Raw genomic sequence first — 72,089 nt, forward strand, 5'->3', positions numbered from 1 at the left:
GGGGAGTTGAGTTATATGCAAATATGTTTTGGATATGTTTTTTCATTAATGAGAAAGGGGGAGATTGTTAGACTTGTGTGAATATTGTTGTCATTGATGTCAAACCAGTTATTCAGTTTGGACCGGACAACATATGTAGTATATAGAGCTCAAATCTTTTATCTGGTTTGGTCTGAATCTTGTATATAGTTGGTTTGAGTAATTTTTCTATGAGCAGGTGATGTGCATTCTGGTATAGCTATTATATGTGATGCAACGAGGTATAGTTGATCTAATAGAGTGATTTCTAGAAGTTCTTTGTTAGTTATGTGTTGTAGAATTTTGAGTTGTGTTTACATTGGTCTTGTTAGGTCTTAAATGTGAACCCTTGTGAAATTCCTGAAAACTTAACACTTTTGAGGTAACATGGGAACAACCAAAGGTTGTGGGTGACTTATGGCTTGGTTGAACCTCCAAATTAAGTTGGTTCCTTCTTGAATACTTTACCTAAACTAAATAAAACTTAAAACTTGAAAGGAAAAGGGAAGAAGGATAACTTCTAAATGAAATGACTAAAAATCAAAATCAAGGTGATGCATCAAAATTAAACAAATAATGCTATTCCTTTTAGGCACAATGGAGCCAAAACATCAAGTTGTAGAATACAACCTTGAAGGAATAACCTTACATAATAGTGTTTCACAAGAAGGCTTTGATGAAGCAAAATCAAAAGGACATAATCACAACTGAAAAATTTCCAATCTATTATACAACTTATGGCCTATGTAGAGTAAACACTAACTTGAATAAGATGTAGAAATGAAACATAAACTCAAGGTTTCTGAAAAAAACCACAAAAGCTAACATCGATCGATAGATTTCACACAAGATATAAATCACAAGGTAGATCCAAAGTCTGAAATATTATGCTCCGAATGCATCCAAGAAACAACTCTCTAAGAGATACAGAAAAAATCACAAGCACAATGTGAAGGACAGAATGTGTCACATCACCTAGGCTCCCCCTCCAATGAGTGACAAACAATCACTTATACAAAAGCTTCCCAAAATTCAAATTCAAATTTTGGCTCCAAGAATGGTGTGTTGTCATGAACTCCAAGCCTTCCCTTTAAATTGTGGACCTAACTAAAAGTAGACTTCCTCCAAACTGCTCAAGAAGTAACCTAATTGAAAACAACCTCTTGGGTCGAATTCAATTGAAAATCCCTCCAAAATAGGGATGAAACTGAAAGACTCAAGTAGTTAACCTCATAAAAATTCTATTTGACTGAACCTTCAACTACTTGGACTCTCTAATTGGACCCAAACTGCTAATTAGGTGGCCAAAACACTTACTCCAACTCCCACAAATTTGTAAAACTCCAAGATTCAAACTAAAACTTTAAAAGACAACTAAGCCTTGACTTGATTTCATCTCTTATCCTTTCCCACTTGGCACTGCTATTTTGCATTTCAAATTAATATTTATTTAAGGTGATTCATAGATATCACATGAATAAATATTTTACAAGTTTATAATACAAAACAAAGAAAATTTATAAACCCCCCCCTAAAAATATGACTTAAAAAATTAAGTGTTAATTAAACACTTATACATGAGCTACACGAAATTTTAAAAATAAGGCTTTGTTTATTTAGAAGAAAATAAAACACAAGCCATTATTTCATCGAGCACTTAGGGTTTGCAAAACCTAAGCAACAAAGAAGGGTAAAAAGATGAAAAGATATTTCATGTTTTCATTAACTGCTTGATGTTTGAGGGCACCACCAAGGTAGTGCTAGGGTTTACAGATGAATCTTAATTTTTGGAGGTTGAATCTTTGTGCCTCTACTAAAGATTTACATTTGGTAATCTCTCTATGCTTCAGATTTGCATCTTTTATGAATGGTTTCATATATCTTTTATGGTTTGTGATTGATGACCACAACTACCATGACTGTGTTTTGGTGTTTTGGTCATTTTATAGTTTTGCTTCTTTTGTGAAAGCTCTCAATATTGATCATTCCTTGAATATTGTTGGTTATTGTGTATTTCATAGCTCCATACATTTTATCTTGATTGGCTTTCTACCTTTCTTACTATATATGATTGTCATGAATTACCTTGCTATCTTTGATTATTTATTATCTTTGATGCCTCTTCATGTTCTTAAGAACTCAAGTTGCTTATGGCAGTCCCTTTTGGAGAAGTTGTTGTAGTGAAAATATATCATACCATTGATATTTGACAGTGACTTAGGGTAATCCTTGTGTTTGAACTATTGGGATATTTCCATACTAGAGTTTGATGCCTTGGAAACCACTATTGAGCTGACACTGTACCTAGAGATGTTGATTCATTATTGTAAAACACTGTCAATGTCCTTATTGATTGTTAACTATGGGTCTTTCAAATTCTTCTATAGACATTGTTGACTTTGATCTCGAGTGCATGAATTTCTCTTATGAGTCATATGATGAATGAGCTTTGTGACCATATGATTTTTATATTGTTTTGGTAGAAATATTGTTTACTCTCATGGTTATCTTGTTATTGTTGAGCTGGAGAGTGTTGATGTTCTTCTTTTCACTATGCTTTAGGACTATAAACTAAGATAGTCACTGCCTTTAACACTCACTGTCTTACATGAGAATGTGACTATCCTTTTCAAGGACTTGAGTTACTACCATAAATGTCTAGATTATGGTCATTAGCTGAGAAGTGTCTCGTTTGACATTGTATTTCAGTACCACTATCATATTTATAGATGTATAATTCACCATACACATAAATCCTCTTGACATTGACTATTATGGTTCTGATTCATGCACACTTAAGCTATATTATGGTGGTGATATGAGAAAAGACACTTCTCTATGATTTTATAACTAGTGTGACCCTGTGGCTGTCTTTTTTGGCTTTCAAGACTTTTATACATTAAAAGTTTTTACCCATTCACCTTCTTGATTGCAAACAATGTCACAATCTTGACTTACACATCCCCTTTTGATATTGTTTACTCTCTTCATTGTGAATGCATTTTTGTGCACTATTTATTTTTCTCACAATGGTACTCATTGTCTTTACATTTTGACACTATCCTTTGGTGACCTTTGTAATTGTGACTATGACTTATCCCCATGATAACCTAGCTATTATCAAACACTATTATATATTTTTATAATTGCAAATGTTCTTGTTATTCATGACATGAGTACAGTAGTTGTCACTATAGCTATGTAGCTTTTCTGGTGACCTCTGTATAGACTGCCACCATGCACTGTGCATCTTTACATTAGTGATTATCAGTGATATCACTGCCTTTCTAGACTGTCGAATACATCTTCATTACCTACATAGTGGCTGCTTTGGTATGCTATCTATCTTTATCTTCAAAACTCCATCACTGCTCTCTTGATTGTATGTGTATGAATGCAAATCCTCTTTGAATAATTATAGGATCTCTATTTATCAATAATATTATTGCTCCTTATTTGAATTTTTGTTATAGCAAGTACCACTGTGTTCAAGAATTGGATAAGTGATTGTATTCAGTGTGTCTAGCTTCTATAGGCTTGCAAGTTAGATAGATGCTACCCTCATTACTCTCACAATCCCTTTGACATACACTATACTTGTCTAAAGATTTGGTACAATACTGTCATAAATACCCTGTTGTAGCTTTAATTTTGTGAGATAATTGTTTATGGGTATATGTTGCACCTATGTCACCATTGTGACTTACTACTCTATTCTGAAACTGTATCATTGAGTTGATTGTTTTGAGGCTCATTTTGACTCTATAGGACTAAATCCACCATCTTATCACTATGACCTAGTGCTATCAAGATATATAAGACTCTTAGAGCTCTATGACTGAGAAATGGTTGTCACTATGTGGCTGATTTGGACTGAGATCACTAATGACTCTTCATTCTTTTAAGCTTGCTCATTATCCTTGTGCTCAATGCTTTATTTTAGTCTACCCATGATTGTATTTTGTATTCTTGATAAGGACTATTTTGTGACTGTCACTAGCCTGAATGTCATCATTATTGAGACTCATTGTTCTGTGATTATTGTATTTCTGATCTTTCATTATTATTGTAACAAATACTAAAGTTGCTCTCTCTGATTAGGGACATTGTTTTGACTATAGTTTTGGTCTCATCACTTGGCTGCTCAAAACGTGAGATGTAACTTGGATTCTCTCATAAGTGGTTTTATATAGTAAGCTTAGGAAAGTTTAGGAAATCTTTAGTTATGGGTTCAGTGAACTTTCGTCAGCTTACTACATAACCCACTATGACACAAGCATAAAAATGATTCATTTACAATTACTGATTTGATTGAAACAAAAGATTTCATGTGAAGTATACATATAAATTTAATGTTCCGTTATGCTTGATTCTTAGCAATAACTAATCTGATTGGACTCTTCATTTTATGTAATGATGATGCACTGATTCTTTTCCCTCATGATCTTTGATTGTCTCTTGTTTACCAGGAGATGATGTAAGCACCACCATATGCATATCCTCTTAACCACCGATACTCAAAAGTGAAAGAATTTGTGAGGAGAATATGCATATGATGGTAATTATGCCATTGACTTGATGACCAAAGGGTAGTTATAGGGACACAAATTCATGAGTGGGGCTCAACCCTTGTGGGAGCCTCATTTATTCCCATTCATACATGAAATCCAAGATTTGTAACAATTTTTTCCTTGTTTGTGCACATGAAGCAAATTTGTTAAAAAAATAGTGACTCTCATGAGATGTATTATGATGAATAAGACCTTGCTTTTCTTTATGAAAACTCAAAGTAGATATTACTAGTATATGTGATAGAGGTTTATCATAATCAGTCATTGCTGAGATCTATTAGATCTAATTATCTTTTCTATCTATGTAGGTTTCAAGAGCTACTTGGAAGCAAATGGAGACCACAACTTGACACAATGCAGACATGACAGACACTCCAACCAGTCAAACAAGGTAATGTTTGGTTACCCTTGACCTCTCTTCCTTGGTTTTTAATAGTTGTTCTCTCTTTATATAGAAAAGAGTAAGGCCACTCTCATGACTTGTGTGAGAGATAAATTTAAGATTTAGTTGATTCCTTATGTATAAAAGATATAAAATCTTTTAAAGTTCAATACAAAAGAAATTTGATATTCCTTACTTGTAATTGTAATATTTTAATCTTTCAAAACTGAATAATGGATAAGCTTAAAAGATGAACCTTTTTCTATAATGCATAATGCTTCAACTAAATTGAAACATAGTAAAAATTTAGTAACATCTTTGGTGACATTTGTTGGATGTCTGTCTACTAGACACAAATAGTAGCCTTTATCCATTGGGTATAGAGTCAACTCTTGATACTGAAATGCAGATTTAAACATCCTTCACTCATTAACTATGAGCATGTGTATGAGTTATGACCCCGAGGAACACTCACTGGCATGGTTTTGTTGGTATTTTGGATATGTTGATATGGTTTTTTCATTGATGTCAACACTTATCAACTTTGGCAATGTTAACTAGAAAGCAAGTGACTTATGCACAATCACTGGTATCTTGTTCACCAGCAGGATATATTGTTCACTAGCACTTGGAATGACAAGGAAAATACTTGGCCATGTTGAAGACATCATTTGGACACTTTGTCATGAAGATTTGTTCATTGGTATATTAGTGTTTGCATACTTGCTGTTACCAGCAAATAGGTCCAGGATAAGCACTGACAGACTTATCTATTCTAGACCAGCACAACATGCTATGGAGATGATTTATTAATGTTGTAAATACATTAAGCTGACATGTTGAATCAAATATTGCATTGGTTATTGTTTTACTTGTAAATTGTTTTTATTGTAATATCTTTTGTAAAGTCAACCTATACATTTTGGTCCTAGGCTTCAGTATATATGTAAGATCTTATTTGATCAAAGTATAAGTGAGGAATGTGAATGAAGTAAGGTATATGCAAGAATAAGCAGAGCTATACACATGGACATCATTTGAAGGTAGAAGGAAGGTTTTGTGAAGACATATCATAACTAAACCGGTATTGAATCCAGCATATGAAGATGCTATTTTGAGCAGTACATCATTATTGGATATAACCATCCAATTGTAGTCAGTGTGACTCCTATTTGTGTTTGAGTAGTGAGCTCTAGGTGCTTGGCCTTTCTGCATGTGTAGACCCCCTATTGTATACACATACTATCTACAGTAGTATCATCTGATTGTGGGTAAGGTTTCCCACCATGGTTTTTCCCCTCACAGGGTTTCCATGTGCAAATATTGGTGTTATGTGTTGTGGATGTTATTGTCACTATGTTTCATGCATTAATCCTTACCGGTACTGCAATTAACTGATAAATTGTCTACTAGCATTAACTTTGGTTTACCAATATTAAGCATTAAGTTTGGTTAAGTTCTTTTTGGTTTGAATTTATTTGACAACTAATTCACCCCCCCTCGTAGTTGTCTCCGAGACCTAACAATTGGTATTAGAGCATATTCCTCTTTTTGTAGATGTTTAACAGCTTGAGGAGATCCAATGTCTTCTAACTATTTCAGGAAGGATAGTCCTAAACTTGATGGAACCAACTATGGCATATGGAAGATCAGGATGGAGACAAATCTGAATTGCATTGGAAAGGACATTTGGGAAGTTACAAAGAATGACTATACTGCTCCTACTCCCAGTCAGCCTAATCCACCAACCTTAGGAAAAGATGAAGAAAATGATTCCAAAAGAAGAGAAACACTTTTGAGTGCATTATCATATTAGCAAATCATGGGATTATCAGATAGATCTACTGCTAAAGCTATTTGGGACCATTTGGAAACATTGAATGAAGGAGATTCCACAGTCAAAATTGCAAAACTTGAAAGCTTCTGGGTAAGGTATGAAAATCTGAAAATGGAAGAAGATGAAAGGATTTCTGCTTTTATGGAAAGAATAAATGAAATTCTATTGGGTATAAAATGTTGTGGAGGAACCTTAAGTGAAGATAAAATTGTTTCAAAAGTTTTAAGAGGATTGCCACCGACATAAAAAATGAAAGTTACTACTATAAATGAGTTAAGAATAATGCCTAATACATCAATAACTAGAGACACATTGATTAGAAAACTTTCAGCTTTTGAAATTGAGGAATTTGGTCTTGTTGCTACTATAAAGATAGATTTAGCTTTTAAGGCATCAACATCATTTGCATCATCATCATTTGACAAGTCTGATTGGAAATCCTTTTATGCAAGAGAACATGAAGAAAGCAGGAGATAAAATGAAGAACTTGAAGCACTATTTAAAAGGAAAATGCCTAAAGGTCCAGTTGGAAGTAAGTATGAAGGTAAAGCACCCTTTAAATGTTTTAACTATAATAAGATTGGTCATATGGTTTCAAGATACCCTAATAGACATGCAAGATTGAAAGAAGAAGCTAGAAGAACATACAAGCCTAACCCTCAATATCAAAGATACAGATTTAAGAAGAATAAAGACAAGTCTTATTATCTTGTTGATGAAGGAGTCACTGATGATCCTGATGAGGATCCAACAAACAAAGGATGGGTCTTTATTGCTATAATAGAAGATCAACCAACACCTACTATTCAACTGGTAGAGCAGGCTCTGGCATCAAAAATTGAAGTTAAGGATGATTGGATCATTGATTCAGGATCTTCACATCATATGAATATGATAAAAATAAATTCTTGACTTTTTCAGGAATATAATGGAGGTCAAGTAAGATTTGGAGATGATAAAGCTTGTTTGATCAAAGGAAAAGGTAATATATCCCGTTATGAGAAACATAATACTGACAATGTTTACGATGTTGAAGGTTTAAAGCATAATCTTTTGAGTGTTGGTCAATTAGTTGAAAAAGGATTTCAGTTACAATTCAAGAATGGGAAATGCAAAATTATGAACAAAATTGGTTTGGAAATTGCAATCGGTAATCAAACTATAGGTAATATATTTCATTTGAATAACAATGAAAAGACATGCTTGATTACACACATTGATGAAAGTTAGCTATGGCATAAGAGACTCTGTCATGTAAATTTTGTTTGCATTGTGAAAATCAGTACAACTAAAGTAGTTAGAAACCTACCTAAGATTGTTAAACCTCACAATCCGGTATGTAAGGAATGTCAATTTGGAAAACAAGTTAGAGCATATTTTAAAAGTATTCCAGAAAAATCCAATAATGCTCTTGACTTAATTCATACTAATTTATGTGGTCCAGCTAGAACTAAAAGCTTACAAGGTGATAGATATTTCATGCTAATTATTGATGACTATTCTAGAATGTGTTGGGTTACTTTTCTCAGAGAAAAATCATAAGCACTTGGGAAATTCAAGCTATTCAAGGAAATGGTAGAGAATGAAACCGATAAGAAAATCAAATGTCTAAGATCAGATCAAGGAGGTGAATTTACATCTAAGGAATTTAATTCATTCTGTGAAGTAAATGGAATCAGAAGACAATTATCAGCATCTCGGACACCCCAATAGAATGGAGTTGTAGAAAGGAAAAATAGAACTATCTTAGATGTAGCTAGAAGTATGTTATCAGAAGAAAATCTACCACATGTATATTGGAGAGAGGAAACAAGCACAAGAGTCTACACATTCAACAAAGTTCACATCAAAGGTGAAACTGGTAACACCCCTCATGAACAATAGTTTGGTATTACTCCTACTTAAATATTTCATAATATTTAGAAATGTTATATTAGAAGAGATGAGTATATTGGCAAATTTGATCCTAGAAGTGATGAAGAAATATTTCTTGGTTATTCATCTAAGAGCAAGGCATATATATGTTTTAACAAGAGATTGCAGAAAATTGTTGAGAGTACAAATGTGAAAATTGATGAATAGTTTAGAGGAACTTCAAGGTATATAGACTTTGAACCGGAAATAGAGATACTGACAAATGAACCTAAATTGAACACACCAGTGCAGAATGAAGATCCAATTACACCGATATCATCTGAAAATTGCACTGTAACTCAAGAACAGTAGCAAACAAAGATACCACAATATGTAAGATTGAACCACTCTGAAGATCAAATAATTGGGAAAAAATATCAAGGAGTTATGACAAGAGGAAGACTGGCAAATGAAGAGGTATGTCTTATTTCTCAAATTGAACTACCATCAATTAATGAGGCATGTGAAGATAAACACTAGATTAAAGCTATGGAAGAAGAATTAGAACAAATTGAAAAGAATAACACATGGACATTAGTTCCCCGGCCTAAAGAAAAAAATGTAATTGGAAAAAAATGGGTATTCAGAAAAAAACTTAATGAAGATGGTAAGGTAATCAGAAATAAAGAAAGACTAGTGTGTAAGGGATATTCACAGAAAGAAGGAATTGATTACAATGAAACCTTTGCATTGGTAGCTAGAATTGAGGCAGTCAGATTATTCTTGGCTTTTGCAGCATATAAGAACTACAAAGTATATCAAATATATATTAAATGTGCATTTCTGAATGGATATCTTGAAGAAGAAGTTTGCATTGAGCAACCTGATGGATTGTCTTTGATAGATAACAAATATATGGTTTGCAGGTTAAGGAAAGCTTTGTATGGGTTGAAGCAAGCTCCAAGAGCTTGGTATGCTAGATTGGATAAATACCTTTTGAAGATTGGTTTTTCTAAAGGTAATGCTGGTAGCAACTTATACTATAAAGTGACTAATGATGACATCTTGGTTATAGAAGTTTTTGTTGATGATATAATCTTTGGAGGAGAATATGGATTATATAAAGACTTTTCTATTGAAATGCAGTAAGAATTTGAAATGTCTATGATTCGAGAGATAAAATTCTTTTTAGGATTGCAGATTTTACAAACTGATAAAGGTATATTCTTTAGTCAATCTAAGTACTTGAAGCAGTTACTAAATAAATTTGGGATGGAAAACTCTAAACTGGTAAGCACACCTATGACTACAAATGAAAAATTATCACTAAGGGATGAATCTACACCTATTAATCCGACTAGGTACAAATCTATGATAGGAGGTCTACTGTATTTGACACAAACAAGACCTAATATTATGAATGCAGTATGTATTGTTTTAAGATTTCAGAGTAATCCTAAACAAAATCATGAATCAGCAATAAAAAGGATTTTTTGATACTTACAAGGCACTACAAATCTTGGCCTATGGTATCCTAGAGATGAAAACTTTGAATTATGTGCATACACAGATGCAAATTGGGTAGGAGATGTAGATGATAGAAAAAGCACCACTAACAGAGCATTTTTTCTTGGAAGTAGATTAATTTCTTGGTTAAGTAAGAAACAAAGTTGCACATCTTTAGCAACAGCTGAATCAGAATATGTTGCAGCAGCAACAAACTATACATAGGTATTATGGCTTAAGCAAATTTTGAAGGACATAAAGGTGAAATGCAAGGAACCTATAACTATCTATTGTGATAATACAATAGCAATTGATATATCTAAGAATCCGATACTACATTCTAAAACTAAACATGTCTCTATCAAATTGAATTTTCTGAAAGAGAATGTTGAAGCAAAAGAAGTAAAACTGGTTTATATGAATACTAAAGATTAGATTGCAGATATTTTCACTAAGCCCTTACCTAAGGAGACTTTTGAATATCTTAGAGATCAGCTTGGGGTCATACCCCCACTGGTAGATACTTAGATAGTTGATGTTTGTCATCAACCGGCAGAACTAACAGAGAAATCTTTTACTCTAGCTTTGATGAGGAGAGCTACTTCTCAGGGGGAGTAGTTGGTATTTTGTATTTGAACCTGGTTTCTATATAGCTTTGGCATTTGATGTCAAAGGGGGAGAGATTGATATGGAAAAACACATGTTAATCCTAGGGGGAGAGACTTTATCCCTTCGGGAGAGATTGTTATTTTGAGAGAGATTGATTACTCTATGTACTTGAATTTTGATTTTTGAATATGATCTCTTTTGGGAGATTGTTGGTTTTTGGTATTTGGAATTTCTGTTTTGGCACTTTGATGGTTTTTCCATCTTGTGTTGCCATCAATGCCAAAGGGGGAGATTGTTGGTATTTTGGATATGTTGATATGGTTTTGTCATTGATGTCAACACTTATCAACTATGGCAATGTTAACCAACAAGCAAGTGACTTATGCACAATCACTGGTATATTATTCACTGACAGGATATATTGTTCACCAACACTTGGAATGACAAGGAAAATACTTGGCTATATCAAAGACATCATTTGGACACTTTGTCTTGAATATTTATTCAATGGTATATTCATTTTTGCATATTTGTTGTTACTGGCAAATAGGTCTAGGATAAGCAGCGGCAGGCTTATCTATTCTAGATCAGTACAACATGCTATGGAGATGATTTATTAATGTTGTAAATACATCAAGCCGACATGTTGAATCAAATAATGCATCAATTACTATTTTACTTGTAAATTGTTTTTATTGTAATATCTTTTATAAAGCCAACCTGTACATTTTGGTCCTAGGCTTCGATATATATGTAAGATCTTATTTGATTGAAGTAGAAGTGAGGAATGTGAACGAAGTAAGGTATATGCAAGAAAAAGTAGAGCTATACATGTAGACATCATTTGAAGGTAGAAGGAAGGTTTTGTGAAGACATATTAGAACTGAACCGGTACTGAATCCAGCATACGAAGATGCTATTTTGAGCAGTACATCATTATTGGATTTAACCATCCAATTGTAGTTAGTGTGACTCCTATTTGTGTTTGAGAAGTGAGCTCTAGGTGCTTGGCCTTTCTGCATGTGTAGACCCCCTATTGTATACACATACTATCTGTAGTAGTATCATTTGATTGTGGGTAAGGTTTCCCACCGTGGTTTTTCCCCTTACAGGGTTTCCACATACAAATACTGGTGTTATGTGTTGTGGATGTTATTGTCTTTCTATTTCATGCATTAATCTTTATCGATACTACAAATAACTGATAAACTATCTACTGGCATTAACTTTGATTTACCGGTATTAAGAATTAAGTTTGGTTAAGTTGTTTTGGTTTGAATTTATTTGACAACTGATTCACCCCACCCTCTCACTTGTCTCTGGGACCTAACAGATTTATATAGGTGCCCCTGATTAATCAGTGATGGTTGATTGGTTTGGAAAATTGAAACCTTTTGAGCATAGGATCCTAGACTTGGATACAAGAGAACCTCAACCTAAAAAGAAAAGCAAAAATGTGCTTGGGCAACACTAAAAAACTAAAAACATCTAGCCTATAATGCAATGGAATTTTATTGAAAGAATGAAATATTGTTGGCATTGTGTTGTCATTGATGTCAACCAGTATAGGATGGAAACCAGTATAAGAGATGTATGTGCAACATTATCATTGATGCATACCGGATGTGATGTCTTTGATGTCACCTAGCTTAACACATACATTTGGACTAGATTTTCGACTAAGGTTTCTGATGGAGAAGGTATATTGTGGCCAAATTTGATTTTTTTTTGAAAAAATGTCCACATTCGTCATAATTCCGATGGAAATTACCCATTTGGTTTCAACGAAGAAGGCATTAGCAATGAGAATTTTCTTTTTTTTCAAAAAGTGCTAGAGTTCATCGTAATTTCGATGACAATGGCTATTACAAAATAAAAAAAGAGGTGGGGAATTCATTTGTGAATTGCAATCCCGCGTAGGCATCCGTGGTGACTTCAACCCCCAAGAACATCAAACCTGCATTGAAGGCAATCCCATGTAGGAGGTAGATTCAAATTGCCCTAGTTTTTAATTTCATGTTGCAAAAAATATACATGTGATGGTTAATTGTCCTAGTTGAATCTCATAAAACCATAGAACTATGATTGAGGAGTGAGCGTTCAATTTTGTATCAACAATCCCTTCCTCCCATATTTGCGAGTGTTGATTGTTCACATGAGATCACATCTCTTTGTAGCATCTATCAAACAATTCACGAGCCTTTTCCATGTTTCCACATTTTGCATTCATCTCAAGCAGGGTATTTGAAAGTACAACACCTAACAAAATTCCTCTATCTGTTATGCTTTGATGGATGTCCATACCCTGTTCCAAAGTCCCATTTTTGTATAGGCAAGGAGGATGCTGGCAAAGCTTGTGTAATTTGGCTTTATGCCTTCCAATTTCATTTTCTTGAAAGTGTCTAAAGCCTTTTCGACAAATCCATTTTGTGCACATCCAGCAATCGTTGCTTTCCATGAGACAACATTTCTTTCAGGCATTCTATCAAATAGTTCATGTGCCTTGTCTATGCTTCCACATTTGGCATACATGTCTACCAAGGTAGTTACAACTACAACATATGACAAAATTTCTCTATCCTTTATGCTTCGATGAATGTCCATACCATGTTCCAAATCTCCCATTTTGGCACAAGCAGGGAGGATAGTAGCAATGGTCGTGGAATTTGGCTTTACACCTGCCGATTGCATTTGCTTGAAAGTTTCTAAAGCCTTCTCAACAAATCCATTTTGTGCAGTTGCAACTACATCTAACAAAATTCATCTATCTTTTATGCTTTGGTGGATGTCCATACCCTGTTCCAAAGCTCCCATTTTGGCATAGCTGGGAGTAGGCTGGCAAACGTAACTAAAGAAATGCAATGATCAGCTCCAAAGAAATCAAACCACTACTAACAAAACCGAGAGACTAAAATATGATAGGGAATAGTGTGAGCTGTCCTGAAATAAAATATTTTATTTTCAATTTCAACTAAAACATAATTACTCAGCCATTTAATGTTATTAATAAGTGTTTAATTTATGAAAGAGATAAATGGTTGACCACAAGTACATGAGTTACTAAATGCACACAAATAAGTGAATTTGATATTAAAAACTATCTACAATGAATTCAATTCTTGTCCATTAGTCATTTATGTTTGCAATAAGCATCTTTCTTTGTTTTTCTTAATCTTTATTCATAGTTATGTGCATATTTCACATTCTATAATTAGGATATCAATTACTATGGCTGAACACTAGCATGATGTTTGTGTTATGGTATAGATGCGTGGAAACATAATTATGGGATTGTTATATTATAGAGATCATAAATCTAGATATCGCATATTAGTTATGGCTCTTCTTGGATTGAGTCTAAAGTTGACATACAATCATAAAGCCATTATTAGCAGATCTATCCATTTCTAGTAAAGACAACTGAGAAATTCATTTTGATATTGAGAGTTTCTTATCTATTTACCTATTGATCATTATTAAGCCATAATATTTAGGTCTATTTATCCTCTTGCAAAACCTCTGTAAGTGTCCTAGATTGTCCCTACTACTCACTCTTCAATTCGAAAAAATGGAGTTCTAAAGATTTGTTGAACAAGATGGTGTTGAACGTATCAACAAGGCTAGCATGGAAGGCATGTTCAAGCTTCTACTTGTACAACTTACAACAAATGATTTGTTGATAGAAGAAATTCTTGAAATAGGGATACAATCGAAAGACAATTAAGTACATACAAACCTCCTTAGTTGAAAGTAAAATCTGTGTATAAAAAGAGTACATTGAATCCCAATCCATAAACATAATAGAGATACCGATGGAGACTTAATTGGATGTAGTATGTCACACCAAAGTTGTTAGAGTATGCTAAGCTAGTACATAATGTTTCATAAAGCCACATTAGTATTTTACCCATATCATTATCTACCAAAACTAACTATAGTAATCCTTTTGAGGATTAATTTCATGGTGCTAGATCTTCATTTAGTTCCACTTCTTGTTGGAGAAAAGAACAGCTATTTCTTGAGGTAGATGAATATACCATCAACAAAGGACAAGACCCTTTCTAGAATATAACAAATTCTACTCCAACAAAATATCATGGGGGTTTCACTAGAGATATTGAATAAGAGATAGACTTCTACTGCTGCATTAAAAGCATTGGCATGTTCTTCATTTATTGATGTAAACTCTCTATGACACCACCACAACCAACAAAGGTGTAAAAAGTTGTTTGCAATGCATGGATTTTTAGGATTGTCCTTTGAGAAAATAGAATTAAAGTATGGAAGTAGGATCTGCCAGCTCCTGAGGGAAAGACCATGTCAGACAATAATTTCTATTTTCTTGTTTGTGAAGAAAGACCATGTCAGACAATATGAACGAACAACAAAATAAGGAGACAATTGCTAGATTATGGTCTAACTTGAAAAGAAAAGGTGAAGGAAAATTTTATTATCTGTGCAAAATTTGTAAGGGGTTAAAGAATAGAAGACTTCTAATCAAAACAACGAAGAAACATTGTAGGTTGCATGGTCACATTGAAGGTGGACATGATTATCATCCATTGGTAAGTTTTTCATTATATCATTTTGACAATTTATATACATAATAAAGCATATGATGATGAGATCATGATCACGGTTTATTTATGTATATCAATTTTATATAGGTCGAGCACCCCATAGCACATGGTATGGATCAACACAACCCTGAGAATATGGTTTTCAAAGTGGACAAACATGGAGGTGTGAATATCGAAGCTGAAGATAATGATCCCATGGAAGATGACGATCATGAGCCAAAAAACACAATTGAAGATGATGGTACAAATACATTGATCCATGACTCATTTAGTACTCGCGCAGTTGATCATGATGATGAAGATGACCTTGATGTTATTCATGATGTCCCTCTACTTGAGAAGGTAGCTGAGGCCCTTTATGAAGGCTCGCAGGAAACTCTTCTCTCCGATGTATTGTTGTTGGTGAACTTGAAGGTTATGAATGGTTTATCCAACATAACAATGTCACGTATGTTAAGGCATGTCATATATGTCATAATAAATTGTGAATCATGTTGTACCATTAATATTTTTTTATTATAAAAAAATATATTTTGTTGTTGTAGATTGATAGGTGAGCTTTTGTTACCACCATCAAATATTCTACCTCGCTCATACTGAGAATTATCTGCCATTATGAAAGATATTGGAATGGAGTATCAAGCAATAGATGCTTGCCCCAATGATCATATTATATATCACAAACAACATGAATTTCAAACTGAATGCCCTAAATGTCATATCAGTAGATATCGAACAGATCAAATAACAAAAAGGGTTCCTCACAAGGTTCTTCGCTATATTCCCATTATTCCACGTATGCAACGATTATTCAAGTGCACTAGCTTGGCACAATTTATGGATTACCATGCATGCAATAGAAGTCAAGATGACATTATTTGAATGCCTGTGGATGGTTCAACATTTATGGACATAGAGGAAAAGTGGCCACACTTTAAAGAAGAACCTCATAATCTCAGGCTTTCATTGGCAGCGGACGGTGTCAATCCATTTGGAGAGATGAGATCTGTTTTACTCAGTGTGGCCTGTTTTTGTTATCAACAATAACATTCCTCCATGGATGTCAATAAAGAGGGAGCACATAATGTTGGAAATGATTGTTCTAGGTATTTTATCATTTAAATATAGTCATCTAAATTTAATTATAAATATTGCAGTAAAATGGTCATAATAATTATGTAATGTTTTTGTTTTTGTTCATTTGATTAGGTAAGTACCAAGTTAAAGATATGAATCTATATATCAAGCCTCTTATTGATGAGTTGCAGGAGTTATAGAATGGTGTCACTATGTATGACGTCTCTAGACCAATAGGACAAAGACAATTTCAATTCCATGTGATGCTTCTATGGACAATACACGATGCCCCGGGGCTAACACATTTTTGTGGTATGTTATAGTGTTTAAGTTGTGCATGAACATTATAATTCAAAAAATTATCATATTTAATCCAATTATACATTATCTTGTAGGTCTTCAAACAAAGGGAAAATTTGCATGTCCTGTTTGTGGTCCAAAGATGAAATCTCATCATTCAAAAATTTTAGGAAAGCAGGTGTTTGATGAGTATAGGCACTTTCTCCACAAAAATCATAAGTATCGAAATACTGAAAAACATCTTTTCAATGGGAAAGAAGAGAATACATCAAAGCCATGAAGAATGACACCTCACCTATGGAAGCTGGAATATAATAAAATTAATCATCAAGGTAATGCCATTCCATCTTTTCGTTTGTCATTAAACATCTTTTCTATTTTGTTTTGTTTACTGATGATGTGATTGATGATCATGAAGGTCGTGAAGGTATAAATGACCACCTGCCTAAGAGAATAAAAAGTTATCCCTGACAATTTAGTAGGTTTCCCTGCTACGAGCAGTTACAAATTGTTCATTTGTTTGATAGTATGCATATTGGAAAGAATATAATAGAGACATTATGGAAAATATTGGATGGAAGGCATTACAAAGAAAAAATTGTCAAAATATATAGTGACATTTGGGATTCCAATCATGTAATGATAAATGTCATTCAATCAAATAGCCATGGAGACTAGATTAATATAAGTGAGCTTCCTTGGTTATTAATAGACTAGCAAAGCAATGCTATAAAAGAAGTCATACGAAAAATTCAATTTCCCACAGGATTTGCTGCGAACATAAACAATCTCATATCAAAGAAAAGTGAATTTGGGCCAGGGATGAAAATGTATGATTGGCATACCTTCATTAAGGTAATTCATGTTCTTATGTTTTTAGTATGTATTTAAGTATTGAGCGTACGTGTACTTTTCATTATGTTACAAAAAAATGAAAAGATAATTTTATAATTGTTGCATTACGTTCTACCTCTATCTCTCCCAGACGACTTCGACAATAATGTCAAGCAAGTCATATATGATCTTGGAAAATACATAAGGTAAGTAGTGATATTTGTTTAGTTCATTTTATAGATATTATATTTGTGATTTGTTTTACTTCTTATGTAATATATTTTTTTGCATCTTGAATACCTTGTAGGTGGTTGTCATGTAAACAAATCCATAATGATGATATAAAATATTGGAAGAGAAAATTCCTCATTTAATGTGTGAAATGCAAAAGTGTCTACCTCCAGCTTTTTTTAATGCACAAGAACACTACCTCATACACCAAGTTGAGGAGATTGAATTGTGTGGACCTGTACACACTAGGTCAATGTGGATGGTTGAGAGGTACTTGAAATTTTTGAAGGCTTTTGTTTGACAAAGAGAACATCCTGAGGGTTTTATGGTGGAGGGATATATGGTATACCAGACTATGGTGTACATTTCTGAATATCTTCCTAAATTTGCAGCAAAGATCCACGTGGATCGCATTTGGGATCCCAACACCATTAACAAATTCAAAGGGGAGTACTTGATGGGGAAAGGTAGATTGAGGAAAGTGAGAGGTAATTATAAGATGTTATTGTATTTAATTAATTCTTAATCTTCAAAATAAATCGATTGTAAGATGTCTATTTATTTTTTGTACAGTTGGTCGAGAGTGGGATGCACTACATTTGTATATTGCAAACAATCTTGATTGGATGACGGTATGGATTGAACATTGTCAACATTCTGGATGCACATTAACATGGGAAGGTGTGGCTTCATTGGTTAAAGAAGCACATCGTAATGGAGATTCCAATGTTACGCAAAGGGAAATGGATTTAGCATATAGTTTAAGAGATAAATAGGTACGTATAAATTTATTAATCACCCATATGTTTATCAACTCACAATGCAATAAATTTTACATGTTTGACATATCGTAGGTCAAACACCACAACGCTATGTGCTGCAATGGTCACAAATTTTGCATAAAAAAGTTGGATGACATGAAGAAAACTTGTGATTCTAGCATCATTGCAGTCTTTGAGGTGACAAATATTTCATCAAGAAATGACATTCATCCTCAATAGTCTCAAAATTGATACTATGGCATTTTGGATGATATACTTGAGTGTGACTTTAATTCCTTCAAATTAGTTTTGTTCGTCGTCAAATGGTACAGGCTACGATTGAATAAAAATGATCTTGATAGAACTGTTATTGAACATGATAATAGTTTTATAATGCTAAATACAAGGTCATTTGAACTAGTTGGGGATGAACCCTATGTTATTCCAAGCCAATGTGAGCAAGTATTTTACTCAGAGGTTCCACATAAACCAGGTTGGTCATTTGTTGTTAGACATGATCCAAGAGGAAGGCTGATAAAGTATAATGTGATGGAAGAATAAGATATCGAAGAAGAAGATACATGATGATGATGATGATGATGATGATGATGATGATGATGATGGTGATGATGATGGTGATGATGATGATGATGATGATGATGATGACCTTGATGTTCATGATGATGAGGAATGAAATGTATGAGGAATGTGATTAGTATATTATCTATTGAATATTGACTTCTTGATAGAATTTTTTTTACATAATTAATTCATTATGTTTTGAATTCTAATGCCATTACATAATTAATTCATGATGCACCTTTTATTATGGAGATGGAGATAGGGGGTGTGACTATTTATGTGACAATTTTTAAACTGTGTTTATTTATGGAAATTGGATTGTTTATTAGCTATGTGACTATTTATGTGACCATTTAGTTGAGGATCCTGCATAGTCTACATAAAGTAAAGGTAAGGAATTACAAAATTTATAATGATTTTGATGACAACATCTTTTTATTATTTAATACTCTTTTTGTCTACAAAGTTCATGTTGTTCATGTTGTGTATGATGTAATTTCGCTAACATTTTTAATATTTTTTCTTTGTCACAGGCTGACATGGATCCATCACATATCACAGATAGAGATGTACCTTGCGACACTTCTACCAAGTAGGTAAACCTCATTGTAATTGTACAAATTAGGTAGAAGCAAACTGTTACATTATTATGTTCTTTTTTTTAGTGATTTATACTAATTTTGTAATTGTTAATAATATTCTTGACACAAACGGATGTTTGGGGAAAGGGGAAGGGAGTTGCAGTACCTAAGCACCTTTTTATGGATGTGGAATCATTAGGGTTTAGCAATGATGACCCTGAAGATCCCACAGACCTTGTGAAATTATTTAAAATGCCTCTTATAAAAATTAGAAAAGAGATTGTTGCTTTGGCAGCCGTGCATCCTACCACTGATGAGATACGACAGAGGGTGGAATTATTGTATAAGACACTAGAAAAATTGCAAGTAAGTAGTAATGAAAGCTTTAATTATAACAAAAGTTCAATAATGGTTTATATTTTATTCTCTTTTTATGTCATTAAGTAAAATATGTATGTATTGTTTTTACAACAATTTATCTGCCCTCATGAAAGTCGTTCCTATGATCAGGGTGTTGCAGGATTAGGTGATGACGATTTTCTTGTATTATCACTTGCTTGGCTTATCACTCTGAATACCCAAAACACATCATACTTGATACTGTCAATTTTCAAAATAAAGGTTCATCCTTGTTTACAATTCTTGCACTTTTTATATATTTAATGTTTGATTAATTTAATGTATTATTCTTTAGGTGCTCTCAATGTTACTGTGCAAATGCCAATGCTGCCTCATCAGAGGTCACCCTCACCTGTATTGCTGACTACAATGTTGGCAACACGTAGCATGCAGACATCCTCTAGTACACATCATATTGGCCCGCCCATTGTTGGTAGATCCCTCTTTTTCTCTATCTTCTGTCATGTGTTTATTTCTCTTCAAGCATTCTTTCTTGAATTCTAATGTCATTTCATAGTGGATTCATTTTTTGCAAGAGGAGATGCACATGAGGATGTGCCATAGGCGACTACTATTTATAACATAGCATCGTTTCCTTGATCTTCTCATATTGCTAGTATGGGAACATTGCAGGCCACATTCGTGGTGAGCGACGAAGAAATGCTTCCCTTAAAGATACAAAAGGTTCCAGGTATTTTAAAATTATTATTATATATACTCTAATTGTAATTTACTTTATGATCACTCATTTTGGACTAATATTGATCCCATGAATTTTTTGCAGGCAATGATATTTTTTATAAACATCTTAGTGACATTGCATTGTAGATATTTGGGCCCACTATACGTAAAAGGTGGTACATCATATGTGAACTAACCCTTATCTACTTTTGATTTCATATCATTGCTAGAATACTTTTCCTTTGATCCATTTCTTGAAGTGTAATAAATGTAGCTTCAATTCATTTCTGAATCTAACAGGTTTGTTTTTGCTTTAAAAGGTGGAATGACCAAGAAAAAAGGTTAAAAGATGAATTGACAAACCAAATGGTTGAGTGGTTTGGAAATGACACCTTTGACAAAACCAAGCTCCTTGAAAAAGCTGGAACATATCTAAAGTATGTGAGGGACCAATACAAGACCCATTTGGAGAGGAACCTAAAGTACGAGTGTCCCCCCATGATTCCAGAGAGGGAGTGGAAGGACCTGATTTTTTATGCCAAGGAGAGAATTGAAATGAAAAAAGGAAATACACCAAAAGAAGGTACGGGATACTATTAAGAATGTAATTATGTAATAATTAATTACTCTTTATATTTATATAATCTAACATATTTCAAACATTTTATAGACTGAGTGACACGTCAAAGGAAACCAAGGCAAGGCAAGAAAAGCACGGGCAACACAAACTCGGCTTTGGTGGTTACATGAAACTTGCTGCATGAATTGTAAGTATCTCATGTAAACTCCCATATTGTCTCAAAATATTAATAAATTGTAAACATTTTTTTAATCAAACAATGCAAGCAAAATTCACGGTACCAAGCAAAAATGCAGGGCTCTGAATTCAATAGAGTGCCCACAGAAGATGACAAGAGAATTGCCTACCAGCAAGGCTATTCAGTCGTGGCTGATCGGCTACGCGAATTGAGTGGGCATACACAACATTCAAGTGCATCTGTCACACAGGTAAATATGGTAAATGGAATGTCACACAGGTAAATATGGTAAATGGAATTTGTTTCAAATTGAATACTTTACCAATAATCTGATTGATGTTGAGTTCCAACATAAAGTGACTATATTTGTTTTAAATAAGCAAGCAATGATAACAATGTGCATGTCATTGGAATGCAACCTGCTAATTGTAAAACACCACCTACACATGAAGGTCTAGATGTGCATCCCAGTAGTGGAGGTATTCATTTGCTATTCAAATTTATTTATTTAGCTATTAATTCAATTAAAGATCTTAATTTGTAATTAGAGTAGTCATTAATGTAACCTTTCTTGTTAATATTTTAGAGCATGTAGTCGATGGTGAGCAAGTGGAGCATGATCTGGGTACACAACCTCAAGAACATGATGTTCCCCACGCAGGTGAAGAGGACCGTGGTGTTCAACATGTTGAGGTTGAGGCTACACAAGATGAAGTGGCCCCATCAGGTAAAGAGCACAACAATTATGTTCTCTAAATTAATGAAATACTTGTAACAATAATTTTTTTTTTTTTGGATCTAACCCATTTCTTTGTTATTGCAGAGGACCCCCCTTCGCTTCAGTGTCCTCATCCTCAGTATAGGACTAGGCATACATTGAGATCACGAGCAATTGGTGAAACATTTGCAGAGGGGGGAAATGATGAAGACACCGATGTTCCACTTAGTCTTTTCATAGCTTCGAAGAAAAAACAAAGAAAGAAATGATTGTAATCTAACTTATTTGATAATGACTGATTTTTATGTGTTAGTGAATGTAATTATGTGCTAATTAATGGTTATGGATGATATGTGTTAATTAATATTGATGAATGTTGTGTGTTAATTAATGTTAATCAATGTTATGTGTTAATGAATGTTATGTGATATTAATGAATGAATGCTATATTTTATTAATGGTAGAAATAATTAATGAATGAATGTTATAAGATGTTAATGGGGAATTTAGAGTGATGTTGGGGGAGGGGGGGGGGGGGGAATGAGCTTCCACCTTCATGTGGTTGGCCCTGTTAAGTAGAGAATATTAAACTATTCTCGAAACCAAGCGAAGCTCAACAAGGTAACACACTTTTCAATATTTCATTATGTTGCACAGTTAATCTTATTGAATAATGTATATTGAATCTTAATTGCAAGGTCCAACAGAGCCAACATGAACAACAACACCATGAGTTGCTGGGTATAATGAACTACCATATTATCTTGTCTTTACACGAACAATATGAGTTGCTTCTAGTGTTGATATCCAAGGTGGGACTGCAAAAGTTATGAATATGCCTCATCCTTGTAAGCTTTTTTATTACAACTCCTAATTCTTGAGACTAAACTTTTTGTTCTTGATGTTTTTCACTAGTTGTCATAACCTTTGGCTTTGATGCTTGTGCCTTAATAGAACTAGATGTTTCTTGTATGCATACTTGGTCAAGGACTGCATTATGATGCTATAGGGCTACAAACTAAGATTATTTATTGTATTGAGTTGCACATTTGTCATGAGTTTCCCTATGATTGCTATGCACATTTATGTATATACACTATTTCTAGTCTATATATTGATATTAATTTTGAGAAAATATTACAAAACTTAGAGTATTCTCCATAAGACTAGAAAAAAGCTCAGATAAATTTCTGTAGTGTTTTCTTACAATTACTTGCGATCATTTTTTTAGGAGTCCTGGTATCCATTTATAATAGTATGGATGCATACAAGCTTTGGACCCTTCAAAAGAAAGATTGTTACAAACAACCAGTCATTTTCAAGAAGCAGTTATAAGTCCTTTTTAGCATCTATGGCTTCCTCTGCTTGTTGTTTTGTTGCAACCTCCTATAACTGCTCCCGAGCATCTTCTTTCTATCCTATATACTTATCTTTCCACTCCTGATACACATCATCACTAGGCCAAGTAAAACTAGCAATCTTCTATTTCATATCTTCTAGTCGCTTCTAAGTGACTCATACATGCCCAATCTCTATTTCTATGAAACCATAATGAGATTTCACTTTTTCAATTTCCTCAATTGTTTGGACAAATAAGGATGTGTCATTAGTACTAATAATCTGATTGATCCTTAGGGACAAATTGTGGTCCACCTCCTTTAACCAAGTCTTCTCTTCCTTTAGCTAGATAGGACCAATGAAACCTCCTGGAAACATTTCAAATTTATGATTTGAATATTCTTTCCTATAAAGTTGGGCTTTTCTTTTTATACCTACTCCTTCCACTGAAAGAATATTCATCTCTTTTATAAACTCACATGTGGACCTTAGATTGTCATTCTCTTCTGTATCTGCATGGGAAGAACACATGAGCTCTAACTCTTTACCTCTAGGCACCCACTTATTCAGGATTGGTTCCAAAGTGGCTTCTTCTCTCAATTTGATCAAAATCTCAAGAATCCTCTTCATATTTATGTATACATTGGAGGTTTTGACTGAGTGAGCAAACTTCAAGATGGTGGCTTTCACCTTCTCCTCATATTTGTTTGCATACAATGTATGAGCTTGTTTCAATTTTTCCAACTCATGTTGGACATTTTCAATTAATTAAGAACTAGAAGGCATAGGAGAAGGGGGATATTCAATGATGGGACTAGTAGGAGGGGGTCTTGCTGGAGAGGAGGCCATCATGAGTGTAGAAGATTCACCAGGATGATATTGACCTACCAGTTGACTCTGGAGTCTAGCAATTATGCTATCTCTATTGGCTATTCCTTCTTTAGCATCATTGTAAGCTTTTAAAATAGTCTCCAACTTCAATTGGAGATTAGCCTTTTCTTGTGCCTCTTTCTCTGCCATTGCAACACTGAATTTTGCAGTCTCTAGGACTATGCTTGCAGCTTCCACTACCCCTGTGTCTTGGACTCTTTTAACTATCATGCCTCCTAAGAGGCTAGAATCTAATGCATCCTTCTTCTTTTTTCATCCTTCTTTAAAGACCACATGACAAGAGCAGCATTATCTTTGCTGAATGTCATTCCTTCTATAGGCTTTGTTTCTTTCCTCACTACATCAAGCACTAAGGCATCGGCTATATCCCATTCAGGGAGAATCAACACACCAACCTTTGCTACCATTTCTCTTCCTTTCTTAGGGGTGATTGCTTTGAAATCCTCCATCATTTCTTGCTTAACCTCTTCTTCTACCTGAGTTGTATTTTTAAGAGGTTGTTCACTTTTCCTCTATTCACATCTAGTCTTGAATTGATCAATATTTTGCTTCGATAGAAACTGTATAAAAGCTCCCGATGTGATAAAATTACTGTCAGCTAGGAATTCTTCACTAGCTTGGTTAACAACAAGGTCCATTTCTTGGCCCTTTAACTCACCATCAGTCAAATCCATTTCAACATTAGGTGGCTCTTCAGGCATCCCCTCTTGGGTCTCCTCATAGGTATAGGCAATCTCACTGAGACTCCCTAACTGCAATAATTGTTTAGCCACAACTTGTTCATCTCCAATGTGGATAGGAGACTAAGATGGAGAATATTAAGGCTCATCAATTTCAATTTCCTTTCCCACTCTTTGCTTCTTAGGGGAATCCTGGATGTCAATGACATCTTCAATTTTCCTCTTCCCTTTTGAAGTGGAAGGCTTACCTATCACTGGCATTATCATAGTGTACTTTCACCTTTTGTGCATTACATAGTCACCACGTGGGATATCTCTAGCAAAGGAAGGCTTAGGCAATACCATCTTAGCCTTATTAGGCTCATTTTGCATTATGGCCTCCCTCTTTTCTTTTAAGGTCTGCATGAGATCTTCAAAATAAAGAATCAGGAATTTTATTTTCTCCTCAAATGGATTAAAGCTAGAAAGGGGGTCATAACCTATGTCAAATTGAAATCAAGGGCTTTCTTATATGCCACCCACTTCTCCTTCCTCAGTTCTTGCTCATCTAAGTTGAATTCATTTTTAATCAAATCTTCTGGGAACTAAAATTGATGTGGCCTACCTCTGCACACTGCTCTTTTTCTGAACATGCCATTGAAAAAATCCTCAGGGTCTGCACATCTTGACACTATAGTAGACAACCTATATGGCTTAAAGAATTCTTCAAAAAATCTCCATGACCCTTAGTGATCACAAAATGGTGAGCCATGGTAATAGTTGGGAAAATAGTCCCTTTACCTCTATTGGTTAGCTCTGCTTCTTGTACTCCCCCAATATGTCTCAGGACTTCTGCAATCCCTATCTTCAATGGGACCTGATAGGGTAGTAAAAAGGGGGTGCCTCTAAATCCAAACACTCTAAAAATAGTAGACACAGAGTATAAATATATGTCTCCCCAATTGTGAACAATCTTGATATCCTCTGCAAACTCCTTTGGTCTGAGAAACTCCAAAAGAGCCTTAGGAATTCTAGGGTTTTCTCTGCATAGAAGAATCCTAATTTTAGATGCAAAGCATCTATCAAACTTTAAATAACTTACATCTTCTCTATCCCAAGATAGAATGGTACTCCATAATTGCATTGGCATCTCCTCTTAATCCTTGACCTTAATCAGGTCCATCTCCTTTCCAAAATAATTAGCCCCTTTGAACAAAAACATATGCATTAACATGAAGTACCATCTAAATGGTCTATCCACCTTACCATTTTTTATTCCTACTAGCCCTTTATGAATTGCATCAGCAAGGTATGAGGCATAATCAAATGTTATTGCTAGGGAGGGGTTTAGAATTTGTGCAATCATTAACATATAATGGGTTGGCATATTCTTTTTCAGCATCCTCTCCAAACATTTGGCATAATGCCCAATACATACCCTTAGCTCTCAGAGTGAGTAGGTTGAGAGAGAATGGTTCCATTGTGCTGGGGCCTACAACTGTTAACCCCCCTATCTTTACAAATAATTATTTCAATGGGCCACTTCTAAGATGATCCCTTTGTGTGTTGTAAACCTGGGCTAATGACTCAAAGTCAGTAGGTTCTAACAAATTGGAGGACTCACTGAGTTTAAACACCTTCCTAAATTCATCTTCATTTATCTCAATCAATACTGATCCCTTTATGTTCTTGATGCATCTTGCCATAGAGTCATAATTCTGTGCAATCAGGGCTAATAGATCTACATCCATAAAAACACCTGGGACCACAAGCTTTCATACATCCTGCTCCCATATGGCATTCAAAGGAGCTAGTGAATTCCTCTGCCCAAAACCAACTTTGAAGAGTCTTAATCCTAACAATCCTATTTTAGGGTCCCTCAACCAATTACCCTTATCATAAAGGCCATCTCCAATTTTTAGACGAGGGTTCTTAGTTACTAGCTCTTTGGCCTTAGCCCCAGCATTGGTGGACATCGTTAATTGCTCTAAAAAATCATCACAAATATTTTGGTCCTAGTAATTCACTTTCCCTATAAATTCTCTTCTAGGTGCCATTCTGGTCAAACAATTATACCACTAGAAGCTAGCATAGACCTCTAATAAAGTAATTCACATAGTAGTATTTGAGAACAAACCAAGAGTTATCAAGAAAAGCACAAGAAACCTAATTATTCACCTAAAGAAAACTGCTCTGCAACAATTCACTCTGCAACAAACTTTGATGAAACAATACTAAGCAATCAAGTTGATGCGGACTGAAAAGGGCAAGTTGGCATTTAAGTTTTTAGAAATTAACTTCGTATGCTTCTACTTTCTTTTCAGAATTAAATTCACCAAATCAAATTCAAAATTGGTTCCAACGGGTCATAATTTCTCTAAGTCTTTCCTCTGTTTCCCTCTTTCACTACTTCGTAGAACATAAAACCCGTGCTCTTTTCTTTCACGAAACAACGCTGGCCATTGGATCTCGAGAACTTACATCGCCTTGATCTTCATTTAATCTCTTTGCTTTAGTGTCAGGCCCTACCTCTTTTTTGCCACTTCGTGGAGTTTAACAGTCATGCACTTTTCCTTTGCGAGGCCACGCCAAGCGTTAGATCAAAGTCAAATCACCCAGCCTTTAACTCCAACCGAGATCGTCAATCCTTTTAACTAACTGTGCCTCATCTTGATGGCTAATGGTTTTTGCCATTTCACTAAGGTTAAGCTGCGGGCATCTTCGAGTCATGAAACAATGAGAAGCATGGATCAATCTTGAGATGAATGCCTTTTAAGTGGGCCCTTTATTTGGGAATTACTTACCCCACTTGTTATCTAGTTAATAAATGCCACATGGTAGTTGACCATTAGCCCTAGAAACTCCTTTTGGTTCCACCCTTAATCCGCCAGGTGTTCCCTTTTACTATTCCCACATAACTGTCGGTTACACCTAGGTGGGCCCTCAACCACTTTTTTAAACCATGTGTCACGTCACTCCTTCGTGTGATTTCCACCTATCTTTCGTGACTTCACGAACATTATTCTTCATTTGGCTTGCAGCCACAAAACCACAAGAACCGTTAGATCAAAATAGACTTGATCTACTTTTAACTTCATACCATGCCTGTCCCTTGGGCCCATCAGCCTTTTCGCTACTTTGCAATGACTAACTTGCTAACATCTTATCTTCATGAATTCACGCGAGCCATTAGATCTCAAGAACTTGCTTGTTGTTTACTCTTTTTATGACAACCTTGCCTGGACCCACTGCATACTACCAACTGAGTGCCTTGTCACTACCATGTCATCGCCAACTGGGGTTACCACATTTACTACCACTCTGAGCGGGACCCTCCACCTTTTTGCTATTTTCCTGAAGGTAAAGCTCGTGCATCTCTCGGCCATGAAATAATGAGAAGCCATTGATCTTTTTCCAAGATCTACAAAAAGTGGTAGCTGTTATGCCATGTCACTCCTACATGTGATTTCCACCTGTCTTTCATGAATTCGTGAACATTATTCTTTGTTTGGCTTGCAGCCATGAAACCACGAGAACTGTTAGATCAAAACAGACTTGATCTACTTTTAACTTCATGCCATGCCTATCACTTGGGCCCATCGGCCTTTTCGCTACTTCGCAATGACTAACTTGCTTGCATCTTATCTTCATGAATTCACGCGAGCCGTTAGATCTCAAGAACTTTTGTTGTTTACTCTTTTTATGACAACCTTGCCCGGACCCACTACATACTGCCAACTGAGTGCCTTGTCACCACCATGTCATTGCCAACTGGGGTTACCACATTTACTACCACTCTGAGTGGGACCCTCCACCTTTTTGATATTTTCCTGAAGGTATAGCTCATGCATCTCCCAGCCACGAAACAACAAGAAGCCATTGATCTTTTTCCAACCTGATCATTCTTTAACGAAAGAAGACCGCTTATCTCTGGGACCCGCCAAACCCTTTCACCACTTCATGAAGGTTAAAACATGTTTAGCTTGATCTACTGAAAACATGCTGTCCGTTTGATCAGATGAAACTTGATCAGTGTTTAGCTTTGGTCCAAACCTATATGCTGGGTCCACCTTCGCCTTTTGCTACTTCATGGAAACTAAGTTTTGAGTACTTTTTGGTCGCGAATCAACGAGTGCCGTTAGATCAACAGAAAACTGCATGATACTTATAAGGCCTGACGGACATTAGAAACGGCAGATTAAAAGTGAACAAGAATAAAATATTTAAAGGGACCACCTAGGTAAATCACAAGGGGAGAACACTTTTATGATAAATGGACCCATCGCTTAAGTGAATACAGTAACGCCAAATTAGAAACCAAAAGGGCTTTTCTCAGGTATTGAAGCAACTTAAAACCTAAACCCTTAACCCCTTAGGATTTAAAAAAAATTGAAAGAAATTCCTTCCTTCGATGGCTCTTTTATATTAATTTTTTTTATAAAAATGATCATCGTCAGAATTACGACGAATACCAAGCTTTCGACCGACAACTTCTTTGACCGTCGGCAGAGTCCATTGGATTGTCAGATTTCTGATGGGCATGGCATCATCGACCAATCCGATGCCAAGTTTTTGATGGTGGATTTTGTCGACACTTCGACGAAAATTCATCAAAAATCCGATAAATGACCGTCAAAAATCAGCTCCGAACGTACTAGTGATATCAGTAACTAGAGACACATTGATTAGAAAACTTTCATCATTTGAAATTGAAGAATTTGGTCCTGTTGCTACTATAAAGATAGATTTATCTTTTAAGGCATCAACATCATCTTCATCATCATCATTTGACAAGTCTGATTGGAAATCCTTTTATGCAAGAGAACATGAAGAAAGCAGGAGATAAAATGAAGAACTTGAAGCACTATTTGCAAGGAAAATGCCTAAAGGTCCAGTTGGAAGTAAGTATGAAGGTAAAGCACCCTTTAAATGTTTTAACTGTAATAAGATTGTACATATGATTTCAAGATACCCTAATAGACATGCAAGATTGAAAGAAGAAGCTAGAAGAACATACAAGCCTAACCATGAATATCAAAGATACAGATTTAAGAATAATAAAGACAAGTCTTATTATATTGCTGATGAAGGAGTCACTGATGATTCTGATGAGGATCAAGTAGACAATGGATTGGTCTTTGTTGCCTTACTAGAAGATCAACCGACACCTACTATTCAACTGGTAGAGCAGGCTCTGGCATCAAAAATTGAAGTTAAGGATGAATGGATCATTGATTCAGGATCTTCACATCATATTACTATAATAAAAGTAAATTCTTGACTTTTAAGGAATATAATGGAGGTCTAGTAAGATTTGGAGATGATAAAGCTTGTTTGATAAAAGGAAAAGGTAATAAATCCCTTGATGAGAAGCATAATACTGACAATGTTTACCATGTTGAAGGTTTAAAGCATAATCTTTTGAGTGTTGGTCAATTAGTTGAAAAAGGATTTCAGTTACAATTCAAGAATGGGAAATGCAAAATTATGAACAAAACTGGTTTGGAAATTGCAACCGGTAATCAAACTATAGGTAATATCTTTCATTTGAATAACAATGAAAAGACATGATTGATTACACATTTTGATGAAAGTTAGCTATGGCATAAGAGACACTATCATGTAAATTTTGATTGCATTGTGAAAATTAGTACAACTAAAGTAGTTAGAAACTTACCTAAGATTGTTAAACCTCACAATCCGGTATGTAAGGAATGTCAATTTGGAAAACAAGTTAGAGAATATTTTAAAAGTATTCTAGAAAAATCTAATAATGCTCTTGACTTAATTCATACTGATTTATGTGGTCCAGCTAGAACTAAAAGCTTACAAGGTGATACATATTTCATGCTAATCATTGATGACTATTCTAGAATGTGTTGGGTTACTTTTCTCAAAGAAAAATCAGAAGCACTTGGGAAATTCAAGCTATTCAAGGCAATGGTAGAGAATGAAACCGGTAAGAAAATCAAATGTCTAAGATCAGATCAAGGAGGTGAATTTACATCTAAGGAATTTAATACATTCTGTGAAGTAAATGGAATCAGAAGACAATTATCAGCACCTCGGACACCCCAGCAGAATGGAGTTGTAGAAAGGAAAAATAGAACTATCTTAGATGCAGCTAGAAGTATGTTATCAGAAGAAAATCTACCACATGTATATTGGAGAGAGGCAACAATCACAAGAGTCTACACATTCAACAAAGTTCACATCAAAGGTGAAACTGGTAAGACACCTCATGAACAATGGTTTGGTATTACTCCTACTTAAATATTTCATAATATTTGTAAATGCTATATTAGAAGAGATGAGTATATTGGAAAATTTGATCCTAGAAGTGATGAAGGAACATTTCTTGGTTATTCATCTAAGAGCAAGGCATATATATGTTTTAACAAGAGATTGCAAAAAATTGTTGAGAGTACAAATGTGAAAATTGATGAATAGTTTAGAGGAACTTCAATGTATTTTCACTCTGAGCCAGCAATAGAGATATAGACAAATGAACCTACATTGAACACACCGATACAGAATGAAGATCCAGTTACACCGGTATCATTTGAAAATTCCACTGTAACTAAAGAACAACAACAAACAAAGATACCTTGGTATGTAAGATTGAACCACTCTGAAGATCAAATAATTGGGAACAAATATCAAGCAGTTATGACAAGAGGAAGACTGGAAAATGAAGAGGTATGTCTTATTTCTCAAATTGAACCAACATCAATTAATGAGGCATGTGAAGATAAACACTAGATTAAAGCTATGGAAGAAGAATTAGAACAAATTGAAAAGAATAACACATGGACATTAGTTCCCCGGCCTAAAGAAAAAAATGTAATTGGAACAAAATGGGTATTTAGAAACAAACTTAATGAAGATGGTAAGGTAATAAGAAATAAAGAAAGACTAGTGTGTAAGGGATATTCACAGAAAGAAGGAATTGATTACAATGAAACCTTTGCACCGGTAGCTAGAATTGAGGTAGTCAGATTATTCTTGGCTTTTGCAGCACATAAGAGCTACAATGTATATGAAATGGATATTAAATGTGCATTTCTGAATGGAGATCTTGAAGAAGAAGTTTACATTGAGTAACTTGATGGATTTTCTTTGACAGATAAAAAAGATATGGTTTGCAGGTTAAGGAAAGCTTTGTATGGGTTGAAGCAAGCTCCAAGACCTTGGTATGCTAGATTGGATAAATACATTTTAAAGATTGGTTTTTCTAAAGGTAATGCTGATAGCAAGTTATACTATTAAGTGACTAATGATGACATCTTGGTTATAGAAGTTTTTGTTGATGATATAATCTTTGGAGGAGAAGATGGATTATGTAAAGACTTTATTCATTGGTATATTCATGTTTGCATATTTGTTGTTACCAGCAAATAGGTCCAGGATAAGCAGTGTTAGGCTTATCTATTCTAGATCAGTATGACACACTATGGAGATGATTTATTAATGTTGTAAATACATCAAGCCGACATGTTGAATCAGATATTGCATTGGTTATTATTTTACATGTAAATTGTTTTTATTGTAATATTTTTTTTAAAGATGACCTATACATTTTGGTCCTAGGCTTTGGTACATATGTAAGATCTTATTTAATCAAAGTAGAAGTGAGGAATGTGAATGAAGTAAGGTATATGTGAGAATAAGCAAAGCTATACACGTAGACATCATTTGAAGGTAGAAGGAAGGTTTTGTGAAGACATATCAGAACTGAACCGATACTGAATCCAGCATATGAAGATGCTATTTTGAGCAGTACATCATTATTGGATTTAACCATCCAACTTTAGTCAGTGTGACTCCTATTTGTGTTTAAGCAGTGAGCTCTAGGCGCTTGGCCTTTCTGCATATGTAGACCCCCTATTGTATACACATACTATTTGCAATAGTATCATCTGATTGTGGGTAAGGTTTCCCACCGTGGTTTTTCCCCTTACAGGGTTTCCATGTACAAATACTGGTGTTATGTGTTGTGGATGTTATTGTCTTTCTGTTTCATGCATTAATCTTTACCGGTACTACAAATAACTGATAAACTATCCACCAGCATTAACTTTAGTTTACCGGTATTAAGAATTAAGTTTTGTTAATTTGTTTTTGGTTTGAATTTATTTGACAACTGATTCACCCCCCCTCTCAGTTATCTCTGGGACCTAACAGATTTATATATGTGCCCTCGATTAATCAGTGAGGGTTGACTAGTTTGGAAAATTGAAACCTTTTGAGCATAGGATCCTAGACTTGGATACAAGAGAACCTCAACCTAAAAAGAAAAGCAAACATTTCCTTGTGCAACACTAAAAAGCTAAAAACATCTAGCCTATAATGCAATGGCATTTTATTGAAAGAATGAAATATTGTTGGCATTGTGTTGTCATTGATGTCAACTGGTATAGGATGGAAACCAGTATAAGAGATGTATGTGTGGCATTATCATTGATGCATACTGGATGTGATGTATTTGATGTCACCTAGCTTAGCACATACATTTGAACTATATTTTCAACTGAGGTTTCCTATGGAGAAGGTATATTGTGGCCAAATTTGATTTTTTTTTGAAAAAATACCCACATTCGTCATAATTCTGATGGAAATTACCCATTTGGTTTCGACGAAGAAGGCATTAGCAATGAGAATTTTCTTTTTTTTCAAAAAAGTGCTTGAGTTCGTCGTAATTCTGATGACAACAGCCATTACAAAATAAAAAAAGAGGTGGGGAATTCATTTGTGAATTGCAATTCTGCATAGGCATCCATGGCAACTTCATTCCCCAAGAACATCAAACCCGCATTGAAGACAATCCCACACAGGAGGTAGATTCAAATTGCCCTATTTTTTAATTTCATGTTAAAAAAAAATATACATGTGGTGGTTAATTGTCCTAGTTTAATCACGTAAAACCATAGAACTGTGATTGAGGAGTGAGTGTTCAATTTTGTATCAGCAATCCCTTCCTCCCATATACATGAGCATTGATTGTTCACATGAGATCACATCTCTTTGTGGCATCGTATCAAACAATTCATGAGCCTTGTCCATGTTTCCACATTTTGCATTCATGTCAAGCAGGGAATTTGTAAGTACAACACCTAACAAAATTCCTCTATCCATTATGCTTTGATGGATGTCCATACCCTATTCCAAAGCTCCCATTTTTGCACAGGCAGGGAGGATGCTGGCAAACATTGTGGAATTCGGCTTTATGCCTTCCAATTTCATTTGCTTGAAAGTGTCTAAAGCCTTTTTGACAAATCCATTTTGTGCATATCCAACAATCGTTGCAGTCCATGAGACAACATTTCTTTCAAGAATTCTATCAAATAGTTCATGTGCCTTGTCTATGCTTCCACATTTTGCATACATGTCTACCAAGGCAGTTACAACTACAACATCTGACAAAATTTCTCTATCCTTTATGCTTCGATGAATGTCCATACCCTGTTCCAAATCTCCCATTTTGGCACAGGCAAGGAGGATAGTAGCAATGGTCGTGGAATTTGTCTTTTCACCTGCTGATTGAATTCGCTTGAAAGTTTCTAAAGCCTTCTCAACAAATCCATTTTGTGCATTTGCATCTACATTTGACAAAATTCCTCTATCTTTTATGCTTTGATGGATGTCCATACCTTGTTCCAAAGCTCCCATTTTGGCACAAGCTGGGAGTAGGCTGGCAAATGTAACTTAAGAAATGCAATGATCAGCTCCAAAGAAATCAAACCACTACTAAAAAAATTGAGTGTCTAAAATATGATAGGGAATAGTGTGAGTTGTCCTGAAATAAAATATTTTTTTTTCAATTTCAACTAAAACATAATTACTCAGCCATTTAATGTTATTAATAAGTGTTTAATTTATGAAAGAGATAAATGGTTGGCCACAAGTACTTGAGTTACTAAATGCACACAAATAATTAAATTTGATATTAAAAACTATCTACAATGAATTCAATTCTTGTCCATTAGTCATTTATGTTTGCAATAGGCATCTTTCTTTGTTTTTCTTAATCTTTATTCATAGTTATGTGCATATTTCACATTCTATAATTAGGATATCAATTACTATGGCTATACACTAGCATGATGTTTGTGTTGTGGTATAGATGCGTGGAAACATAATTATGGGATTGTTATATTATAGAGATCATAAATCTAGATATCGCATATTAGTTATAGCTCTTCTTGGATTGAGTCTAAAGTTGACATACAGTCATAAAGCCATTATTAGTAGATCTATCCATTTCTAGTAAAGACAATTGAGAAAGTCATTTTGATATTGAGAGTTTGTTATCTGTTTACCTATTGATCATTATTAAGCCATAATATTTAGGTCTATTTATCTCTCTTGCAAAACCTCTGTAACTGTCCTAGATTGTCCCTACTACTCACTCTTCAATTCAAAAAAGTGGAGTTATAAAGATTTGTTTCATGAGATGGTGTTGAACGTATCAACAAGGCTAGCATGGAAGGCATGTTCAAGCTTCTATTTGTACAACTTACAACAAATGATTTGTTGATAGAAGAAATTCTTGAAATAGGGATACAATTGAAAGACAAGTAAGTACATACAAACCTCCTTAGTTGAAAGTAAAATATGTGTATAAAAAGAGTACATTGAATCCCAATCCATAAACACAATAGAGATACTGATGGAGACTTAATTGGATGTAGCATGTCGCACCAAAGTTGTTAGAGTATGCTAAGCTAGTACATAATGTTTCGTAAAGCAACATTAGTATTTTACCTAGATCATTATCTACCAAAACTAACTATAGTAATCCTTTTGAGGATTAATTTCATGGTGCTAGATCTTCATTTAGTTCCACTTCTTGTTGGAGAAAAGAGCAGTTATTTCTTGAGGTAGATAAATATCCCATCAACAAAGGACAAGACCCTTTCTAGAATATAACAAATTCTACTCCAACAAAAGATCATGGGGGTTGCACTAGAGATATTGAATAAGAGATAGACTTCTACTATTTCATTAAAAGTATTGGCATGTTCTTCATTTATTGATATAAACTTTCTGTGACACCACCACAATCAACAAAGGTGTAAAAAGTTGTTTGCAATGCATGGATTTTTAGGATTGTAGTCACCATTTGAAGAGATGACTGACAGTGAATGTGCTTCAACTGAATAACATGTGCATGTTTGAAGATATAATGCTCAAATGTCAAAGCCACACTGGTATATTATAGTTGTAGATGACAAGGATCCACTCCCACCAATAAGTGGAGCTTATCTCCTATTATGCATGTCGTGTGTGATAAGAGAGAAGAGTAGAAAGTAGGTGATTGAAGGTTCACACCGGATGAACTGGTGAAACACTAAGTTGCCTTAGGTGCATGAGGTCAGGGATAAGAACTAGATCAGCTAGGTAGACATGATGATTTGCCGATATAGAGATTGAAGGATATGGTTGTCACTTTGACAAACATGTTAATAGAAGAACTCATCTAATGAATGAAGAAGGAAAAGTTGAGCAGTTGCTGATAGATGGAGCATGTTGAAGATTGATGACATGATGTCATCAAGGTGTTTACTGGTAAGTATGTCCACCAGTAATGCTGTTAGAGTGCAGATGTAGATGGCTCCCATCTGATGATGATGTGCATGAGGTAGGTTGGCATGTGTGCTAACTGGTTTAGGTTCTCCATCGGAAGAGAATTAGAATGCAAGGTTGAAGGTGGACCGGTCAGGGCATAACCGATAGAGTTTGTGAACCGGTAGATGAACCTGGTTTTGTGGTTGGTCAGTGATCCTATACAAATTGACATAACCAACCTAGCAAAGGTGGATGCCAATAAATGGGCCACATGGGGTGGAAGTAGCATGTATGCACAGGTTGGTGTGATGTGTCGATGAGGTCATTGGCGACTGGTCCAACATTTCTGATGATTGCGAAGCTCGAGGAAGAAAAGAAGAGGATTGTGGCTCGAGATGAAGCCAATAACATAGATCCATTAAAGACTAATCTTGTGGATCAAAAAGAGTGAAGGAAATTGCATCACTCATGTGATAGATCAGAAAAAAGGCCAAAAAACATGTTACATACAACTAAATAGAGAAGACGTGTTTTGCAAGGTAGATAGATGGGTGATGCTCAGCGATTCAGTGTTGAAAATAGATCAAGGACATGATATTAGATTGGATTTGATATGTCACGGTGATTAGAGATCAAATTGGTTTTTGGCGGTAAGACTTGTTTATAAATATGCAAGTCAAAATAGATGAATGCAACTACTGAGTGATAGAGTGGTGCTGCTAGTGAAGAAGTGAAATCAGTCAAGTGCTTATTGAGAAGAAGAAGAAGAAGAAGAAGAAGATAATGAGCGTGAGAGAGAATAGGGTTGAAGAGTTCAACCAGCAACAGTGAGGCAACCGATAGTCTGCCATTGAGTCTGAGAAAGGAGTATACCGGTGGTGAAAGAATCAACAAAGAAGAGTCATAGAATATTGTAGAGAAGGCAAGCTAAGAACCAATAGGAATGAGATGGTAGACATCTGACTAAGTTACCAAGACTAGTGGTCTATAGCAGCAGTGTGGCAGAGAGAAGAACCGATAGAGAGAAGAACCAACAAGGAAAAAGAAGAGGCTAAACCAGCAAAGATGCACCAGAGAGTGAGTTGTAGTAGGAGATAAGGTTGTTGTAGTGAAAAGGTGAAGAGAGAACTGACAAAGATCTATAGAGAGGAGAACTAGTGAAGAGACATACATGAGAGTTACAAAGTTCTTTTGTGACAAGAAGATAACTATTGTATTCAAAGTATGATTTTGTAATCACTGAGTTGGAGCTCAGTGCAAGGGTTGGTGCTCCTTGGGTTGGTGCCCTAAAATTAGGGGTTGGTTATCCTTGGGTTGGTTCCCTAAAGTGGGAGTGGTACTCCTTGGGTTGTTCCCCTAAATATTGTAACTGAGGTTTTCATTGTGAGGTTGGATTGGAGTAGTAGTCTCTAGCAACACTTCTCACTGAGGTTTTTCCCATCTTGGGTTTTCCTCATACATATGGTATTATGTGGTGTCCCTTTTTATATGTGATTGCATTTGTCTCATTCTCCCTTCTAACCAGTAAGTCTTACTTATGTTAGATCTATTAACTAGTTTAAACACAGGTTGGAAAAGGGCTAAGTTTGGAAATCACTAATTTACCCACCCTCTCGGTGACATATAGTGTTCAACAATTGGTATCAGAGCCTAGGTTCCCTATTGATAAGATTTCTCTAGCTTGGGTAGATTTTGGTATTTTAACATAATAGTGTGTTTTGTGTCAATCCCTACTCTTGTATTTGATGGTTAAAATTTTCCTATTTGGAGTTGTAGGATGGAAGTCTACCTATCCTCTTTAGGGTTTGATGTATGGATCTCGGTTGTAAATGGCTCCCCTAGTAAAGTGAGTCCTCCCTCGATTTTGATGCAAAAAGAAGAAACAAGTGTAATGATATAGAAATGAAGGCTATACTCTATGGGTTATTAGATGATGTCTCCTCATAGGTAGATAGTTGTAGATCGACAAAAAGCTTATGGGACAGATTGAAGAAGCTCTATGGAAATGAGCCTACCATTGCAGAATTAGTTGGTGAAGATAAGATGAGAAATACAACTCATGTATCTATAGGTGATGAATACAGATCTGTTAGCAACCATGATAATGATGAAGAAGGAACCCACCTCTTCATTGCTCAAGAATCAATAGATGAGAGACACACATCTGATAATGATCATGCAGATCATTCCTATCGTGCGAGATGTGTTTGGCAGTGATAGTGAAGGTGAAAAAGAAGAAGAAGAAGTAGAAGTTGACCTTGAAGGAGAACTTGTAAGTGCACTCAAAGAACTTAGTTGAGTGAGGAATGAGTACAATTTATTCAAGAATGCTGTAATTGTGGAGTAGAACCGGTTGATCAGATGCCTTGAAGAATTTGAGAAATGTGTCTCAGAATTAAAGACTCGACAAGAAGACACCAAGGTGTGCTGGTGTAATGATTTAGAATCTAAGGTAGAAGTCAAGGATAAAGAATATCAACAACTAGTAGGAGAAATGGAGATTCTCCAAAATGAGCTTGAGAAATGTGAGGATGAGCTCAAGGTAAGAATCTAGTTTGATGGCAGCAGTGATGCATTAGACAAAATGTTGAAAAGAAAAAGCATGCCAAGGATACCAATGGATTAGGCAGTGGTGTCGGTGAATTCTCCACCAACAAGATTATCCCCCACAATGAAATTTTGTTTGTCTCCTCAAATGGAAATGGTAAGGGTCAGACCTTTATAGCTAGAGATGCTCCCCGGAAGAAGATTGATCTAACTGCAATCGGTGAAGACATGGAGTCAAGGTTGAATACCAGTGCTACAAGAAGGAGAAACAATAAGGACCCCAAAAGAAAAGGAAATATGGGAAAAGCTAGCTTCATTAGAAGCAAGAACATTAGAAGACCCCCTACTAGTAGAAGACAATGAAATTCTACCACCCACAAGACAAAGCAAGTGTGGCAAAAGAAGATATCAGATGGAAGAGTTGCAGAGTATGGACAATGTAGGAGCCATTCTTGGAGAAGCAGAAATGGAGATGCCAAACCAGTAAGATCTCCACATGCGTGGGAAAACAAATTTTTAAGTTTTGTGCCCCCTTTCTCTGGTTACTATTTTGCATGTAAAGAATATGGACATAGGGAAGATGAATGCATAATGAAGTCTAGGAATAGAAGGTATGTTCTTCCTAGAAACAATAATGTCATCTGTTGGAGGTGTAATGGCTTTGGCCATAAAAGTCATAACTACAGAAGGATGAACTTGTAATCACATGACAACTAGTGTAGCAGCTATGTTCAACATAGAAATGGATATAGAGCATATGAGAGACAAAATGCTGCATGGAACAAAAATAAGTGTTTTTGTTCCTACAAGATCAATAGGACCACTGGTTCTGGTAGCCGGTTACAATAGCATGACCAGAAGAAGATGGTCAAACTGGTTTGACAGAAGTTCCCCCAATCATGTGTTTTGCATGAACATTGTTTGCTTCTACAACAATGTCTCCGGTCATGTGGTAGAATTCGGCAATGCAAGGACCAATCAAAAAATAGGGTAAGACCTCCTCCCAAGACTGAAAATGCGAAGAAGAATGAGACCAAGCAGGTATTGAGGAAGAAGTGAGAAGAAGCAATCATGGACCAACATTGTGTATTCAACGCACAGCTGATATCTCCTAAGGCTTAAAGAATATGCATGACCTTAGGGGGAGTAGTACACTAACATTATCATTCACCCCCTCACTAAAAGAGAATATGTGGAAGAACAAGTTGCTACTAGTATGAAGGAAGGAAATGAGATTGTAAGTGTGTGTAGTGGTTGCCTTGTCTACACATCTACAGATGAAAGATGGATCACTACTGCATGTGTCAATGGTCTGCAATTGGGATCAGATGCAAATTGACATAAGAAGACATAAGTTACAGGTAGGTGCTCTCGTAGTGATGATGGATCGGTACAAGAAACTAGTATGTGCAGGATGTTACCGATATGTATGCTAATAGGCACTTGTAGGTTATGTAAGATAATAAGGTCCAGGATCATTTCATTAACTTCAATAGTGTGGAATGAGGAGTTTGTCTGAGGTGGTGCTAATGAATACCTGAATGACATATGATGGCCTGGTTGTTGATCATTTATGCATGCATCTTTTTTGGGCTAACTGGTTTGATTTATGGCACGATGATGATATTGTATGGAATTGTGTACATCCAGGATCATGCCATAGGCTATGGTAGATATAATAAAGCTAATAGATCATTAGATTGATCACATATGCACAACTCAACCAATATATGGTAAAGATTGGAACTCTGAATTTGGACCTAACTAATAATATGGACCTGAGATGCATGACTCAGGGGGAGTTGACAACCATGTTTTATGACTTCTATTAATTTTTTTTGACACAGAGGGTGTGTAAGTGTCTATGGATGTACCAGTATGTTTTTGTCTTTGGAGGTATCTGGGATTGTGAGATATTTCAATGCCTATTCAATTGAAATCAAAACTGGATCACCATAAGTGTTGCTTGCTAAGAGGGAAATTTACCTTCATAAGAGAACATACATTTGGTATTGAAAGAGATAAAATTGGTATCAGTGTTAGGCTCAACACTTGATATTAGCATTTTTGGGTTAGAATGGCTTTTGCATATCAAGGGGAGATGATGCAATTTGATCAATAGGTATGTTGTGACACATGGGCCTTCAATTGGTTTCAGTCTTGCATATGAATTTGGATCCCATTTTACATATACACTTGGCTGTTGAATAATTGGTGTCAGTTGATGGTCAAGCCCTCCATCTCAAATGTTGTGATTTGAGAGGATGCAAAGTATGAAGGTTAAAGGAGAAGATACATATGGTAGAGAGAAAAAGGGGAGAAAAATCTGTCAGTTCTCAGTAGACACAAGGAGGAGAGAAATTCTATTAGTACCCTTTGCCATTGTTGTCAAAGGGGGTGAAACAATCTGTAGTATGCCGGATACTACATGTGTTGACATCAATGCCAAAGGGGGAGATTGTTGGCATTGTGTTGTCATTGATGTCAACCGATATAGGATGGAAACCGATATAAGAGATGTATGTGCAGCATTGTCATTGATGCATACCAGATGTGATGTACTTGATGTCACCTAGCTTAGCTGGTCACTGGTAAGGGAGAGAATGCCATTCAACACAATGGTCATTGGAGTCACTAGTACACAAGTTAGTGTTTGACTTGTGTTGAGGATATGGACAGGAGACCAGTATGATATAACAACTGATAAATGATGACAACTCTAAGAGAGCAAGATGTTGGTCGATTGATTGTGATGAAGAGGGGGAATAATCACATCAACAATGGAGGTGAAGTATGTGCAAGCCATTGGTATGCTATGTGGATGTCAAATAGTAGGACTCCCATTGGATAAAGATGCAGTCATGATTTGAAGAGGTGACTCACAGTGAATGTGCCTCAACCGGATCACATGTGCCTATTTCAAGATATGTTGCTCAAATAGGAAAGCCACACTAGTGTATTACAGTTGTAGATGACAAGGATCCACTCTCATTGGTAAGTGGATCTTATCTCCTATTATGCATGGACTACATCATAGTCCTCCAAGATAAGAGAGAAGAGTAGAAGGCAAGTGATTGAAGGCTCACACCAGATGAACTGGTGAAACACTAAGTTGCCTTAGGTGCATGAGATCAGGGATAAGCACTGGATCAGCCAGGTAGACATGATGACTTGTCGGTATAGAGATTAAAGGATATGGTTGTCACTTCGACAAACATGTTAATAGAAGAATCAGTCTAATGAATGAAGAAGGTAAAGGTGAGAAGTTGTAGATAGATTGAGCATGTTGGAGATTGATGACATGATGTCATTGAGGTGTTTACCAGTAAGTATGTCCACCGATAATGGTGTCAAAGTATAGATGCAGAAGGCTCCCATTTGATGATGATGTGGATGAGGTAGGTTAGCATGTGTGTTGATTGGTTTAGGTGCTCCATTGGAAGAGAAGCAAAACACAAGGTTGAAGGAAGACTAGTTAGGGTATAACTGGTAGAGTTTTTGAACTAATAGATGAGCTCAGTTGTGTAATTGGTTGGTGATCCTATCCAAACCAACATAACCAACCTAATAAGTCAATGAGGTCATTGGTGACTGGTCCAACATTTCTGATGACTGCGATGCTCAAGGAAGAAAAATAGAGGATTGCAGATCATGATGAAGGAAACATTAGAGATCTAGAAAAGACTGATCTTGAAGATTGAAGAGGATGAAGGAAATTGCATCACTCACATGATCGATCAAACAAAAGGCTGAAAAACATTCTATAGATGGCTAAATAGAGAAGACGTGTTCCACAAGATAGATAGATGGGCGATACTCATTGACTGAGTGTTGAACATTGATCAAGGACATGATATAATATTGGATTTGATATGTCATGATGATCAGAGATTAGATCGGATGCAGATTTAGTGCATGAAGAAACCCTAACTGCCTAAAGTTTGAATTGGTTTTTGGCGAGAAGACTTATTTATAAATATGCAAGAATGTAGTTGTTGAGTGATAGAGTGGTGTTGCTGGTAAAGAAGTGAAATTAGTCAAGTGCTCAAGAAGAAGAAGAAGAGACTAAGTGTGAGAGAGAATAGGATTGATGAGTTCAACTAGCAACAATGAGGCAACCGGTAGTCTACCATTGAGTCTAAGAAAGGAGTTTACTTGTGGTGAAAGAACTGATAGAGAAGAGTCATAGAACATTGCAGAGAAGGAAAGCTGAGAACCGATAGGAATCAGATTGTAGACATCAGACTAATTTACCAAGACTAGTTTTGGATAGAAGTAGTGTGGTAGAGAGAAGAACCAATAGAGAGAAGAATCAAAAAAGAAGAAGGAGAGGCTGAACTAGCAAAGGTACAACAGACAGTGAGTTGCAGTAGGAGATAAGGTTGCTGAAGTGAAAAGGTGAAGAGAGAAATGATAGAGATTTGTAGAGAGGAGAACCGGTGAAGAGACATACATGAGAGTTAAAAATTTATTTTGTAACAAGAAGATAACTATTTTATTCAAAATATTATTTTGTAATCACTGAGTTGGAACATGGTGAAGGGGTTCGTGCCCTAAAGCATGAGTGGTACTCCTTGGGTTGGTGCCCTAAATTTTGTAAAAGAGGTTTTCATTGTGAGGCTGGTAGTCTCCAACAACATTTCTCATTGAGGTTTTTACCATCTTGGGTTTTCCTCATACATATGGTGTTATGTGGTGTCCCTTTTTATGTGTGATTACATTTGTGTCATTCTCTCTTCTAACTGGTAAGTCTTAGTTATGTTAGATCTGTTACCATTTTAAACACATAGATTGGAAAAGGGCTGTTTGGAAATCACTAATTCACCCCCCCTCTTAGTAATATCTAGTGTTCAACAAATCTAACCTAGGAACAAAGTAGTTCAAACCTCAAAGCAGCGCTTGAGGTGTATCCCATTGACTAGGATAGGTAGAACATTTCCATCCATTGTTGAAATTTGGAAAGCATTATGCTCTTTGCATTTAGAAATGATGAATGGGTCACTCCACATGTTGTCAAACTTAATGTTCTTTCCTGGCCTACTCTTAAGTTCATCCCCCCTTAGTACAATGTCTCACTATTTGAAAATTCTAGGGACTGCTTTTCTGTCAAGAGTTCTTTTTGTTAGGAGTTGTTGATACTGTAGTGTCTTCATGGCTCTGTCCCTGTCTTCTTCCAACTCTAAAAGCTGAGAATATCTTATTGCCATAGGATCATTTTCTTCAAACAACATCAATTGATTAGCAATGTCAAGTGCATGAAGTTCAATAGAGATGGGCAATCTAGCCTCCTTACCATACATAAGAACATAAGGAGAGTTACCAATAGACTTCTTAGGTATTATCTTATCTGCCCATAAGGCAGCCTTTAGCTTTGTATACAAATCCCTCTGGTTGTCCTAGAAAGTCCTTTTAATGATCTTAATCTCATTCTTATTTGTAGATTCTGCCAAACCATTACCCTGTGGATAATAGTTAGAAGATGTATTCAAGTAAATGTCATTCTTTACAACCCATTCCATTACTCTTATACCAACAAAAGCTAAGGCATTATCTAAAATTATAGATTCAGGCAGACCAAACCTGGTCACAATGTCTTCATAAAAAGTAAGGACTAATGTCTCATTAGATTATTTCAAAGCTAAAGCTTCAGTCCATCATGTAAAGTAGTCTATTGTTGTAATTACCCACTGGTGACCTACACTAGAAGGTGGGTTAATTGCACCAATGAAATATATGCCTCATCTCATAAAGGGTTTCTCAACCTGAATTGGTTGTAATGGCAATGCTGGCAGTCTCTCTTTGCCTACAAACATAACACATTTAACACATTTCCTAGCCCAAGCATGGGTATCTTTGAATAAGACCGACCAATAATAGCCAATTCTCATGATCTTAAATGTAGTAGTTCTTGGGGGGAAATGACCCCATGAATCATGGAACTCTTGTAATACTTTGTTGACCTGATCAATATCAACACATCTAAGAAGCACACCATTGTGGTCTTTTCTGAATAGAACATTATCAATTAGCACATAAGGCATAGATTTTTTCTAAAATTCCTTCTCTTGGCTCTGTCAAGACCACATGGGCATTCACTTGTTTGCAAAAAGTGAATCATTTCTTTCAACCAACTTGTTGGTTTTTCACTTGCAGTTGCATGATTGATGGCTAAAACTGCATCTTTCATGCTTTCTAGCTCTTGTATAGGCTCTTTAGCCATTTGCTCACACAGGCCTCTCCCTCTTACCAGCTTGGTGATTTTAATATCAATGTCATACTCCATCACCATAGTGATCCAATCTGCTCCTTACTCATTAAGATCCCCCCAAAGCAAAAATTGCTTGACACTAGGATGAACAACCATTAAATGAATCTTGTTGTTAGAGAGTAGATGTCTAAACTTTTTCAAGCTCTTAACAATAGCTAATGCATGCTTCTCAACAAAACTATATCTCTGCTCAAAGTCTTCAAGAATCCTACTGAAAAATGCAATAGGTTGCTCAAAGCCTTCATCATTTTTTTGTACAAGTATAATAGAAATGAAATCCATACTCCCATAATCATAAAGAATAAAGTCTTTAGAAAAAATGGGTTTATCAGAGTTGAGGCAGATTCTAAGGCTTCCTTCATTAGGTGGAAACTATGCTTGCCTTCCTTTGTCCAATTGAAAACAATATTCTTTTTAAACATTGAAATTAGAGGTTTCAAAAGTAAAGCAATATCAGGCATAAATCTCCTTACAACGTTAATTCTGCCAATGAAACTTTGCAAACCTTTCTTATGACTAGGTCGAGGCAGCTCTAGGATGGCTTTAACTCTTTCAGGATCAATGGCTATACCATCTCTTGACACAATATGTCCTAGAATCTTACCTTCATGCACTGCAAAGATGCACTTTTTTGGATTTAGGGATATTCCAAATTCCCTACATCTTTCACACACTTGTCTTAAATGCATTAAGTGTTGATCTGCACTCTCAAAAAAAATTGTGATGTCAACAAGGTATGCCAGAACCATTTAATACAATAGGCCTTTAAAGGCCATATCCATTGCCCTTTGAAAAGTGGTACCAATATTGGATAAGCCAAAAGGCATCCTTTTATAGGCTATAGTACCCTATTTGGTGGTAAAAGGAGTTTTAAATTGGTCTTCATCTTTAACCAGCACTTGGTTATAACCTGAATACCCATCCAGAAGGGAAAATATTTCTGAACTAGCTACCACTTGCAAAATTTGTTCCATTGAAGGAAGTGGATAGTGGCCTTTTAGAGAGGCTTTATTCAAGTCTCTAAAGTCTACACAAATCCTAATGTCCCCTTTTTCTTCCTAACAGGGACTAGTTTGGAAACCTAGCTAGTATGTTTAATCTCATGGATAATACCCCCCTCAATAAGCTTTGTCAACTCCTTAATCATTAGGGGTTCTAACTTGGGATTAAGTGGCCTTAGTTTTTTTTATTGGTTTGGCATTTGGCAAAATTTTGATGGTATGTTGTGCTACTTTAGGGTCAAATCTTATAAGATCAGAGTACTCCCATGCAAAAATATCTAGAAAAACCTGACATAACTTAACAAAATCAGACTTTTCTTGTTGGGTATAGACTTTACCAACCTTAAGGAACTTATCCTTGGAAATATCAAACTCCTCATAGTGATCCTCCTTCACTTGCATACTATTTTTGTTCTTTTTAGATGGTCATCTGAACTAAAAATAGATTCCAAGGTAACTAGGCCCTTAGGCAGCTTTTTAGACTTAAGCTGAATAATCTGATCATCATAGTAATGCTTTATCCTATCTTGATTTGCAATAGAAAAAATATCTTCCTCCAATAGAAAACTTAATATTTGTTCATCACTATCAAGAACTTGCCAATTGGTATTATTGTCAAGAATTGAAGGTCTAACAACTACCTTCACATACTGTTGAACCTTCTCTCTGTTGATCTAATTTTTAATTTTGAATTGAGCCCCCATAATAATTAGTCTATCTGCATGTTGTTTTTGACTTCAAGGTATAGATATAATTTTAAATGCATCAAATTCCTTAATTATATCCCATACCCTATGTTTATACATATTTAAAGTATCATTATTGGTAATATGTAAACCCCTCACATTGTTCACAATTAACTCACTATCACCATGTACCTTAATGCAACAAACTCATATCTTCCTAACCCATTATAGACCTTGAATTGAACCTTCATACTCAACCACATTATTAGTACAAGAAAATGAAAATAAAAAAGAAGAATAATACTTATCACCTTGTGGGGATACAAGCATAGCACCTCCACCAACACCATTCTTACTTCTACATCCATCAGAGTACATTTCCCATACCTCATTTTATTATTCTAAATTATGATCTGCAGCTTTAACCAGATTGGGAATAACAGATTCAGGCTCATGAATCACATACATACCCATTCCAGTTTGTTCTATGATAGTGTGTTGATCACTTAAGGCATTTTTTGTTGCCCATTCATCTAAAAGGATGTCAAAAATATTATCTGTCTATGTCTTTTGTTTAGACATAGTAACATAATCACCATGATGAAGAATTACATAATTTTCATTCATGGCATGAGGAACATAAGGCTCAATGTGATTTTTACTAAGCAACTCTGATTTTATAATGACCTTTGTTCCATACCTAGTTTTGAACATCATATGAGACCAATCAGACGACAAATATACCCTCCAATCTTTTTTGTAAAGTCTCTAGATAGGCATAATTCGAAGTAAGGAGGAAGATCAATAACATAGATATCCTGGGCAATTGAAAAGTTGGGACATGCATGAAGAGTCGGGGTTGCATCTTTAACCAAACCTATGGTATTCATAGTTGATCCATCAAGCTGAACTGCTCCCTTTTCCAAGGTTTGATATTTTTGTCCTAATTGATCTATAATTTTCTTAGGCATGATAGAACTTGTGGCCCCACTATCAACCATACAGTTATGGACTAATTTATCACCTATAATTAATGAAACATAAAAAAAGAGGAGGCTTTCCATCATTTACCACTGACTTAGTGTTAACCTTAGTTGTATTTGTCAAAACAGTCCTATCAGGAATCTTATCTTTGTTACTAGACTTATCCTTTAATGCAGATTGTAAGAGATCTATTTGTCCAGGAATAGAAAGAGAATCCCACATACTGATTGAAACATTCATTTTCTTCATGTTTTCAACAATATTAAAAGGCACAATATCATGTACCTTTTGTTGGACCTTAGGAACAACGAGGTCTTCTTGCACTTGTGGCAGTTCTTTGTCAGCCACTTGAGGATTTCTTTGCAATATTTGAGTTATTGGTGGAGTAGATGGTCCTACAACTGCTGCATTTTTATCTTTATTCGTTGGCTCATTATCCGACATTCTGATTGAAACATTCATTTTCTTCATGTTTTCAATAATATTAAAAGGCACAGTAGCATGTACCTTAGGAACAACAGGGTTTCCTTGTAGTTGTGGCAGTTCTTTGGCAGCCACTTGAGTATTTCTTTGTAATATTTGAGTAATTGGTGGAGTAGATGGTCTTGCAACTATTGCATTTTATCTTTATTCACTGGCTCATTATCAAGAGCTCTCTTCTTTGCTCTTGTATTTGCTACAACTGGAAGATCATCTCTATTCACACCACAAAACTCCTCACTCTGCTAGTTGATGAAAGTGGCATCAACTGGAAGCACATCTTGTTGTTGCTCAGGTTTGCCATCAGGTAAAGGCTGCAAACTTGAAGAACTCCAAACCATCAATGCTTGGTTGATGACTCCATTGGAACATGTGGCCTGATTATGAGGTTGGTTGCATGGATAGCACCACTCATACTCAACTACAAGTTTATTCTAGGCTAGAACAATCTCTTACCATATTTAAAGGTGTAGCTGGAACAATCTCTTACCATATTTAAAGGTGTAGGTGCATAAGGCCTAAAAGCTCTTCGGTTGACATTCTGCCCAGCAACAAAATTATTACCTAGATAAGGTTGCCGATTACCTTGGTACTATGTATCTTGGTTCTGCTACTAGAAAGGTTGATTTGCAGCTTAGTTTTGAGGTTGGTAAGGTTGCCTTCTTTGAAATTGCTGCTTTTTAAGGCTTACCAACTCATTACTAGAGGTTTGTAATAAGTTTTCTATCTTTTGTTGACTAATTTTTATCTCTCGTAGCTCCTGAGAAAGTCCCACAACTACTATTTCTTAGTCAAAAACAACTAGTAAAGAGGTAAAAGGAGGTACTTGCAATGGCATATTAGGTTGAATATCTGGGAAGATGGGCATAGGAGGCCTAGGTGCAATCTTAATAGCCTGGATAAGACTATTTTTGATCTAACAACAATATCATAAGCTTGGGGTAGCGAATGACCCCACATAGATTGAATCATGATAGAGATACATTATTTAAGCTTTTCAAATAATAAAGAAAATCATGGTCTATTGAAGGCCTTACCATAATAGGAATCATGTTCTATGTCTTCTAAAAGTGGGTGTTGAAATCTATCATTTTCTCTTGAGGAGCTCTCCTGATAATGGTAAGCTCTACTAAAGACAAGTGAGAAAACTTGTCTTCAAAGAACTTTGTTAACGCATCTCCCAAAAAGTACCATGTATTTATTGAACCAACTGCTAAAATCTTGAACCATTGAAGGGATTTGCCTTTCAATGAGGTTGCAAGAAGCCTCAAAGCTACATCCTCTTTAGTGATATGATGTACATTGCACAAAGTTACAACATCCCTGATATGCTCAAAAGAGGTAGTCTGCCCTTCTCCTATGAAATCAGGTAGGCTTTTCAAGGCTGCCAAAGGATATCATGATGTTGGGTAAGATTAAGGGGGCTACCTTGATTAAAAGGCACAAAAGCAATCTACCTTGCCATTCTAGCTGCTTAAGCTGGTACCACTAGAAATACTACTGGAATAGAAACTATTGATGCAGAAGATGAAGCAAATAGAGGGTTGGTCCTGACTAAAAAATTAGGTTGAGAATTGGTTGAAAGAGATAAATAAGATTGAAAAAATTAATTTGGGATTTCAAAAGAATTTTCAGTTGGTATATCCGCTGAAATTCCAACTAAATCTTCTGTTGCATTCTTAGTATTTTTTGTTGTCCTTGTCCTTCTTTGAGATTGGGGAAGCTCAACAAATTCAAATGAACAATCACTTTGCCTAGTTTGATATTTTTTTATGAAACACAAACAATACTGATCCCATAAAAAAAACTCAATAAAGTTGCCAAGTATGCAAATAAGACCTCCTACGGGTAAACTTGTTGATTGCATACCATCACCAACAAGAAAATTTAAGACTTATCTTAAAATTTGTCAGCAAGGTCCCACCGGGTGTGCCAAAACTATTAGGTCTCAAATGTGCACCCTTGTTAAATTCCTGAAAACTTAACACTTTTAAGGTAACATGGGAACAACCAAAGGTTGTGGGTCACCTATGGCTTGGTTGAGCCTCCAGATTAGGCCAGTTCATGCTTGAATATTCCTTTCATGCATAATGGAGGAAAAGCATCAAATTGTAGAATATAGCCTTGAAGGAATAACCTTACATAATAGTGTTGTTAGGATAATCGGTGAACAACTGAGAGAAGGGGGTGAATCAATTGTTAACAGATTATATCATTTAATCTACTTAATATCCTTTAACCAAATTAAGTACTGATAAAATAGAAATAGATACGGGTAAGCAATAAAACTTAAAAATGAAACAGATAATCAATACAATGCAACCATACCACATAACACCATGATTTGTACATGGAAAACCCAGAAAGGGGGAAACCATAGTGGGAAGCCTACCCATAGTTAGATGATACTTCTATAGAAAGTTTGTGATACAATGAGGGGCATACACATGCAGGAAGGCACACTTCCTAGAGCATACTGCTCATTAGAAAAGAGTCTCACTGACTATAGAGAGGCTATAACCACCTCAAGATAAATAGACAACAATCCAATAGAGTAAATTGCCAGAGATAGCATCTACCATGCTTGATTACAATCCCGATTAAGCTCAATACCAGAGGCCTTTGACCTCTTCCTTAATCCTAAATTGATCACCTATGATCGACCAAATCTCCTTCAGATATGATATTGCATTTCAAGACCATGAATACTTTTTCATTCCCATCCATGATCTACAGTGAGATCTTACATCATTTTATACCAACCTTAAGGCCTAAACCAATTAGGTCGGCCACCTAAAATATAGTACAATAAGATCATTCCATAAATCCATATTACAATGATATGCTACATCGGCTTAAGCCCAAAACAACAATAACCAATCCATAGAACATCCTGAAACATCCCGGTAACATGTAGAATACATGTTAACATGATACTGGTCCATAACCTAGATAGGCACCAAACCTATTCTAGGTCCACCATGCCAAAGCAATGTTTTCAAGAAGTTGAAGCATGATCAAAGAACATCTTTAGTATCCTGAAATCCATTTAGAAGCTGCACCAACACCACTTATGCATCCTGTCAAGATTCCTCAGTAAAAACTCTATCAGTTAAACCTTAAACCAATGTCGGTAAGGGTTTACAAGAGTGTATGATAGCATCTGATTACCAAGTCAATACCAACTGACCAAAACATTCTCAAGGAACATGTAACACATAAAATCAAACATACTCCATTTATCCAAACATGCTGGAAGTTTCCAACAGATAGTCTCTTCTGCTGGTAACACTAGATCTTCTACCAGTAGCCAAAACCTATCTGTCAGTAATCAACCATAACAACTAGTGTTGACATCAATGACAAAACATCAATGCAACACATAATCAATTCATGCATAATGCCAACAATCTCCCCCTTTGGCATTGATGACAACACTAGATGTGAAAAAACATCTAAGTACCAAGAAATGCCAAACAAGTCTCCCCCTGTGGAAGACAACCAACAATATCTTGAATATCAATATCTCTCCCCTTTTGAGATCAATGCCAAAAACATGACAAAAATATCAAAGCAAGAATATAAACCTCTGTATCTCAAAGCTGACTACTCCCACTGAGTAGTAGCACCACACATCAGTGTCAGAATGAATAATATTTCTGATAATGTATGTTGAACCGATGACAAATTGCATCAATCAAGTCTCTATCAGAGAGGAAAAAACCCCTAACCTGTCTCTCAAATAATCAAATGATTCCTTAGTCAGCGGTTTAGTGAATATTTCTACAATCTATTCTTTAGTGTTCACATAAACCAATTTGACTTCCTTTCCTTCTACCTTGTCCTTCAGAAAGTTATACTTTATTGATATATGCTTAGTCTTAGAGTGACATGTCAATAGCTGCAGAGTTATCACAGTAGATAACTACCAATTCACTACAATTTACCTTCATATCCGTCAACATTTGTTTCATCGACAAGACTTGAGTGCAATTAGTTGTTGCTGCAACATACTCAACTTTTGCAGTAGATAAAGAAATGCATGATAGATTTTTGCTGATCCATGAAACCAGTTTCTTTCCAAGAAAGAAAGTTCCACCAGAAGTGCTCTTCTTGTCATTAGTATCTCTTGCCCAATCTGAGTCAGTATATGCACATAAAGTGAATTCACCATATTTAGAATACCATAAGCCATATTTTGTTGTTCCTTGCAAATACCAGAATATCCTCTTTACTGCACATTCATGATTTTCTTTAGGATTACTTTGATATCTTCAAAAAATCCTTACTGCATTCATAATATCCGGTCTAGTCTGAGTCAAATATAACAGACCATGAATCATAAACTTATACCTCGTCAGATTTACCGGTGTAGAAGTATCCTTGATAGATAATTTCTCACTTGTCACCATAGGAGTACTTACTGGTTTGGAATTATCCATACCAAACTTCTTCAATAATTCCCTTAGATACTTAGTTTGACAGATAAAAATGCCTTTGTCAGTTTGAATAATCTGCAAACCTAAGAAAAATCTCATTTCACCAATCATGGACATTTCAAATTCATTCTTCATATTATTAGCAAATTCCATGCACAATTTATCTTCTCCTCCAAAAATAATATCATCAACAAATACTTCAATAATCAGAATATTATCATCAGTAATCTTATAATATAAATTACTATTAGCACTGCCTTTCGTAAAACCAAGCTTTCAAAGATATTTATCCAACCTTGCATACCAAGCTCTAGGAGCTTGTTTCAATCCATATAAAGTTTTCTTCAATCTGTAAACCATATCTTTATCATCTATTAGTGAAGATCCATCAGGTTGCTCAATGTATACTTCTTCCTCAAGTTCACCATTCAAAAATGCACATTCAACATCCATTTGATAAACCTTATAGTTCTTATAAGCTGCATAGACAATAAATATTCTAACAACTTCAATTCCAGCTACAGGTGCAAATGTCTCACCATAATCAATTCCTTCCATTTGAGAATATTCTTTACAAACCAATCTAGCCTTGTTTCTTACAACTTGACCATCCTCATTCAGTTTATTTCTAAAAACCCATTTAGTTCCAATAACATTCTTATTTTTAGGCTGGGGAGCTAAAGTCCAAGTCTCATTCTTCTCTATTTGATCTAATTCATCATCCATAGCCTTTAAGCAATGTTTATCTTTACAAGATTCAATAACATATGTTGGTTCAATTTGAGAAATAAGACATACCTCTTCATTTGCCAATATTAATCTTGTCATAACTCCCTTGTTCCTATCTCCAATGATTTGATCTTTAGAATGATTTAATCTTACATACCTTGGTGTCTTCTGAACTTTAGGTTCACTGCTCTGATCATCAATCACCAAGGTTTAATCTTACAATAGTCTTAGTTTCCTATACCAGTTAATCTTGAGAGGGGGGGGTGAATCAATTGTTAGCTAGATTATATCATTTAATCCACTTAATATCCTTTAACCAGTAAAACAAAAATAGGTACCAGTAAGCAATAAAGCTTAACAATGAAATAGATAATCCACACAATGCAACCATACCACATAGCACCATGATTTGTACATGGAAAACTAGGAAAGGTAAAAACCATGATGGGAAGCCTACCCACAATCAGATGATACTTCTGCAAAATGTATGTGATACAATGACGGGCCTGCACATGCAGGTTGACACAGTGCCTAGAGTGTACTACTCATTAGAAAAGAGTCTCATTGACTACATAGAGGTTATAACTACCTCAAGATAAATGGACAACAATCCAATAGAGTGAACTGCAAGAGATAACATCTACCATGCCTGATTATAGTCTTGGTTAAGCTCAATACCAGAGGCCTTTGACCTCTTCCTTAATCCCAAATTGATCACCTATGATCAACCAAATCTCCTTTGCATATGATATTGCATTTCAAGACCACGAATACTTTTTCATTCCCATCCCATGATCTACAATGAGATCTTACATCATTTTATACCAACCCTAAGGCCTAAACCAATTAGGTCGGCCACCTAAAAGATATTGCAATAAGATCATTACATAAATCCATATTACAATGATATTCCATGTCGGCTTAAGACCAAAACAACAATAACCAATCCATACAACATCCTGAAACATCTAGGTAACGTGTAGAGTACATGTTAACATGATACCGGTCCATAACCTAGATAGGCACTAGACCTATTCTGGGTCCTGCATACCAAAGCAATGTCTTCAAGCAATTGAAGCACGATCAAAGAACATCTTCAGCATCCTAAAATCCATCTAGAAGCCACACCAACACCACTTATGCATCCTGTCTTGATTCTTTAGTGAAAGCTCTACCAGTTAAACCTTAAACCAATGCTGGTAAGGGTTTACAAGAGTGTATGATAGCATCCGATTACCAAGTCAATACCAACTGACAAAAACATGCTCAAGGAACATGTAACACATAAAATCAAACATACTCCATTGATCGAAACATGTTGGAAGTATCCAACAGATAGTCTCTTCTACCGCTAACACTAGATCTTCTATCGGTAACCAAAACCCATCTTCCGGTAATCAACCATAATAGCTAGTGTTGACATCAATGAAAAAACATCAATGCAACACATAATCAATTCATCCATAATGCCAACAAGTTTTTCACAAGAAGGCTTTGATGAAGCAAAAGCAGAAGGACATAATCATGACTGAAAAAATTTCCAATCGATTACACAACTTATGACCTATGTAGAGTAAAGACAAACTTGAATAAGATTTAGAAATGAGACATAAACTCAAGGTTTTTGAAATAAAACACAAAATCTAACATCAATCACCAAACTGCACACAAGATACAAATCACAAGGTAGATCCAAAGTTTGATATATTATGCTTCCAAGGCATCAAAGAAAAGACTCTCCAAGAGATACAAAAAAAATCACAAGCACAATGTGAAGGATATAATGTGTTACATCACCTAGGCTTCCCCCCTCAAATGAGTGACAAATAGTCACTTATACAAAAGCTTCCCAAAATTCAAATTCAAATTTTGGCTCCAAGAATGGTGTGTTGTTATGAACTCCAAGTCTTTCCTTTAAATCAAGGACCTAATTGAAAGTAGACTTCCTCCAAACTGCTCAAGAAGTAATCAAATTGAAAACAACCTCTTGGGTCGAATTCAATCAAAAATCCCTCCAAAATAGGGATGAAACTAAAAGACTGTAGTAGTTAACTTCCTAAAAATGCCCTTTGATTGAACCTTCAACTACTTGGACTCTCTAACTGGACCCAAACTGTCAATTAGGTGGCCAAAATACTTACTCTAACTCCCACAAATCTGCAAAACTCTAAGATTCAAACTAAAACTTTAAAACACAACTAAGCCTTGACTTGATTTCATCTCTTATCCTTTCCCACTTGGCAATTCCTATTTTGCATTTCAAAATAATATTTATTTAAGGTGATTCATAAATATCACTTGAATAAATATTTTACAAGTTTATAATGCAAAACAAAGAAAATTTATATAACCCCCCTAAAAAATATGACTTAAACATAATTTAAGTGTTAATTAAACATTTATGCATGAGCTACACAACATTTTCAGAATAAGGCATTGTTTAATTAGAAGAAAATAAAACACAAGCCATTATTTCATCGAGCACTTAGGGTTTGCAAAACCTAAGCAACAGAGAAGGGTAAAAAGATGAAAAGATATTTCATCTTTTCATTTACTGCTTGATGTTTGAGGGCACCTCCAAGGTAGTGCTAGGTTTTACAGATGAATCTGCATTTTTGGAGGTTGAATATTTGTGTCTCTACTGAAGATTTACATTGGGTAAGCTCTCTATGCTTTGGATCTACATCTTTTATGAAGGGTTTTGCATATCTTTTATGGTCTGTGACTGATGACCATGGCTACCATGACTGTATTTTGGTCTTTTTACAGTTTTGGTTCTTTTGTGAAAGCTCTCAATATTGATCATTCCTTGAATATTGTTTCTTACTGTGTATTTCATGGCTTCATACATTTTTTCTTGACTGGCTTTCATCCTTTTTTACCATATATGACTGTCATGAATTACCTTGCTATCTCTGGTTACTTATTGTATTTGATGCCTCTTCATGTTCTGAAGACCTCAAGCTGCTTATGGTAGTCCCTTTTGGAGAAGTTGCTGCAGTGAAAATGTATCATACCACTAATATTTGATGTTGACTTAGGGTAATCCATGTGTTTGAAATATTGGGATATCTCCATACTAGAGTTTGACACCTTGGAAACCACTATTGAGCTGACACTATACCTGGAGATGTTGATTCATTATTGTAAAATACCTTCAATTTCCTTATTGATTGTTAATTGTGGGTCTTGCAAATGGTGCTATAGACATTGTTAACTTTGATCTCGAGTGCATGAATTTCTCTTACAGGTCATATGATGAATGAGCTTTGTGACCATATGATTGTTATACTATTTTGGTAGAAATACTATTTACTCCCATGGTTATCTTGTTATTGTTGAACTGGAGAGTGTTAATGTTCTTCTTTTCACCGTGCTTTAAGACTGTAAACTAAGACAATCTCTGCCTTTAACACTCACTATCTTACCTGAGAATGTGAATGTCCTTTTCAAGGACTTGAGTTACTACCATAAATGTCTAGATTATGGTCATTAGTTGAGAAGTGTCTCTTTTGACATTATATCTTGATACCACTGTCATATTTATAGATGCATACTTCACCATACACATAAATCCTCCTGAAATTGACTGTCATGGTTCTGATTCATGCACACTTAAGCTATATTGTGGTGGTGATCTGAGAAAAGACATTTAACTATTCTTTTATAACTAATGTGATCCTGTGGCTTCCTTTTTTGGCTTTGAAGAATTTTATGTATTAAAAGTGTTTGCCCATTCACCTTCATGACTACAAACAATGTCACAGTCTTGACTTACACATCGCCTTTTGACATTGTTTACTCTCTTCATTGTGAATGCATTTTTGTGCACTATTTCTTTTTCTCACAATGGTACTCACTGTCTTTACATTTTGACACTATCCTTTGGTGACCTTTGTAATTGTGACTATCTTTGTTATCCCCATGATAATCCATCTATTGTCAAACACTGTCATCTATTTCTGTAATTGCAAATGTTCTTGTTATTCATGACATGAGTATTGTAGTTGTCCCTATTGTTATGTAGATTTTGTGGTGACCTTTGTATAGACTGCTACCATGCATTGTGCATCTTTACATTAATGATTATCATTGATATCACTTCCTTTCTGGATTGTCAAATACATCTTCATTACCTACATAGTGGCTTCTTTGGCATGCTATATGTCTTTATCTTCAAAAATCCATCAATTCTCTCTTGATTGTATGTGTATGAATGCGACTCCTCTTTGAATAACTGTAGGAGCTCTATTTATCAGTAATATGATTGTTCCTTATTTGAATTTTTTTTACCGCAAATACCACTGTGTTCAAGAATTGGATAAGTGATTGTATTCAATGTGTCTAGCTTCTATAGGCTTACAAGAGATATATTTTTCCCTCATTAATATCACAATCCCTTTGAATTACACTATACTTGTCTAGAGATTCAGTACAATACTATCATAAATACCCTTTTGTAGCTTTGATTTTGTGAGATAACTGTTTATGGGTATATGTTGCACCTATGTCACCATTGTGACTTACTACTCTATTCTGAAACTGCATCATTGAGTTGACTATTTTGAGGCTCATTTTGACTCTGTAGGACTAAATCCACCATCTTAGCATTATGACCTAGTTCTATCAAGATATATAAGACTCTCAGAGCTTTATGACTGAGAAATGGTTGTCACTGTGTGGTTGATTTGGACTGAGATGACTAGTGACTCTTCATTATTTTGAGCTTGCTCATTATCCTTGTGCTCACTGCTTTATTTTGGTCTACACATGACTGTATTTTCTATTCTTTATAAGGAATTTTTTGTGATGGTCACTGGCTTGAATGTCATCACTATTGAGACTCATTATTCTGTGATTATTGTTTTTTTATCTTTAATTTTTATTGTAACAAACACTAAAGTTGCTATCTTTGATTAGGAACACTGGTCTGACTATAGTTTTCATCCCATCACTTGGCTGCTCAAAATATGAGATGCAACTTGGAGTCTCTCATAAGTGGTTTTATATAGTAAGCTTAGGAAAGTTCAGAAATCTTTAGTTATGCATTCAGTGAACTTTCTTTAGCTTACTACATAACCCAACACAAGCATAAAAATGATTCATTTACAATTACTTATTTTATTGAAACAAAAGGTTTCATGTGAGGTATACATATCCCTTTAATGTTCCATTATGCTTGATTCTCAGCAATAACTAATCTGATTAGACTCTTCATTTTATGCAATGATAATGCACTAATTATTTTCCCTCCTAATCTCTAATTATCTTTTGTTTACTTGGATATGATGTAAGCACCACCATATGCATATCCTCCTCTTAACTGTTGATACTCAGAAGTGAAATAATTTGTGAGGATAATATACATATGATGGTACTTATGCCATTGTCTTGATGACCAAAGGGTAGGTGTAAGGACACAAATTCATGAGTTGAGATCAACCCTTGTGGGAGCCTCATTTACTCCCACTCATACATGAAATACAAGATTTGTAATAATTATTTCCCTATTTCTGCACATGAAGCAAATTTGTTAAAAAAATAGTGACTCTCATGAGATGTATTAATTAATAAGACCTTGCTTTTCTTTATGAAAACCTATACCAGATATTACTAGCATATGTGATAGAGGTTAAGCATAATCAACTATTTCTTAGATCCATTGGATCTAATTATCTTTTCTATCTATGCAGGTTTCAGGAGGCTTGGAAGCAGATGGAGACCACAACTTGACACTATGTGGACATGAGAGACACTCCAACCAGTGAAACAAGGCAATGACTAATTACCCTTGACCTCTCCTCCTTATTCTTTTAATAGATGTTCTATCTTTGTATAGAAAAGAGTAAGGCCACTCTCATGACTTGTGTGAGAGATCAATTTAAGATTCAGTTGATTTCAGATGTACAAGAGATATGAAATCTTTTAAAGTTCAATACAAAAGAAATTTGATATTCCTTAATTGTACTTGTAGTCTTTTAATCTTTTAAAACTGAATAATGGATAAGCTTAAAATATGTACCTTTTTATGTAATTCATAATGCTTCAACTAAATTGAAACATAGTGAAAATTTAGTAACAGGTCTCGATATTAGTTATGTGTTCTGGTATTAGCTATTTTGTTCATGTCATTTGTATCTATTCAAGTTTCATATTGTGGTATTCTTGGTACGCATGGAATCTATACCTTTGGAGTTTGAAGATGTTGTGCTTGATTTTTTATGATAATGGGTCAGCTTCTATGGGTCTGGATGACCCTATCCCATTCCGGTAATCTTGGCATATGCATTGACAAATGAATTATGAAAAAGGAAGTGTGTAAAGATCTTGCAGAGGCTGACGTGGTTGTTTATGTTTAAAGCTTTATTGGATAATGTGTTGAGCTAGGCCAACACATTATCTCAGTGTATGTGTCCTCTGGTATATATAAGTGTGTGTGATGTATAGGTTCAGAGATATATGAAAAGATGTATGTGTGTATGTGTGTGTAGCAACAAAGATAGCAGAGAATAAAAATGTGAAGTGTGAGTTGCAAATAATAGATACAGTTAGTACAGAATCAAAATACAGATAGTATTGCAATGTTACAGTAAGGATAGTTGTATAGAGATCTTTCATCAAATCTTCTATAAGGTTTGTGAATTGTGATCTGAGCTTAACATTGGAATTGATCTCATGCATTTGGAGATGTAATCCCTTTTAGTTCAATCATTCCTGTTGCAGCGAGCATTCTTGCAGTAGGCCATTTTGGTAGTGATTCATTTTTGTACTTTGGTAGTGAGCCACTCGGCACTGAGCCATCTTTTTTATAAAACACTATATAACTAGTTATATTCTCTTGAGAGTTAACCCTCTCCGTGGTTTTTCCCATTTGAAATTTCCATGTATAAAATTTGGTGTTCCTTGTGTGGCTGTATTTTTCATGTGTGTAATGCATAATTGATGAGTTTGATTTTATCAGTACAATCTTTAAGTTTGGTAAAAGTTTGAAGATTTGTGAGAACACTGATTGGTAAGAAAGTTAAGTAGCCGAACAACTACCTACACTAACCTTGAGAGGAGGGTGATGCAAAAACTTTTAGAGATTGTCACAATAGTTACAAAAACGTAACAAAAATACTCATAAATAACATTCATACCACAACACAGTGATTTACATGGGGAAAACCCTTTCGAGAGAAAAACCACACACTCCAAAAGCCGCCTAATATATTATTCAGCAATCAAAAACATATTACAATATACTTGCAAAGCAAGCTCTTTGCATGAATACCACTAATCAGAGATTCAAAGGTAACTCAATAGCCATAAGACTCTTACACACAACCTCTATCTCACAGACCTCATATATAGGAGATACAATATAAGAAACCGTCAAAATGGTATTATAAAACCATGGGCTGCAACCACCCAATGAAGTATACCTGACCTTATCTCTAATCTAGACACATCAACACATACCCCTCCCTTTTACATCTCATTTATGTGTCTGATACAAATTATATTTCATATTTTAAGAGTACAAACTTCCAAAGCCCATAACTTGTGAACCGTGTGTCCAGTTGATGAACTGTTTGAAGCACCAAAAAGTTTGTGAAGTTATCTATCACCTTGTAAACCACTACATTATTTACACACACTTTTTATGGCATTTTAGGGCCTCTAAAGTACTCAAAATTAATTTTAAACCTTTCATTAGACCCCTCCAAAATAAAAACTTTAATATCTTCAAAACTAGTTGTGATCTTGTGACAAAACTTTACCAAAATTCTTATCTAAACAACCAGAAGCTTTGGGGAGAATTTTGCACCATTTAGTGTTGAAATAAAAACTTACTAGTAACCTCATGTAAATGCAAGGTTGAGACATCATTTTCCCAACATGATTCACCCCCCCTCTCAGTATTCTGGTCCTTTTAGCCAATCCAACATGAAGGACTTCTACAATGTGTATCATGAAAGAGTCAAAACCAATACATTGAGACCACTAATTAACCAAGGCATTATTAAACTCATTCCTAAAGGGAAGGATGCAGATATTGTGGTTGGTTGGTGACCCATTACATTTCAAATCATTGAAAAATATGTGTCCTATAGTTTGATTGGAACAAATATTTATCATCGATAATATTGTGGTGGCTTGGAAGATAATTGAATAGGCCCAAAAAAATACCCAAGATGCTCTTATTGGAGTAACCTCCAAACCAAGAACACAATCTGCAATATAACCTTCATAAATACAATTGAAACAATCACTATCTCACCAATGAGAAAATAATTTCATTGAGATTCAAATAATGTACAAATTCCTTTCTTATAAGGCAAGGAGAGAGCCTGTAGAGATAATCGGCATCCAACTACCAATAATAATTTTTATTTATTTTGGCAAGGTGGCAATGCCACTTGATATATTTTATTAATAATATATAATTTTTACAATATTTTTAAAAAGTGGTTCAAACTGAGCTCATAGAGAAAATAACTAGCAAGAAAAACTCTGATCATTGCTCATCAACATGACTATACAAGAGTAGTGAACAATCCTCTAGTTGGAGCTAGTTACAAAATAGAGATCAGCAAAGGAGCATGCAGGCTCATTTACAAATAGGAGCATGAAAGCTCATTTTATAGAATAGGAGCATGCAAGCTTATTTACAAAATAAGGACATGAAAAAGAAATAACATAGGATGTCCAGTGAATGAAGAAGATCACTCCAAAAAGCAAGAGGACTAAACCAGCATCGAAGGACAAATCCATCTTCATGGGATATCTTGAAGGCCATGCAAAAAGGAACTCCTGCAACCAAAAGTGACATGCCCCTGCACCAAAAAACACCTGCAACCAAAATATATATATACTACATAATGCAGAGAATTTACAAGAAACACAAGGGTCCAAAACATAACTGACACCAATGACATGAGATCTACGGTCCGCCATTATAGACAAATGCCAAAGGAGAAGAGGTGAATGCAGAAATGCTAGAGAGAAATGACCCAAAATTTTTATGTCATAAATGAAAAAAAAGAGGAGATATATCATAAAAAAACTGACAAACCAAAAGAAGCGACGTATAGAGATAATCATGAAAACAACACCACACCAAACTTTAAATGGCATATGAAAGATGCATTCCCAATGTGAAAATAAATATCTCTAGATTTTGCACCAGAAGAGAGTACCAAACACATGAACAACATCAATAACAACCAACTCATCATTAATGAATGCCAAGTGATGATTGAGTAAAGCAAAGTACCTCAAATCAAAACCAAATGGAATTATGAAAAGGAATACCTCACCAAGAGAAGAAAATATCAACTCGTATAAATGAGAAATCATATAATAAGAAAGATTAAATACTTGACTCTCTATAGGCTATACTTAATAGGTTTGGGAAGCTCATCAAATCACACCCTAATCGAGAGGAATCAATAACAGTTTTGTCACAACCCAAATTAGCAAGGCAATCAACCAATACATTACCTTCACGATAAACATGTGAGATGATGAGGTGCTCAAACATATCAAGAAGAGTCCATATTTGTTCAAGAATATACTGGAAATGCTAATTATCATCTTTTCTTGGCTTTCAAATATTAATGACAATAGCCAAATCACCTTCAATATGAAGGTATTTGAAATTCAAATCCTTAGCCATAACAAGACCTTCTAAAAGAGCACAAGCCTCAGCCATATTATTTGTGCCAAAAGAAATTGGCATAGCTTTTAATGCTAATAAAGAACCCAAATGATCACAAAAAACTATCCCTATTCCTGAATCATCAAGATTTCCATGGGAGGATCCATCAAAATTCAATTTACAAAAAGGGGCATTAGGAGGATTCCATTTTATGGTTCTGTCTACAGGTGTTTTCCGAATCCTTGGAAAGGAGGGTGATACAGGAATAATGATACTTTTCCAAGAAAAAATCACAAAATTGTCCCAGAAAGAGAACTTTGAATTCATATTAAAATATTTCTGAAAATGAGCATTAACTTGCTCAATAATACTTCTCTCCAAAATCCCAAGAACAACTGATAAATCCAATGAGTCGCATCTAAAAATGTGCTTGTTTCTTTCCCACCAAATGGCCCATATGACTGAGGAGAGAATTATAAACCACAAACAAGCAAATAGAGAAGATGAATACAAAACTGGCCAAGACTGAAACATGTCCCATAAAGATAAAGGCAAAGGGAATGAAAGAGATAACTTTTGGAGGACAAAATGCCAACAACTACTTGCAAACTCACAATGAAGAAAAATATGATTGACATCTTCAAAAGCTTTACCACATAAGACACAAGAAAAGGAGGCTGCAATATTAAATTTGACTAAACGATGAATAGTCAAAATTCTATTTTGCAGTGCAAGCCAAGAAAAAGCACCAACTTTAGGTAATACTGAATTATTCCAATAGAACAAAGAGGCATTATGAAGAGAATTTTGATTGGCCATTTGTTGAACAACAAAATATCCTTCTTTAACAGAGTAGTTTCTCGATTTAGAAGGGCACCAAATAAGTTAATCTTTGATGTTAGAAAGGAAAGCCACTCGGTCTTGTAAAACATATTTAAAATTTTGAATTTTCTACAAAGACAATGGAAGAGTAGAGGTATCCTTCCATGAGACCTTGTGAGAAAACAGATCAACACTATCTACATAATCAACCAATCTAACTCCCCATGATTAAGAAAGAACAACTGAAATAGAAGAAAGAGATCATGCTATGAAAGAGGGGGAAAGCCATTCCAAGAGTCTTTCTAAAAAGGAATATCCTCCCCCGAATGGACCTTCTAGGAGAGAAAATTAGAGACCACTTCCCTACATGAGATCATAAAGTTCCAAATAGAAGATCCCTATGGAGGATTAGAAATTGTGAAGATCCTAGCAAGCTTCTAGGAATCCAAATACTTAGCCTGCATAATTTGGAACCACAAAGATTGGGGCTTAGTATACATAGACCAAACTAGTTTGCCCCCAAAATCCCTATTACTTTTAGATAAGTCATGAATCCCAGCACCACCAACTTGCTTGGAAAGAGACATCCTGGTCAAAGAAATCAGTGGAATCTTTTTATCTTCTATCATGTTATTTTTCCAAAGAAAAGATCGAATAATCTTTTCAATTTGGGAGATGACTGATCTAGAAGCTTGAAGAACTGAGATATAGTAATTGGGAATGGTAGATAGGACTATTTTAATGAGAAGTATCCTACCTGAAAGAGACAACCACCTATCCTTCCAAGCAGAAATACAAGTTTTAAGTCTCTCAATAGTCAAATTCCAAAAAGAAGACTTAGCAGATCCCATAAAGAAAGGAATCCCCAAATAGGTAGAAGGAAGAGAGTCTACTGGGAAACCTAAGATATTCACAATTCTACCTGCCACCAACTGAGGAGTATTAAAAATGAAGATTTTGGATTTATGGGGGCTAATCTATTGACCAGATCCAACAGTATAAATATCCAGAATAAATTTAATATGAGTAGCCTCTTGAATAGAAGAAGACCTAAATAAAAGTGTATCATCAGCAAAAAGGTTATGAGTGACTAAAATATTAGAATTACGAATTAACACCCCTTGCTAAAAGCCCAGATCCCTTTGCTTAATAACCAATTGACTAAAAGCTTCTGTTGTAATGATAAATAAGAAAGGAGATAAAGGATCTCCTTGTCTAACACCCTAGGTTGAAGAAAAGTATCCAGAGGGAGCTCCATTAATGATGACAAAAAATGCAGTAGTAGAAATACAACTCTTGATCCATTTTCTCAAACTTTTAAAGAAACCAAATTTTCTCAAAACTTTAAGCAAAAAAGCCCAACAAACTTTATCATAAGCCTTCATCATATCAAGTTTGACCACAAAAGTTGGGATATTGGATGAATTTATGGAATGTAAAGTTTCATGAGCAACAATTGCTCCCTCATGAGTTTCTTGACCCAGAACAAAACCTCCTTGTTGAGGAGAGACGATATGAGGAAGGAGAATTTAAAGTCTTAAATAAATAGCCTTGGTCACAATTTTGTAAACAGAGTTGCACAAAGAAATGGGTCTAAATTCAACAAAAGTTTGGGGATTCTTAGATTTCAGAATAAGGGCAATATAAGTGATGTTAAAATTTTTAAGGATATACCCACCCCTCCTAGACTCTTCCAAAGCCATTAATAAGTCAAAACCAATAAAATCCCAATATTTTTGAAAGAACAAGATAGTAAACCCATCAGGACCCGAAGCTTTGTCAGGGGCCATGGAAAAAACAACATATTGAAGCTTATCTAAAGAAAAAGGCCTCATAAGAAATTCCTTATCCTCATGAGAAACAAGGGAGGGGATAGAATCTAAAAGAAAATCCACATGATGATCCATAGAGGAAGAAGAAAAAGAAGGAGATAACAATTCCTTAAAAAAAAACACCCCCTCCTCTCTAATCTATTGATTTGAATTAAGGGCATAACCAGACTTAGAATCCTTAATACCAAAAATTGTAGAAGCAGCTTGTTTAAGCTTGGCTGCAGCTTGAAAGAAGGCAGTATTATTGTCACCTTCTTTTAGCCAAACCTCACGAGACTTTTGCTGCTAATAGATTTCAACCCAAGAGCAAAGGATCTCCCAGTAAGCTTGCAATTTATTTTGAGCATCATTAGTGGAGGAATTAGTGCCATATCTAATAATATCCTCATTAACAACCTTCAAATCATTGGCAACTACCTCATTTTTATGAAAAATATTCTTAAAGACCAATTTATTCCAAGCCATAATTTGAGATTTCACAAATTTCAGTTTGGAATAAAATTGAAACATCTTAGTACCTTTGCAAAATAGAGCACTTATCCACCATTGCTTTAATAAAGAAATAAAATGAGGATGAGTGAACCACATTTTCTCAAACTTAAAAGAAGGTCTAACAGAGGAAACATGATCCAATTTATCAAAATTGAGCAAAATTGGGAAATGGTCAAAATTTGAGGAGGTAAGAATCTCAGAAGAAAAGGAAAAGTTGCTCAAATGTAGGTTTAGGAAAATAAGAAATCTGTCAAGGTGAGAGGCAATCTGTAACTTAGATCTCCTATTAGTCTGAGTGAAAGAACCATTAGAAGGGAAAATATTGAATAACGCATTGTCTTGTACAAAGGAAGAAAAGTCATCAATAATCTTCTGAGCTGTAGGATTACCCCCTCTTTTTTCATCCAAGGAAAGGAGAGCATTAAAATCACCCCCAAGCATAATAAAAAAATCATCATATCATAAAAACAATTCAGATAAGGAATCCCATAAGTTGGTTTTATCTGAAGGAGAAGTCGGGCCATAAATATTAAACAAAACAAAAGAGACTTCAAACTAGTCAACCTTTAACAACTGCCAATGAGAAGCAAAAAACAACATCTTAACTTTGACTAATTTAGGATTCCATAAAGTTATAAGACCACCAGAAGCACCCAAAGAAGGAACATGAATAGCTTTCCAAAGGGACCATTTGGAAATTATGTTATCAAAAGAATCCTGCCTTTAACAACTGCCAATGAGAAGCAAAAAATAACATCTCAACTTTGACTAATTTAGGATTCCATAAAGTTATAAGATCACCAGAAGCACCCAAAGAAGGAACATGAACAAATTTCCAAAGGGACCATTTGGAAATTATGTTATCAAAAGAATCTTGAGAAAGTTAGACTCTTGAAATAAGATGATATCCACTTTTGAATAATCAAGAAATTTCTTGATCCTTCCCCTTTTGTCAGGGTCATTTAAGCCTCTGACATTCCAAGATAAAATACTCATTTATCACAAGGAGAGCAACATGCCCTCCTTGTTTTGACTTGGGAAGAAAATTTTTGTACAATAGTGGATTGAATACTAGTCACAATCTCCTCCTTGATTTTAGCCAATTTTGGTTTTTGACCCCTCTTCTTAGGAGTTTTAACAATAGGGGGAAATAGAAAGAGATTGCTCCAAGGCTAAATTCTGAGAGAAATCAAATCCATACAAATTAGAAATAGTTGAATAAAGACTATCAATAAGATCCACATCCACACCTTCAGCTGAATTTGGCTGAGAAGAGGAAACATGACAACCAACATGGATAGGCCCCGAAGAGGTAGATGCAGAAGAAAAAGAAAATTCTGGAAATTGCTTTGCAACAATCTCATCAAATAGATCAGAAGAAACTGAAAATAAAATATCTGAAGCAATAAGTTGAATCTTCTCTTCAGAAACAAAAAGAGAAGGAGACCTTGGAATGGGCAAAAAAGAATCACTATCAAAAATCAAACTATGAACAATTTTGGTATCATCCACTAGACCCACAAAAGAAGAATGAGGAGAAGAATTAATAGAGCAATGATCTATGCAACCTTTAGAAGGTAACAACAATTTTGGAAATGAAACCGAAGGACAAGAAATTTGAAAAAAACTCACAAAGGAGAATAGAAAAGGTTCAAAATGAAATTCAGAAGACCAATAATCCTTGAAAGGACTAGGAAGAAACTTAACCGAGTTTTAAGAAACATAACAAAACTGACGAATGGTAGACAGAACAAAGAAGAACACGACCAAAGAGCAGAGAAAAGTAAAATCCATCAGAGGCACATCACATATAGTATATCCAAAAAAGGGAATGAGAGATGTAATAGAAAGAGGTAAATGAGCATAATCCTTAACATTATGATCCTTCAAAGACTGACGATCCTTACTTTTAAAAAAGGAAAATTGGTGAAAATCAGATGAAAAATCTGAACAAACTTGTAAAGGTACATCAGAATCACCACAACATTGAGAGGTGAAATGGCCAAGTAATAGAGCACAAGAATTAATAGTGATCGAATCTTGAATTACCACAGGCTGAATCCATGCACCATATTTGAAGCAAATAGTAATCTCAAAGGGAATGGGTTTAGACATATTTAATAACAAACAAACCCTAACCGGAAGATGAGGCCATTCGAAAGGAACTAAATCCTGCTTAATAAAGATGCCCAATTTGTTTTCCAGGATTTCAACCATATACACATCATGATACTCCAAAGGAAGACTCGGGAAATTTACCCAGAAGGGCATAAACTATGGCTTTGCCGATTGAATATCAAAATGAGGAGACCAAGCATAGGTAAAAATTCCTATCCCAAAACAAAACCACCCTTTAAATCTATACACATAATCCCTATACTTTTCAGAATAAAAAATTACAGTGAAATATAGAGAATCTTTATCAAACAAAAATAAATCCTTCATACCATCCCAATTAGACTTTGCCCATGTTAACAATTTACCAAAAGAAACCAGAGAAAGAAGCTTACTAATGAGGGCAGTAGAACACAATAACTTCATAGAGTCCTGAATCATGTAATCGAGGAATATAACCTTATATTGCATAGAAGAATGTGGATTGCCCCTTATTGAATCGAAAAATGTAGAGGGAGAGCTATGGGGAAGTGGATTTTGATGGAAGGGAGCTTGTTTAGCAACACGAATGTCATTCGGGGAAGAAAGGAAGTGAGGGTTAGAAACCAAAGTGTTATTTGGTCAGGTGACATAAGATGGGAGGGAAGGATTACAATCTTTGGAGGGAGATCTAGAAGGAGCTAATGGGGAAAAACCATCAAAACATGAGGAGCCATCACAATTGTCGAATGGCGGTTGAGGCGAAACAAATCTATGCTTCCTAGGTTTTTTAGAACCAAAAAAGGAATGAAAATGCTTAAAAGGAGTCTTTGGGTGCTCAACAAGAGGACCCAGAATTCCCTAAAATATTAATGCCTTGGAGATAGAAGATTTATAATAAGAACATGAAGGTTTTGGAATAGAATTACCTATAAATTTGTGAAAATATGATGAAGCCGGTAGGAATTTGTCATAAGCCAAGTCATGCTAGCGACCATCCTTGACAACCCATTGAGGAGAATAATTAGAAGTTTGTAACTGAGCCAAATTATGGTCATCAAATGGCACATCTACCCATCACATCTTCCTATGAGGAAGGACCGGTGTTGTCGTTTCCTGAAAAATCATCAATCCCAGCGCCATGCACTTGTTGTTCAAAAAAATTGTCATCTACCAACTATGATACACATGTATTGTTTAAGAGTGTTTGTGCTGTATGATCATGGCCACACAGGCTACGGCCTTGCCGCCCCACCCATATTTGTCATCCCTGGTTGCCATCACCGTCTGCCATTCATTTCCTTTCATTTAATAATATTAGTGCATTTAATAATATTAGTGTAATGGTGTGATTTGGAAATTAGGGTTTCACCAATTAGGATAGTAAGACCACCAATCTCACAAGATCAACCATACATTAAATGGGGTGAAATTCAATTAAATAGATCCAACCATTATTCAATTAGGGAAAAAGACTAAGATATCAATTAAATTTACCTATAGGTTGTCTCCCTTTTTAGAGTTTAAATTTGATTTGTATTGTAAATATCTAGGGAAAAACAGTAGAGGATTAGAGTAGAACAATAATAAAAATATGCTATAGACTTCACAGAGTGCCACAGACAAATATCTAAGCAAGGAAAGTGAATTGGAACTTGTAAAAAATTTGGGTTGAACTGTCAAGACTAGGGTGGTAGCTTGCACTAGTCTTGTAACTTCTAGATGGGAAAGTAGTATCTTTTCTGTATCAAGAAGATACACATGATCTAGTGTCAAAATATCAGGAAAAATTATTGATACTAGGGTGGTAGGTCATCCTACTCCTTTGGTTTTTGATCCTATAAAAGTTGAACCTACTCATAATTGTCTATTTTGTCAAAATATCCAATCATAGCTCCTAAATCAATTCTTGCATACAAAAAAGAGAGAAAAAGGGTTGTGGATGTTAGGATAACCAGTGAACAGTTGAGAGTGGGGGGGTGAATCAGTTGTTAATAGATAATGACTTTTAATCGATAATATAACCTTAAACAGATCAAGTACAGGTAAAGCACAAATACTAGGAAACAATACAACTTAACAATGAACCTGATAATCAATGTAAGGAAAGCATACCACATAACACCATGATTTATACATGTGAATCCCGAAAAGGGAAAAACCACAGTGGGAAATCTACCCACAATCAGATGATACTTCTATAGAAAGTATGTGTTACAATGAGGGGCTTGCACTTGCAGGAAGGCAAACTGCCTAGAGCATACTGCTTATTACAAAAGAGTCTCACTAACTACAAAGAGGCTACAACCTTCTCAATATAAATGGACAACAATCCAATAGAGTGAACTTCTAGAAATAAGATCTACCATGCCTGATTATAGTCTCGGTTAAGCTCTATGTTGGAGAACTAAATCCTCTTTTGAATCCAATCTAATAACCAATGATCGAACAACTCCTTAGCCTAGGTGATATTACAATATTCGCACATTACATTCTTGTTACCAAAATTTTGCACAATGCCAAATTTGGTGCCCTAATGAAGCCTTGCATTCATTTTGAAAAGGTCCAAATCATGAACCAGGAAGAAATGTACTATTTTTTCTAACTTGTTTGCTTCATGTGCAGATACAGGAAAGTAAGACAACATGTGCATTAAAATGTGGCTCCCACGAGGGTTGAGCTCAGCATGTTGTAGATCATAGAAAAATCTATGTAGTAGATCATAGAAACATCTATGCTCCATTGCAGATGAAATTGCATGGCTATTAAAACCTTAAGGCAAAAAGAAACTCAGAGAAAAATGCAGTCGGCCTGTGTAAAGTTTTACTTGGGCGCCAAAGAGGGTTTTAAAAGGCCTTAGAGTTTCCAAGCAGTTTTCAGTTGCCAGGCAGGAGAACCTTTTATCCCACATTGGCCACACAGAGGGAGTTTATCATATTTAAATATAAGGTCACATATAAATATAGTGTCAAATCTTACAGACTTTTGGCAAGAAGAGGCAACTCGTGGCCTGGTGGACCCTGTGTGCATGCATTTCAAAGCATCCTAATTTTGTGACTAGCTAGCGGGAAGGGACTAAAGAGTGAGCAAGTTCAGGAAAGATCAATGGTGATTGCAGAGGTCTAACAATTGTCGCTATGTTGCAATGAAAATATGCACACCAGATTATCACCGCGACTTGGCGACTGATGATGTGGCAGAACAAAGAGTATAAGACCAAGGACAGGTGGTGGTCTAGTGACTGGTGATATGCCATAGATGGGAAACATCGAGAAGATCTTGGCCTTGATTATTCTCGTAAAGGTTTCATCAAAATCTTAGTTCCATCGACATTGAG

The sequence above is a fragment of the Cryptomeria japonica genome, chromosome 6 (genome assembly GCF_030272615.1).
Source record: "Cryptomeria japonica chromosome 6, Sugi_1.0, whole genome shotgun sequence".
In the NCBI taxonomy this organism is placed as follows: Eukaryota; Viridiplantae; Streptophyta; class Pinopsida; order Cupressales; family Cupressaceae; genus Cryptomeria; species Cryptomeria japonica.